Genomic DNA, 62,793 nt, shown 5'->3' with positions numbered 1-62,793 from the left:
TATACTTGTTTTATCATTATGTTAATATGTTATATGTTAACATTCACGTGTACAATATATACTCTCCACCAACCATATTTGTTCCGTAAATTACAGATACATTTGTATTATTATTATTATTTTTTCTGCCCACAGAGCAACTGGGTTGTGTGCCCCAGGTGGTGTCAGGCTATAATACGGAAAACCTGACTGCAAACTATAGTGGTGCACCGTGTTAGGAAAGACGCCACGTTCCTCGCACGTTAAAAAACCCTACTGTGGTATTCTCCCGGAGTAGGAACAATAGGGCTCCGCCACAGAAGGCTAAATTGCCCGACCCTATCCACCTCTCCCTATTTCCAGTGGCAATCAAAATTTTTCGACCCCATTGTCCTTGTCTCCCGTCCCATTTTTCATTTCATCGTCATTTCATGTTCATTTTATCATCCATTTCATGTTCATCGTCTGAATATAGCTGAAATATTGCTGCTCGGACGTTAAACCCCAACAAACAAACAAACAAACTGTTAAATTATATTTTACGGAACTCAGAGACCGGTAAAAAGGGGTTACAGGTTCAGAAATATATAAGGGGAGACTGTCATTTGCCCATTCTTATCTCAATCTTGCACATAATTTTCCAACCTCGGAACCTACTACCTGGATCCGCCAAACTCTGCGCAGCGGTTATCTCCGTCTCCTCTCTACTAACCGCTGCAGTCAGGCATTTCGAAATTGTCGGACATTATTGAAATCAAACGTCGTTTGACAATCGGATAACATCGCGTAAAATCATTATTTTTTCCCGACTTTTCAAGATTCTTGAAAGAAGTTTATTCATTAAGGGCAAAAATTGGCCTCAAAACAAAGTCTACATGAAGATTTTTTTTCTCAAACTCTATAATGTGTTTTGTAGATGACTTAATTAGTTTATGGTAACAATTTGAATATGTGATGTAGTCATATATGCCCTTAATTCAAATTTGACTGAAAAAGGAAAAATCTGTAAAAAAAAAAAAAAAAAAAGGTTGGAAAACACCAGATTTCGTGCACTCTTTTCACACTGGCCATATGCGTGTGCTTTTTTCATGTTTCATATATTTTGTGTATAATTGTCAGTTACAAATCATATAGAATTACTCTTAATTGAACAAATGTATGGCCACTTTCGTTCCATGCACACAACAACTATAATAAAATTGCAGAAATGATAAGTCCTTAGAGTTTAAGTTTTTTGTGAAAATAACATACCACCAGGGGGTCACTTTTGTTAAAATTAGGTACGAGGCTTCAGCTGGAGCTGGAAAAAACACACCCATTCATATATTTGTTTTGCAAGGTAATCCGTCTCATTCATATATTTTTCAATGCAAAATACACACTCATTCATATATTCTACCACATCAATTTGAATTAAAGAAGATAAGAGAAGGCAATAATAGAAAATTAATTGGTGATATTAGGAAAGCTTTCTTAGCAATAAATTAATTAAAATTGTAAAAATAGGACCCATTGATATAGTACAGCTCAGAAATGACAATACGTTCACATAGGGAAGTAGAAAAATTATGATCCAATCACACATGTATATTTCAACCCTTGAAAAACAGACCCATTCCAGCGGCATGTCTGTATATACTGGTACGTGTATATAGGAAGTGACCCCCCTCCGTGTTACATATAGACGATAGACAATTTTATTTATGCATATATGCATAATGTTATTTCTGGAATAAAGTCATAAATCTCCTCAAAAACGTCTTGAATTCAGAGTTTGCGATTATTGTAACTACTACATAGAAAAAATAAATCGCCTTTAATCAAAATTAAAAAAAAAAAAAACACAAATTATGAGGCTAAAAGGGGTCCTTACCAAACGTTTTCATTTCTGAGAGGGCTAGCTGCTCCGTCTGACGTTCCGCAGTCACTCTAGACACTGCAGCTAGCCCTCGAAAACTCGGGTAAAAGTTATTAATTTTACGCGAAGTTATCAGATGGTAAACGACCTTTGATTTGCCAACCTCTATCCAAAGTTACCTTCCGTTACCCTCCAAGATACGAGGTCTGATAACTCTGGACGGAGATACGTCCGAGAATTTCGAAAGGCTTGTCTGCAGTGGAAGAAAGGAAACGAACGTCTCTAGCTAGATCCCCAAATGGAAATTTGAAATACAAATACAAATATTTTATTTCCATAATTATTACAATTATTACAATGATTAGATTACATACTCAAACTCATGTAAATTAATGTTTAAATTCATAAACATATTCATGTTTGCATAAATTTAAAAGATCAGTCACATTTAGCCAACACTCGTGATAAAAAAAACAGCATTGCATTGCCTGCTTTGAAAAGACAAAGATGAAAAAAATGAAAGATTAGAAAACAAACAATAACAAACAATAACAACAACAAAACAACAAGAAATCAACAACAATAAAACTAAAGGAAAAGGGAAATAAATCCCGGAGTTTCATCCTGTCTTATCGAACATTGGTGAAGAATTTAGCGTGTAATTTGCATTTCCGGTCAATTGTTTCTCTTTTCTCTGAACATTGCAAATTAAGTTACATTGTATGTCTTGATAGCAATAATGATCAATTTTTTAAGTTATTTATTTAACCAGACATCAAGTTTTTCTTTCATTCTCGCATGACTGTCATCAACAAATTACGCGACATTTCATTCTACATTATTTATCATGTGTAACGCCGGCAGACAGCTGAGCTGTAGACGTGTAGTACTGGTGACAGTAACTATACCTAGTCCTATAAATAATCATTACCTGCATAACGTCCTAGGGAGGCCAACAAACATTGTATTTCCTGGTGGGATTATGGGGAGCATGAAAGCTGCACAAGGCAGTTAAATAGCCAAAACCAAATACATTTACCTTGGTAAAATTTGCGAGTACTTTAATTTTTTGTATATATTGAAAATTAAAATTATGAAGCAGCTGTTTTAAGCAAGTAGAATGGGGTCTTTGCTAAGCTTATATTTGGTAGTCAGTCCTACACCAAGGCAAAACAGTAAACTCTTATGCAAGATTGTGCATCTTTTAAGTTAAATTGTAGCAGTAAATGTTGATGTACAACACATTGTTCACTAGTCATGGTATCAGGTTTATTTTACTACAGTGAGTGCTTCTCATCATAGTTTTCTCAAGTCAGATTATGGTATTATATTGTTTGTAGTTTGTAATTTTTACTTGTAGAACAGGATTTATTTAGTTGAGCGATAATCAACATTAGTCAAATGGAAACACTGACAGGTAATTGCATATTTTTGGACTCTTTCTAATTACTAAAAATATAAAACTTAGAAGCTGTAATTCACAGAATTGAGGATCAACTGTGTTTTATAAAACATTTGGCATTTATCTGGTGACACAATACATGTACATTGTGTATATTGAACAAAGTATTGCTTATACAAACATCAAACTATTAGTTTGACCTATTTATTACATGTATTCTGTTTTGAGTACCTCATATTTCTGGATGAAAAGTAATAAGGTATAGATGCTATAGATTATAAAGATTGCAAGGTTGTCCTTGATTATGTAAACAAATCTAAATTTTACCTGTCTGAATGGTAATTTAACTTGTCCTGGTATATAGGACAACCTTTAATGTCAGACCCTGATAGGTAATTCAAGTTACTGTATACTCTTATCTGTTTTTCTTGTAGACTTTCCATATGATGACCAGAATTTTGAAGTTATAGATGATATGAAAAAGTGCTTTGATGAGCAAGGATACTTATTGTTGAGGTACATGAACATGTAGATGAAGGATTAGTTAATTATTGGAGTCTTCTTCTTAATCTACAAACAGTGAACCTTTCTAGACCAAACTCATTTTAGACTGTAGAATATGGTCGGTTAAAATAAGTGTATGGTTTATCCAGATTCAAACTTTTAAACTGACACAATGGTACTTCAAAAAGTGTCTGGTTTAGGCAGGTTTTAGATGTATTAAGGGTCTGGTTTAGACAGGTTTAAGGTGTATTAAGGGTCCGGTTTAGACAGGTTATAGGTTTATTACAAGTCCGGTTTAAACAGGTTTTAGGTGTATTAAGGGTCTATTTTAAACAGGTTTTAGGTTTATTACAGGTCCAGTTTAGACAGGTTTCACTATTCATGAATTTATTTTATTTTATTTGAATTTAGATCATGATCTTTGACTTGTGCTTATTTTTCACAAACTGTATATTATTTGCAATCATGAAAATAAGATCTGTCTAAACCAAAACCTGAATAATAAAAAAAACCTGTCTATACAGACACTTTTTGAAGTCCCTGTATATCAATTTAAATGTATGCTGTTATTATTAAACCAAACACCTGTCTAAACCAAATAAATTTGAAGTCTTACAGTGGTTTGATTTAGACATGTTTCACTGTATTTGATGCATAAAGACTTAAAAATGTTAATGACATGTTACCCAATATAAATCAGAATGCAAGAAAACAAGTCATATATTAGTCATTGTCAGAATCTGATAATTTTATTTTATTTGTAACAAGCTTTCTGATTGGTTGGTTGTCTTTAAGCAAACCATGCTATTTTGTATAACCTGGTTTGGTAATAAGACATCATTAATGTCCATTGGTCTGCACTCCACAGTTCAAATAATCTCAATAAAATAATATTTTGATCAAGAATCAATTTGTCATTCATTTTAAATAGATTATAAGGAATGTTTCTAATTTTTGAACTGGTTAGTTATACAAAATAACCTGTTCTTAAATTGGTAATATTCCTAAAGGACGTAGACCTAGGGTAAGGGACATAACTCATGAAATTAGTGATATGTTTGCATCATACTAAATTTTCACCGAGGCATCTCAAGCTTTCATTTGAAGCAGAATAAAATGAATCCAAGTTAATTAGATGCTTACATAAGATTGATGTAAAATGCTGAATACAAATGTTCCAACAATTTTTAAGAGTTGTGTCCCTCTTCCTAGGTCTACCTCCTTAAGTGATTACTAATTGTCTTTGTTACTTTGGCCTTAGAATTTCTAATTTAACTCGAATTCTGTCATGATATAATGTTTATATTACAGTGTTACCTAATTCACCAAATATATTTTGAATCCTTACATATCAGCGTACTGGTAAATGATATTTTGATAATGAGTGAACTGACATCCTGTCTAATCTGAACCAATTCTACAAGTGTTTGGTTTTGACAGGTTTCATTGTATTTCCTATTGAAAAAAATATACATGTATATTATTTAGGGGACTCCTAGGCCCTGAAGAATTGAAGAAAATAAGAAATGTGTTAGAAAATACAGACTTAATTAAAAAGCATGGGTATGGAGTAAGTATCTGAATAAAGTTTATAAATAGTTTTTTTCATACCAGTAATAAGATATGTTTGGCTAATTTTTACATACCAACAGAAAACTAGAAATTTTTGCATTTAATTACAGAATGACAAAATTAAGTGTATTCTTACCAATATAACGATTTTTTTTAAGAATGATTCGATAACATATAAAATTGTGAACATGGAACTTGAAACCTCTTATAATATAAAGATGGGAGACTTTCCATAAGAAGTTCATTATATTAAAGTTCTCTGATAATGTAGATGTGGTCAAAATATTTGAAATGTTTTAGATAACAAAAACTATGCTAAGAAACTTGTAGAATAATCTGCTTGGTTAAAATTTTTTATTTTATGATCGCAAAAAAATGTGTGGTCGTATAAAAGTATGGTACTTTTGCCACTGTTGTCCATGTTATCTGTAGACAATTGTTTTTTTTCCTGTAATAACATGAATATTAGATTTTAAATCTTTATATTGTACAAATGTATAACAAGTTTCCAAGCTACAGAAGAGGGGTTCGTGTTGTGACCCAAACTGTGTTGGAATTAATTAGGGCCAAAAAGGGGTAAAAAAAAACAGCATTTCAAACAATTTAGATATATAGCTCCTGAAAAACCATATGGATGCCTATGAAATTGTTTCACATTATTCTCTGTGTTAGTGCTACATGATCGCCACGTCAAATTTCTATACTACAAAAGTCTGACTTGGATTGATTTTTGGGCACTTGAACCTTTTAGGAATAAGGGACCTACATTGGTACAAGGGGCCAGAAACAGAGACATTTCCCTGATGTCCAGACAATGACTTATTAAACAAATCTCTTTGAAATTGTACCAAAATATGCCATACCACCAAAGGAAGACTAGAATTGATTTTGGGGTTTGTAACTTAGAACAGTTAGAAACTATTGGCCAAAAATCTGCCAGGAACAATCATTTTTCTAAACTTGAGTAAAAGTAAATGGATCACTTTTAAATTTTACTACATGGTGCCATACCACAAAAGGGAGACTGGAACTAATTTTTTGGGTTATTATATGAACCAAGAAAGGGTAAGTAGCCACAAAGGGGTTGGAAACAAGCATATTTTTTTACTTATTATTACTTTAGTAAATGGGACTAAATCTCTTTGATTTTGTATCACAAGGTACCACGGTTGGGTTTGATTTTGGAGGTTTTATGACTGTAATCATTAGGTATGAAGTCCTAAATAGGGACGACTTCAATTCTGGTCAAAGGCTTTTTTGTGTCAAATGTCTAATTAGAATGAATATTCAAAACTGTATCAAGTTTGAATCGTTTGTCTATACTTGCCATAACTGTTAAGGGTTTGAACTCTGGAGGGGAGGGTGGTTGAGCTGCACTCTGCAAAACATTTTATTTTCTTTAATAGATGTTATAAAAAGCCAAATACAGATTTTCAGACATGGGTTCAAATTAGTCTTAGCCTGCAGTCTCTGAACCACAATATTTGAACTAAGACCATTTAAATTTCACTTACCAAAGTCCATGACTTTCAACTTTTTCCATTGATACTTTTTGTGGAATTCTTGTTTCCCACAAGTGGACAATTGATTTTTAATTTCCATAAAAGTTGGGACATTGGTCATCCATTTCCTAAAAGTAAATTCAAACCCCTGTCAAATGTATTTTAGATCCCTGATGCATCAGGAAGGATGCCCAGAATGGTTTTATGGCGAGCTCCTGGCACTGATGTAACAGGAATGATTTGTAGGTGCGAGAAAGTTGTCACCACATCGGAAAAGGTGAGAAAGTTGTCACCAAATAAGAAAAGGTTAAATCTCTAGATCTGAAAAGGTAATCAGAAAAGATAATCACATCATCAAAAAAGGTAACATTCAGTAAGTTAGACAAAAAATGGAGCTATTTTCAGGCTAATTATCCCCACGAAGAAGTCCAGGGGATATAGGAATCTGTCTGTCTGTGCAGATTCCTGTATGGCCATGACTTTTGTTTTAAAGCATAGGCCTACCATATTAGGCATATTGTTGTATCACTATGAGACAAAGTGTTGCCTACATTCATGACACTATTATATAGTATATGACCTTTACCCTTGACCTCAAGGTCACAATTATAGGTTTTTTTTTACATGGATTCATGTCCAGGCTGAAACCTTTTTGTTATTGGACATAGGTATACCATACTTGGCTTATGTGTGTATCACATGAGATGATGTGTCATACATTCATGACCTCTATATGACCTAGTCCCTTGACTTCAATGTCAAAATTATAATTTTTTTAACATGGATTTGTGTCTAGGACACACCTTTTTTTGTCTTTTGATATAAGCTTTCCATTTTTTGTGTTTGTAATCATGATGAGACATTGGGTTGGGTACTTTCATGTCCTTCATTCAAATAACCTTGATCTTTGAACTTAAGTTAAAATTATGTGATTTTTGTTTCTGCGACACGTGACACAGAGACATGGAAATGCTGTCTGTCTGTCCACGCTTTCTACACTTCTTGATTGTAATGCTTATACCAAATAAGTTTGTTTTTTGGTATGTGGCCTTATTATGAAGAGTTATAGATTAAGTTTGACTTTGGTTACGGTTGAAAGATTTCTGTAGAAGTTATGGACCTTGGTCTTAGAAAATTTCCATGAATTTACAGTTTTCCGCACTGCTTTTCTGTAATGCTTTTGCCAATTGATTTTATATTTTGTATTTAGTCTTACTATGAAAAGTTACAGGTTAAGATCGATTTTGGTTATGGTGGAATGCTTTAATGGAAGTTATGGCACTTGGACTTAGAAAATTTCAGTGAATTTATAGTTTTTTGCATTTTTTTTGTAATGCTTTTACCAATTGAATTTATCATTTGTATGTAGTCTGTATGAATAAAATGAAATTGTATGAAAACTGATTTATTCAACGGGTCATGGTTTTCCTTTCCTCGTTTGTCTACCCTGGACTTGACTTGTTATGAGCAACTCGGCGGGTGTTTCTAGAAAAACAGAGGACGCTTACCCTACTGGTGCACCTGGTCCATGCTCCCAGTTTTTAGTGGAGTCCGAGTTGCTCATTTACTTTTGTTACTTTGTATGTATGATTTTAGTTACTTTATGTTCTTTGTTGTGTATGTCTGTTTTTCATGTCTGGTCCTTGTCCTTGGATTACATTCTTTTGATTACCGCTATAACCTTGGTTCCCTTGATTACTCTTACTATGAGAAGTTACAGATTAAGTTTTTATGGAAGTTATAGCCCTTGGACTTCAGTGAATTTAAAGTTTTTTGCACTTTTTTTTCCTGGGAGGACATGGAGACGCTGTTCTTATATTTTTATTCATATGATATTTGGTACATAGATGCATTATCATGATATAATGCAAAGTTCATTGCAGTGTATAGGAATCATTCTGTTTCTCTTTCTGTCATTGCAGATTTGTGTCTAGGCCATACCGTTTCCTTCTTCAACATTACCATTCCATATTTAACTCATTTCATGTCTGGGACACAACTTTTTTTGTTTTTTGATGAAGGCTTTCCATATTCAGTGTATAGGAGGATTACCTTAAGACAGTGTGTCAGCTTCATTCATGACCTTAAAATGACAATGACCTTTGAACTCATTGTTTAAATTTAAGTTTAAATTATTGGATTTTTTTCTATTTATACCACATATCACCTGATTCTGTCCTTGAATGGTTTTTCACCATAACATTGACATGTTTAAGCTTCAGTGACTCAAATCAGCATAAACATATATAGGTGGCGGGGGGTATCCATGGTGAATTTTACTCACAGTATATTTCTAGTTTTGTATATCATACCCCATCAGTCCCACATCAGTAATCTGTCACTGTAAATCTTCTAAAACTATATAGGATTTAACTTAGTTATCAGTGTATTTTCTCATTATATCACATCCTTGGTTAATGATGAAATATATCTAATAGCTCCTGTTTAATGGTGCAAAGTAGACATTTCATGTGTGTTCAAACCAGTTTTTGCTCAATTATCATTATTTTTTTTCATGATGTTATGATTCTATGTGGGCTGTGTCAGACACCATTTTATGGTTGAATTTGTTCTACTCTGTGGTTTTTTTTAGAATGGTATCCTCCACATCTTTACATACTACACATACTTGCTCTATTGTTCGGAGTTGTGACATTTCAAGGATGTTTATCCAGCTGTGCTCAGTAAAGTATTGAATTACATACATGTACTGTAATCAAAATACTGTTTCAATGAAAACTGTCATAAAGGCCATAATTAAAAAATTCCTATATTCTCACCCCCATCCGCCCTGATTTTTTAAAATTTTCAAAATGCATTTTGAAAAATTGATACCCAACTCAAGTATCTTGAAAAATATTCCTTGTCTTTTCTTGACCTGATTTATAATAATTATCATTTAGTAATTTTTCAATGACACATGCATTTTGTTAGAACTTTTTCAATACGTTTGTGCTGGTAAGCGCAAATAGATGATGATAGCAACATTGAAAGCTTGTTTTCCAGGCACAAGTTTCTGTTACTGTAGGTTAAAAATAAAAAAAATTAATTCGTCTCCCTGCCCATTTTTTTTTTTTTAAATGTTGGATTAGAATCTAGGAATTTTTTCATTATGTCCTAAACAGAGTCCTTGTAGATTGAAGGATTTGTTTGGTTCTTAAACAGCAATGAAGGAACTTCTAAAGTTGTCTGGTTTATAAAGGTTTCTGTTAATTCAGGGTTTTGTTCCGACAGGTTTTATTGTACAAATGGACAAGGATTTGATGGAAAATAAATTTTTGCCCCTTTAGGTAATAGTAAATAGGAGGATTGGGTAAAGGAGGAGAAGTGCTATCTGTGGCACCCCCAATGAGCTTACTCTTAAAGAAGAATAGACATAATATCCAGATTGTGGCACTTTGCATACACATTTGGCCACTTTGAATTATGGTCAAGTTTTCCGAACCCCCAAAACAAAGGCTTTCCACCTAAACAACAAACTTTAAAGTTATGTACGTTGAGCTTCAAACATCTTAGCTGACTTCTAAGTGTGGTATTCTTAGTCCTCTTTTATAATAAGCTGCTATTATCTTAGGTTTGATTCATCACCTGAGTCCTGTAAAAGTTCCATTGTGATAGAAAAATTAAACCAAGTTACTTAATTATGAAAACTTTGTTAAAATATTTATGTGTACAGTAATGATTAACTGTATTGTCAATAAACTTCTTAGTTGCGTTTAATTAATTTTTATCGTATTTTATACAAAAGTGGACTTGTACTAATCCTTTTAAGGAAGTAGACGAGCTTTTTACATCAATCTCATGTAAGCATCAAAGTAACTTAGACTGATTTCATTCTGTTTCAAATGAAAGCTTGGTGAAATTGGGTATAGTACAAACATACAACTGATTTAAAGAGTTATGTCCCTTACCTTAGGTCTACCTCCTTAAGTTTTTTCAAATACTTTAAGTACAGTTGATTAAAACTAGTCCATCTCAATTGATATTTTAATCTTTTAAGCCTCAAATGAAATTGGCATGAAAGATGAATGAGATCATGTTTTTCCATACATGGCCACTGATATAAACCTAAAAAAACTGTGAGTAATGCTCATGAACTTGATACCCCCACTCCCCCATATGATAAAATGCATCATAAGACTCAAAATATGTTTGGGTGTACAATAGAAAAATATGATAAAGATTCTGTGAAAGTTTTATTAAATTCCATCAGTGGTGTGGGAGGCGTAACGGATGAGATGAAGAAATGGGTATTGCTCAGGAAGGAAGGAAGTGTGGACAGGACCGACACCCCTATCTCTATATACCTGTGGGAGGTATAGTAATCAGTAAATTCTGTTAACCCTGTTTCATATGCAAAAATATGTAGCACCTGAGTATTTAATGTAAAAATATGTAACATCTGAGTATTTAAGGCAAAAAATGTAACATCATAGTATTTAATGCAAAAATATGTAACGTCTGAGTATTTAATGCAAAAAAATGTAATATTGATAAATGAATAATGGGTATAAATGAATGAAAGTTTTAAGTAGGTCATTGAGTGCCAATGGTACATCAGTTTTCAAGGATGATGACTGTGATCTACCGTCTATGTACTGGATTCCTAAACTCCACAATAATCCATACAAACAACGTTACATAGCTGGATCTGCAAAATGCAACCACTCACAGCTGTCAAAGAGGGTTCGCAGTCCTACCACAACACTTGTTATTCCTGTAGTGGTATTAATTCAATGTGGATTCTGAAAAATTTTAAAGATCTTTTGGAGACATATCAGAATATAATAGCATTGAAACCTATGATTTTTCAACACTGTATACTTCTATTCAACATGCTCAGTTAAAATCCTGACTTAAAAACATTAGACATTGTTGTTTTTCCAAAAAAGATGGTACACCTAGGTACAAATATATAGTTCTTGGTAGAGATTCCTCATACTTTGTAAGAAATAATTCCAAATCATCTTTTATATATACAGAAGAAGATGTTTACAAAATGCTGGAATTTTTAATCAATAACATATTTGTCCAGTGTGGTGGACACGTTTTTCAACAAATGGTCAGCATTCCCATGGGAACAAATTGTGCTCTACTTGCTGACCTGTTCCTTCACTCTTTTGAGGCTGACTTTATAGCTGACCTGGTCTGAAAGAAAGAATATCTTTTGGCTAGATCCTTTAATATCAGTTTCCACTATATAGATGACATATTACCTTTAAACAATCCTAATTTTGGGGATTTGATACATCGCATCTACCCTAAAGAACTTGAGAAAAGGATACTACAGACACTGTAAGGTCAGCCTCGTATCTTGACCTACACTTAGAAATCGATGTTAAAGGAAAACTATTGACCAAACTTTACGACAAACATGATGACTTTTCATTCAAAATTGTCAACTTTCCTTTCGTCTGTGGCAACATCCCTTCAGCACCTCCATATGGAGTGTTCATATCACAACTCATATGTTATGCCAGAGCTTGTTGAGACTATGCAGACTTTTTGTATTGTGCTAGAATTCTAACAAATAGGCTTCTGGAGCAGGGTTATATTGCTACAAGATTGAAGTCGTCACTACAAAAGTTTTATAGCCGTCATCATGAACTTGTGGATCATTACAGTGTATCCATCTACGCCATGAAAACTGATTTGTTCAACATGTCATAGTTTTCCTTTCCTCTTTTGTCTACCCCAGACTTGACTTTTTATTAGCAACTCGGCAGGTGTTTCTAGAAAAGCAGAGGACGCTTACCCTACCGGTGCACCTGGTCCATGCTCCCAGTTTTTAGTGGAGTCCGAGTTGCTTATTTGCTTTTGTTACTTCGAATGATATTGGTTACTCTATGTTCTTTGTTGTGTATGTCTGTTTTCCATGTCTGGTCTTTGTCCCTGGATTACATTTTTTTGATTACCGCTATAACCTTGGTTACCTTGATTACTCTTTGACCAGTCAGTCCATCCGTCAGTGCGTCCGTTAATCCATCATCAGTTTTCCAGACTTTTTTTCTAAACGCTTGCAGATATTGACATGATTTGGATATATAAGTTCACCATGATAAGTTACAGGTCAAGTTTAACTTTCGTATTGATCCGATGATTTTTACCGAAATTACGAGCCTTGAACTTAGCAAAATTCACAAAAATAACAGTTTTCCAGACCTTTTTTTCTAAACACTTGCAGATATTGACATGATTTTTGGTATATATGTTCACCATTATATATTACAGATCAAGTGTACGTTTCGTTCCACTCTGATGATTTTTACCAAAATTATGGGCCTTGAACTTAGAAATTTTCACAGAAAAAAAAAGTTTTCTGAACTTTTTTTCTAAATGCTTACAGATATTGATATGATTTTTCATTTCTGTTTAAATTCATCATGGTTACTTCCAATTATGCCAATTCACTTTCCAAGTTACAGGTCCAATTTACATTTTGTTCCTCTCTGATGATTTTTACCAAAATTACGGGCCTTGAACTTAGCAAAATTCACAGAAATAACAGTTTTCCAGACTTTTTTCTAAACGCTTGCAGATATTGACACGATTCTTAGTACAGAAATTCAGCATGGTAAGTTACAAGACAAGTTTGTAGTTGGTTCTGCTCCGATGTTTTTTACCAAAATTACGGGTCTTGAACTTAGCTAAATTCACAGAAGTAACCGTTTTTCGGACTTTGTAGATTGTGACATGATTTTTGGTATATAAATTCACCATGATAAGTTACAGGTCAAGTGTACATTTTGTTTCACTACAATGATATTTACTTTGGATTAACTAAAACTCAAAGAAATCACAGTCTGGAGTTTGAAACTATCATTCTGAGGAACAGAATTTAGTTGGAAGATAAAAGTCTAAAGCCTAAAAACACTCTTATACCTTTTTTATCGGGGTCCTTCTACATGTATTACTCTTACAAACAAATTTACTTGAGTATCCAACATGGGGACGCATGGGGTATGTGAGTGCGCTCACTAAGGTTCTTAAATTTAGGTAGCCTTAAAGGACTACTAATTGAAATTTCTGGGCAGTCCTGTCTCAAATTAGGTAGGCACAGAACTGCCGCACTACTGTTAGTGTTGAACCCTGACCTGTTAATCCTCCCTCTCCTTTTGGGTCAGTTTCCCTCTTTCATAAATTTCTCCCCCAAAATCTCCCTCTTAGCAGAAATATTGCACAAATTATGTTCTAAATGGCCTATTGAATTGATATTAATACAAATTTCATCATCAATGAGCTCAAGTTTTAGATTATATTTCTCTTTATTTTTCAAATTTTCCAGATGTATTTTTAGGCATTTTTGTTGCTTCGTGCAATGAGGATTTTAAGATAGAATTATTTCTAAGGCAATTTTTGGAATTACACATCTTTTTCTAAGGTTAATAATTTTGATATTATCAACAATAAATGACAGAAAACCAATTACAATCAGTTACAGAAAGTAGTTCTTTCATTAAACCACACCCTTAATATTTAGACCAGTCAGCATTTCAGAACTGGAATATCTCTGGGGACCAGAAATATTTTTTCCACATCAGTCAGGAGGTGTAAAAATCAATTAAAATTAGAGGAAGTTCATTAACCTGTGATATTTTTACCCAATTTTTAAATAGAAACTTGTGATATTTTGGAATTAAAAAAAATATTTTGCTATAGAACACAGGGTCACAACCTGAAGTATTCAGAGGATAATTCTTGATACCAAGTATGGTCAGTGTAAGCTACAGTCTAAATGAGGATTTCAGAATTTATAGACAAAATTTACTCAATTTTCATAATACATTTGTACTCAATCAGAGTTTACACTGACAATGACAGAATACACAAATGTCTTATAAAGACAGACTACTGTATATACAAGCTGAATCTGTCTTACTTTTCCTGTGATAACTTAATCCCAAATGCAAAGGGAGGCAATTCCTTTTTAATGACGAAAAACTTGTTTTGAACAGAGTACATGGGTCAACTAAACCATAGGTAATTTAAATAGGATTCTGTAGACAATTCAGTTTTTGAGAGATGCTTTTTTTAATTTAATGTGAAAGTCTGGGGCAGATCCAGGATTTCAGATTAAAATGGATTTAAATAGAATTGTAGGCCAAGCAAAGCAAGTAAAAACAATTATTGTTGGTTGAATTTGTACAAAATAAAAATTGAGATAACATGCCCAAAAAAAAATTTTGCATTTTTTTTTCTTTGTGGAGGGGGTTACATGATGGTTGAATCAGTTATTGGTTGTCACAAATTCTTGTGCTAAATGTAGTATTCAACAGACAGCCTGATATTTTCATTTTTGCTATTTCAGTGTACAGTACACTGAAATAGCAAAAAATGAACATATCAGTCAAAATAAGATGATTCATAGTAACCAACTAGACCTGTTCTGTATTTTTTTTTATTACATTTCTGTATGTTTTGTATATGGTAATACTGTGAATCCTGTCTTAATTGAACCCTGAATAAATCTGTCATTACCAAACTTGTTCTGAAATACATTCATATCATTTTCAGTGCATTTTGAACATGTGTATACCAAACATCTGTTAAAACAGGACAAATACATAAGTCTCAAGTGATTGAATCCTATTTATGACATCTTTCTTCTTCCCAGTTACTAGGAGAAGTTTACCATTATAGCTCTCAAGTGATTTTATCCTAGTGATGACATCTTTCTTTTTCCCAGTTACTAGGAGAAGTTTACCATTATAGTTCTCAAGTGATTTAATTCTAGTTATGACATCTTTTTCCTTTCCAGTTACTAGGAGGAGAAGTTTACCATTATAGTTCCAAAGTGATGATGAAAGATCCATTTATTGGAGGAAGACAAGAGTGGCATCAAGATTATGGGTAAATTTATCTGGGATGATTTTGTTCTCTTATAGTTGATTTCCATTTTTTTTTTCAAATTTAGTTTCTACTACAGTGATTGTTTGTTATACTGTATTTATACTACCAATTATGCCAATTCACTTTCCAAGTTTTACTTGTAAATCATCCTCAGTAACTTTTTCCTATAGTGTTTTTATCTCATTGTTTTTCACAAATAATATATATTTACAATGACATGAATGTATGACCATTAAAAATGTGAGTATTTGGTTCACATTGATACATTGAAATCTAGCAACACCAAACCTCATTTTGACTTATTGATTAGGTTCTCACTAACCACTTCTAACGTTTCCATTACTTTACATGTTAAAAAAGTAATTTTCAAAGTCTCACAGTGAATTCCCAGGACAAATGACATCTTAGAGTTGCATACTGTTGCAAAGCTTGGAAAATAAGGCTTCCAAAATCATTATGCTAATGGTATGATGATTGTAGAAATTCTTCACAAAATTTACTTGAATAGATAATACTGAAAATCCACATTTTTACCTGTTCTGCTAACTGACAGCATGGAGGCAAATTACTCACACATGTAAACAATATTCATACACTTTTGTAGTTAATTACATATATGATTTTAAAGTACACATTCTCAGCTTTATTTTGACTACTTTTAATCATAATACACACAAATAATGCACTTACAATGCATATGTCTAGGTTCAGTGTGTTTTTGGTACTACATGGGGGGGGGGTGGCCATTTGACCCGGAAGTGGTTAGTGAGACCTTAAAAACATTTTATGAGTTTTTATGTTTTTCTTTTTTTACATTTTATGAAAGCTTGTGGTATTGTGAGTCTAATAAGATCAAAACTATCAAAATCAGACATAGGACTACAAAGAAATGGTCATTTGTATATCATGCCCCTCAGTGATATTTCCCCTAAATTACTAAAAATTACAATTTTAACTAACTTGTCACACCAAATTGATACGTATGATAATTCAAGAAGTTGTAATAGTAAATATCATTTATCATTATAAAAAAAGAACAGATTTCAACAATTTATATCATACCCATTTTGTTACTGTGTGATTCTAAGTCTGTGCTGTGTGACTATTTGAGTACTTTGAATATCCCAAGTAGTGACGTTGTGTATTTCATGGATGACGTCAAGTTATGAGTCACTGTTACTGATAAAAATCTTGTTGCTATGTTGTTTTTTAAAATACCTTGCACAATGCGCCTCTTAAACTATAGCCAGATTACCAGTATCACTATACTGATTTTATGCGAAAATGGAAATAATGACCAGGAAAGGCAATTTTCCTCAAATTATGCATTTCTCTGAAATATGCCATAATTTTTTATGGTCTCACTAACCACTTCTAACGTTTCCATTACTTTACATGTTAAAAAAGTAATTTTCAAAGTCTCACAGTGAATTCCCAGGACAAATGATATCTTAAAGTTGCATACCGTTGCGAAGCTTGGAAAGTAAGGCTTCCAAAATCATTATGCTAATGGTATGATGATTGTAGAAATTTTTCACAAAATTTACTTGAATAAATAATACTGAAAATCCACATTTTTACCTGTTCTGCTAACTGACAGCATGGAGGCAAATTACTCACACATGTAAACAATATTCATACACTTTTGTAGTTAATTACATATATGATTTTAAAGTACACATTCTCAGCTTTATTTTGACTACTTTTAATCATAATACACACAAATAATGCACTTACAATGCATATGTCTAGGTTCAGTGTGTTTTTGGTAGTACATAGGTGGGTGGCCATTTGACCCGGAAGTGGTTATAGAGACCTAGAACGGTAAAGGCAATTATTCAGCCTGCATAAGGTCTAAATAAATTGTAACTGATATAAAGGAACTTCAGAAGATGTATGATTTAGACTGGTGTCTGTTTTGTTTAGGGTTTGTTTATCCAGGTATTATTATACAAATGTGCCAGTATTTTTTTTTAAATATGGTGTACAACACAACTTAAAATTTTATCTTATAATTCATTTTTAGGTATTGGTATAAGAATGGTCTCCTATTCCCAGATGCTCTCAGTGTATTTATCCCAATAGACAGATGCAATAAGGCTAATGGTTGTCTCCAGGTATTCTTAAAAGATATATCATTACAATAATTCTGCAAAACAATTCCATCTCTCTGTCAAATTTAAGCACAACTAATTCTAAGTTGTTACTCACAGATCAATAAAGCTTTAAAGCTGCATACATTTACATGAAGCAAGTTGAAACAGTTTGCAAGGGGAGATAAATTAAATCTAAAACGTTTATCATCAGAAAAGCAGTTTTACTCTGAGTTATCGAACCTGTCATTACTAAAATTGCAAAATATTAAGATAATCTCATGAAGTAATTTTCTCCAATCAGTATCTGCCTATTTACCATTTCTCTCTGTATACTTTCCTTATCCAATTTAAATGTTTCCCTTGTTGTAGATTTTACCTGGATCACACATCTGTGGCCGTATTGAACATGGTATGATAGCAGGTCAGACTGGAGCTGATCTTGACAGGGTCAAAGAGTTAGAGAAGATTCTCCCGAAACATTATATAGAAATGGAAGCTGGTAAGTTTAGTGTTCAATGTAGCCTAATTGCTTGATGAGTTACTCACTGAAACCAGGCTTAGATTTAAAGCTGAAGACTTTATATTTGTACATATAAAGATATAAAGTTTAGAGTAATCTGACATTAAAGAATTTCAGAACCCCTTTGGTTTACAGAGATGTTTACTTATATTGATTTTCTGTACTTTCTACGAATTTTAACTGCAAATTTTGTTCTACGGACTGTGAATATCTCCATACTACCTTTGTTAAAATTTCTCAAAGTTTAGGATTTTACGGTTTATTTCCATAGACTACTGTGAAAAGCACGGATTGTCATCAAGTAGTATAAACAGATCTGGGTTTAGATAGATTTTTCCATGTATATTTGGTTAACGTGAGACGCTTTAAACCTGAAATGCTCTAAATAACCTCCCCATTCCCCCATCCCCTCCCCTCCCAACAAAAAAACATGTCTACATGTACATTTTTGTGAGGAGAATGATGGGATCAATTATACCAGATTTTCATGTTTGGTGGGGTTCAGTATGGGGAAAACACAATGACAATTCTATCCAGGAGCATAAATATACTACTGAAGTTCATGCTAAATTCCTTTACAGGTGATGCTTTGTTCTTTCATTCCAATGTCCTTCACTGTAGTGACCCTAACGACAGCCCAAACAGAAGATGGGCATTTATAATGGCTTATAACATGGCCAGTAATAATCCTGCTGAGAGCCTGGCACCACCTTTTCCCAGATATACAAAACTAGAAAAAGTAAGTGTTAAGTGTTGTGAATTCAGTATGTCTACTTTCTTGCCAGATAAAAATTGGTAGGGCCAACTACTGTAAAAATACTGTTATTTGTGGTGCTATTTTTTCATAGTTTAGGAATGAAATTTCAGTGTGTAGATTTATTGTTTCAAGGATTTTACAACTCTATCATAAACATAAATATTTAACTTTATATTTTCCATTTGCCAAACCCATGAAAACCCAATGTGCACCTCACGATCAATAATACTCTCTCAGTATATCTCTAGATTATGAGATTATTAGATAAGTCACAATATTAAGTTCTACATTTCAGAAGACAGAGATGGGTTTTGTCAATTTGGGCTAGTTTAGATTGTCAACTTCTGGGCAAAATAAAAAAAAACTTTCTCAAATAGAAACCGTTGCTATGAATATAATATTAAAATCAAAGTACTCATGTACGGAATCAATTTATATCTATCGTTTGAATTTTTATGCCTCAAATAATCATCAAATTGCAAAAATTTGGAGTAAAAGGAAGTTCGGGATCAAATTCAAACTTTATAAACATAAGCTTCTTGTTGTAAATAGTTAATGTTGAACTCTTTGATTTATTTTTAAATTTACCATTCTGATTACGAAAGAAATTACAAAAAAAAAATGCACACACCAATTTCATAATGCATGGTAGCAGTGCGCCAGTTTTCATAACATTCAGGTTCAATGTCAGTTAAATTGAACACCTAGATGAATGAACACAAAACTCTTGGACATACTGCGTAATTGAGCTACAATATACTAGTTGGCCTTTCCCAGTTTCTTCGATCTAAGGAAAAAGGAACTAACATTATCCAAGAATATACAATATGAAGAAATGAATTGGAATCTCAAACTGTCATTTATAAATCTTGCATGATTTCTTTAATTATATGCCTGAAAAATAGCATGTTATACCAAGGCAAATTGTGAATAACAAAGAATCCTGAGTGTCTGTCCTTACTGGTAAGTTGTAAACCATTGAGGTTCAAAGAGAATATAACAGTTTTAATTTTACTTTTTAATTTTTTTCTAGGTGCCTAATTCTGCAATATTGGAGTGTACAAATGAGACAGACTTCAGTGGAAAGGACTTTTTAGACCCTACAGAAGACAAAACAGTGAAAGCTGATTTATCAAGGCCTATGGACACCGCCAAGGTGTAGGGGATATGGGATATCAGTTTTTTTGGGAAGGGCAGCTACAGATTACATTTGGTGCTAGGTAGTTACTGAATCAGGACCAGTGTGTAGGTTTCCAACTTTCTGGTTTTTACCCTAATATTGTCATTTGTTATATAGACTTTCTTTTTGACTGTACATTTTAGCTACTGCCTAGATTTTATCAGTTCGGTAATTCATTAGTGCACCAAAGTTAAACATTGTGGCTTGAAGGGACTGTGGTCAGTTTGGCAAAATTTTTTAAGTGTAAAATCTGTCCTATAATGACTCATCGTGCTGTTATATATCACGGTGCCATTACATACAACTAGTTTTACACTTATGACTTCGTTGTGAAATGGACTACTGGATCATTAAATTATGTAAAATATTTAAAGAATGCCTAATGAAATAATGGCCACTCAAAGATAATTTGTTGGTTCTCAGAGATTTTTCCATAGGTGTGGGTGTAAAATATTTCTTTTTACTTCTTTTGCTCGTAAGATGGCGATATGGTTGCTTATTACAGTTTGCTCAGCAATATGGGGAGAGGGTGTCCAGGATTTCAGGTAATGGGGCCTAAATAGGAGTAAAGGCAGAGAGATTCAAGGCAGGGCTATTTTAGGGGATAGAATTTGAAAAAATCAAGATTTCATGCAAAAAAAAAATCTAATTTTTAGGGATGTGTTGAACACCCAGCACACCTTTCCTTGGATCCATGCCTGCTCAGGAATTATAAATGTTGAGTGAGATACTTTGTTGTTGTATAATTTATTTATATAAACATTAAAATTGGTAATTAGCCATACTCAGTAAAAATAAGGAAGGGCATAAGAACCAGGAAATTATTTTGAGTTGGCCTATTTTGAATTGCAGTGAAATCTGTCTAAACTGAGCCTTCTTTGTACTTAAAAATTGGTTTGGTTTGGACAGGTGTGAGATCTACCAAGGTTTAAAATACATTTAAACTGATATAAAGGTGTCTGGTTTAGACAGGATTTTTTGCCATGGTTTGGTTAAGACAGGTTTCACTGTATACAGACAGGTTGTAAAAAAGTATGTAGTCACATTCCAATGGTAAATAATGATGACAAAAAAATTACTTCAAGGTATTTTACCGGTAATGATTTTTTGTACTTGACTTTTTATGAGCAACTCTGCGGGTGTTTTCAGAAAAGCAGAGGACGCTTACTCTACCGGTGCATTTTGTTGCTGTGTATGTATTATTTTAGTTACTTTTTGTTCTTTGTTGTGTTTGTCTGTTTTCCATGTTTGATCTTTGTCCCTGGATTACATTCTTTTGATTTCCACTAGAATCTTGGTTCCCTTGCTCACTCTTATATATGTACAGTTGTTAATGGGTCATGACTCTTTATTATATGACACAGAAATTTTTATGTAAGTAATCTTTCTGATAACACCACTTCTGACTGTGGCAACAAATACAGTAAAACCTTCTTGGTTCAGTATAGACAAGTGTTTAATTTACCAAGGTTTAAAATACATTTAAACTGACCTAATTAGATTTTTAAAAATGCCTGCTTTAGACAGGTTTTTGGATTTTTCAGGTTTCAGTTAAAACAGGTAACACTGACTTAGATTTGTTATCAGAGGAGTGCATGCAATTAATGAACTATTTACATTTATTATTTTTAAGAGAGGGACTTGTAGCAAGTCTTTTCTTACAAGAGAATCTGAGATTTACCAATTCTGAATAGTCAAGTCTTCAGTTGTAAAAAGTGCAATAAAACTACTTGTCCATATGCCGTTTTATGTTTTTAAGATAAACTTTTTTATGACTAAGAATATATTTTCTTTGAGATGCTTTAACAATTTAAAAAAAAGACATATTTTATATATCCATTCAACAATTGAGTGATATGTTGGAATTGCCTTGTTCATCCAAATTTTGTGGAAATTATTTGATACCTTATGGATGGATTGAATATTTGGCTTTATATAAAAGTGGCATATGTTGTAAGCAATTTTTGTTGCTAGCCAATATTAACTATGGGCTTTCCCATTTATTAGCTCACCTGGCCAGAGGCCATGAGAGCTATTGCTATCACTTGGCGTCCGGCGTCGTTAACAATTATACAAAACTCTTATCCTCTGAAACTACTTGACTGATTAGCACCAAACTTGGTATAAATGTTCCTTGGGGTATCCTGCATAGAACTGATGTGGGGATTTTTGATTCGTTGAAAAACATGGCCGCCATTACTAAAAATAGAACATAGGGGTCAGACAGTAGTATTTCATATATATCCCCCAAATCCATTAGGTTAAGCTAAATTCTGACAGAATAAAAGAGTTTAGCATGATGAGATCTATCTCTGGTTAAATTTTGGTTTTAATCTGTTAAGCCATGTTGGAGTTATTGCCCTTTTTCAATGATTTTCGCTATTTTTAATGTTATTTCTTTCAAAAATCTTCTCTTCTGACACTACTTGACCAATTGAGACCAAACTTGTTATGAATATTCCTTGTGGTATTCTGCATAGAACTGATATGGGGATTTTTGATTTGTCGAAAACATGGCCGCCATTATTAAAAATAGAACATAGGAGTCAGACAGCAGATTTTTGCATATATCTCAAAAATCATTAGGTTTAGCTAAATTCTGACACAAGTTAAAGTGTTTAACATGATGAGATATATTTCTTGTGGTATCCTACATAGAACTGATGTGGGGATTTTTGATCCGTCAAAAACATGGCAGCTGTTTCTAAAAATAGAACATAGCAGTCAGACAGTAGTTTTTCGCATATATCTCCAAAACCGTTAGGTTTAGCCGAATTCTTTCAATAGCTGAAATGATCCTTATTATTAGGACTACAAAAGTCATCAGGGATAAAAGTTGTCAGATGACTCCTTGTAAGAGTTATTGCCCTTGAAAGGGGAAAAATGACTCTTTTTTTTTAAACAGTTTCCAGTCAATATCTTGAAGACTGATAAATTAAAAGAAACTTTCAATTGTTGAAATGATTCTTATGATTAGCTGTACCAAAGACTTCTAGAGTCAAAATTGTTGGATGGACAACTTCTTGTTAAATTTATTGCCTTTGAAAGGCAAAATTCAACCAGCTGGGAGATTCAGACCCCTGGGAGCCTCTTGTGACAATATGTAATGATGTATACTGGTCAAGGAGTAGTTCTCGCCAACTAATTTCTCGTCCTCTTCTGTGAAACAAGTTCATGCCCAAAAATTAAGACAAAACGTCTGTGAGATTGCTGACATTTTGCTCTCAATAATGACCTATTTTACAACGGTTTTTATGAAGGACTAACATTTCGATGAGCAGATTGGTCAGAGGTGCTCATGGTGCTTCTGACTTGAAAATAAAATGGCGAGATCTACTCTCTGACCAGTTAACTTTTTGTCGAAAATTTTGCTTCCACTGGATGGATTGATTTAAAGTTTAGTATGTGGATTTGTATAGATGGGATATATATTGTAAGCGATTTCTTTGCTATCAAATATTAACTTCCTGTTTTGTGGGACTTAGCCATTTTTTTAATATATGAAAAAGTATATAAAATTTTCATCACAAAATTTTCGGCTACCACTGGACGGATTGATTTCAAATGTGGTATTTGGCTATATATAGATTGGAAATATGCTGTAAGGGTTTTTGGTTGCTGTACATGTCCAATATCATGACAACTGCCTGTACAATTTCAAAGGGTATACATATCACTACAATGCATGCAACTACAGTACAATTTCTTTTAAATATTTTTCGACGGAAAAACGTTGTGTATGTACTTCAGTTACATTTTATTGAATTAGGTAATATGCTTCTTTCCCCTAATCATAATACAAGATGGGGATTAGATATGCGCGGTGTCTATCCGTCTGTTCATCACACCTTATAAGTTCTCTCACACAGGTCTACATTTCTCAACGTATATTTATAATTTATACCAAATAATACTGTCATGAACACCCCCCCCCCCAAGAAATTCGAAAATCAACTATGACTGGGTAGTATACTATTGTGAGAGGTAAAAACTGAAATTTCAGGCTGGGGGTTGGGACTTGGACCACTGTTCTTGTTTTCTTATTTGTTGTACATTATTTCCTATTTTCTGTTTATTTTATTGAATGAGATATAAGAAATGAGCCATTGTTGCAAAAAAAAAAAACAAAAACAAAAACAAAAACGAAAGAATGATCTTGAATCAGTGGTCATAACGCAGGATGATTTTCAATGTTGTTATTTTATATTTTGTTAAATTGTTTTTGCTTTTAGTTTTGTTATAAGATGTGACGATGTACTTTGAAGGGTGTTAATTGTTACGTGTTTCCTAGCTATTTTCCTTATGATTAGGCCTACAAATGTCTAGATTGGTTCAAAGTTTTCGGACGACTTCTTGTTAGAGTTACTGCCCTTGAAAGGCGAAAAATGACATTTTGTAGTTTCCAACCAGCATCTTGATAACTTTAATAGATGAAAAAAACTTTGAATTGATTAAATCATACTTATGACTAGGCTTACAAAAGTCAAGATTGGTTCAAAGTTGTTAGACGACTCCTTGTTAGAGTTACAATTACCGTTGAAAAGCGAAAAATTAGGGTTTTTTTTGCTGTTTTTAGCCAATATCTTAAAAACTATATAAGATGAGGAAAAACTTTCTATTGATGAAATACTCCTAATGATAATGTCTTCTAAAGGCTTCATTGAGTCAGAGTTGTCTGATAACTGTTAAAAGGCGCAAAATGATGTAAGTGAGCGATTTAGGTTCCTGGGACTCTTATTGAGAATAAATGTTTTGAATTTTAAGAACTCAGACTGCTATTTTAATTAATCAAGATGACTGTTGTCTCGTGCTTCTAGTCGTAGCAGTTCTCATTGTTAGTTTTATTATTCCCATTTTAAAAAGTATATTCAAGAAACAGACGGTTGGAGGGTAAAGTATTGTTTAATATTTTATATGTTATACGTTTACTATTGCAGTATATTAAAGATAAAGTATGCTAAGTAGTTAATATTACTGTTCGGCACTTGCATACCACTCAATTCCTGTGCTTTATCGCTCACACGCTGGTGCAACTGGTATAACTCTCAATGCCCTGTATGTTGTCCCCTTGCATGCCGCTCATTGCCTGTTTTTCTCTCCAGTTGAATTTATATTCATATATTGTTAAAGCATGCTCTCTTATTCTATATGTATTCTATATGTGCATATTGTATTTAGGATAGGACTAAATAAGTATGATTTACTTTCGTCCAATCCATTTTGTTTTTGAGCAAATGAAATATGTTTAAACTAAACCCATTGCCCTGTACTTTGTCTCCCACGTGCATGCAGCTCTTTGCACTGTACGTTGTTTCCTACTTGCATGTCGTTCAGTGCCATATTCGTTGTATCACGCTTGCATAATTCTTAGTGCCATGTGCGTAATCTCCCACTTGACTAACGCTCAATGCCTAGTGCATTGTCTTTCTTTTGCATAACGCTTATTGCCCTGTGCGTTGTCCCACACTTGACTCTCAATGCCCTTTGAATTGTCTCCCTTGTTGGATAACGCTCTATGCCTTGTGCAATGCCTGTTGCATTTGTTACATGTACGTTCTTTTTCTGTTATGCATAACGGTCAATGCTCTGTGCGTTGTCTCATGCACTTGAATAACGCTTTATGACCTGTGCGTGTCTCGCACTTGAATAACGATTAATACCGGGTGCGTTGTCTCCCTTTGTATGGCGATTAAAGATCCGTGTATTGTCTCCTGTTCGTTTTTTATAATGTATGTTATGTCGTGAATAGTTGACATTTTGACCTTGATGTTCTTGTAAACCGGACGTAAAGAAGGATGAGCGGACGTGGACCCTGTGTTTACCCCTGTAATTGAAAAAAAAATTTGCATATAAAAGTACTTGTAAAGTCGTTTTTATACGACCACAAAAAATGCGGTCGTATAATGCTATGGGGCAGTCGTCGTCGTCTCGGGGCACTTCGTTTCCGACCGATAACTTTGTGGTTGACAAATTTTCTGAAATTTTTAAGTATATCAATGAGTGCCAATGCTACATCAATTTTCAAAGACCGCGATGTAGCATAAACATTGTCTACTATACATGACAGATACTTTGTATGTTGTTCTTCCAGCAGACGAAGCCGAAAACAACATTGGTTTTGTCTGCAAAACGTATTACATCCAATGTTTATTATCAGAGGTAGACGTAGACAATAATAGCAGTGATAAGACCTATACTGCCACTACACTCTCAAAAGAAGAGATAGTGGATAACCCTAAATCTGTGCTATCCACTTTTGGTCTCTCTACCAAAGATTTTGATTGTGATTTACCGTCAAACCTCTTTCAAAACTTTTAACTTCTATACTCACAGCTATCAAAGAGGGTCTTCAGTCTTACCACAACACTTGTTAACTCCCGTAGAGATATTAATTCAATGTGGATTCTGAAAAATTCCGAAAGATCCTTTGGAGACCCTCAATTCAGGATTATTATCAGAATATAATAGCATTAAAGCCTATGATTTTTCAACATTGTATTCTTCTGTTGCTCATACTCAGTTAAAATCCCGACTCAAAAACATACATCGTTTTCTCTCTAAAAAAGATGGTACACCCAGATATAATTATGTAGTTCTTGGTAGAGATTCCCCATACTTTGTAAACAATAATTCCAAACCATCTTCCAAATATACAGAAGATGATGTTTTTTCTTGAATTTTTGATCGACAACATATTTGTCCAGTGTTGTGGACGCGTTTTTCAACAAACTGTCGGCATTCCAATGGGAACAAATTGTGCTACTCTACTGGCTGACCTTTCCCTACATTCTTTTGAGGCTGACTTTATAGCTGATCTGATCCGAAAGAAAGAACATCGTTTAGCTAGATCCTTTAATCTCAGTTTCCGCTATATAGATGATGTACTATCGTTAAACAATCCTAGTTTCGGGGACTTGATACATCGCATTTACCCCCAAAGAACTTGAGATAAAGGATACTACAGACACTGTGAAGTCAGCCTCAAATCTTGACCTACACTTAAAGATCGACCGTAAAGGAAAACTATTGACCAATCTTTACGACAAACGTGATGACTTTTCATTCAGAATTGTCAACTTTCCTTTCATTTGTTGGAAATCCCTTCAGCACCTGCGTATGGAGTTTTCATATCACAACTCATGCGTTGTGTCAGAGCTTGCCGTAACTACGGAGACCTTTTGTATCGCGCTAAACTTCTTACAGTTAGGCTTCTGGAACAGGGCTATGTTGCTACAAGATCGAAGTCATCACTATAGAAGTTTTATGGTCGCCATCATGAACTCTTGGATCGTTACGATGTATCCATCTGCACCATAAAAAACTTATTTTTTCATCGTGTCATAGTTTTTCTTTCCTCTTTCGTCTACCCCGGACTTGACTTTTTATGAGCAACTCGTCGGGTGTTCTAAAAAAGCAGAGGACGCTTACCCTACCGGTGCACCTGGTCCATGCTCTCAGTTTTTGGTGGAGTCCGAGTTTCTCATTTGCTTTTATTACTTTGTATGTATTATTTTAGTTCATGAATGTTCTTTGTTGTGTACGTCTGTTTCCCATGTTTGGTCTTTGTCCCATGATTGCTTTCTTTTGATTTCCGCTAGAACCTTGGTTCCTTTGATAACTCTTTGATATGATTTTACTTACTACTAAAGGAAGGTTCCTATTTAATTGCCACTACCGTTTTAGTAATGTTCTTTGTTGTGTATGTCTGTTTCCCATGTTTGATCTTTGTCCCTGGATTGCTGCCTTTTGATTTCAGCATTTTGATTTTTGCTTTTACAAATTAGTAAAAGGGGCTAAAAAGGGTTAAAATGTGTTTTATTAAAACCCATATAGAATGTTTTTTTTTCGATTTAGATTATTCTGTTTCTATTGTGTTCCTTATTTAGTTTTGGTAAACAAACGTGTCAAGCAGATATGAAGTGTTTTAGACTGTTTTCAAGTTAAAGAGGGTCAAAATTGAGCAATGCCTGAAAAACTTTTTTTTATTCTTGGTCCGATTTCGAACTTTTTTTTATTGGATTCCTCATAAAAATCCCTGCCAGCGCTTTTAAATTAGACTTCAGATATCTCTTATGATTTTCGAATTATCAGGGCCAAAAGGGCCACAACCCCCAAAAAATCGACTGTATATTTTTTGGTCCGATTTCGAAAATTTGTTTTATTGGATTCGTAAATAGACTTTTTTTTATTTTTTTGTCCGATTTCAAAATCTTTTTTTTTTTTCATTGTATTCCTCATAAAAATCCCTGCTTGTGCTTTTAAATCAGATTTCAGATATCTCTTACGGTTTTCGAATTATAAGCTTGAAATAGGTCATATCGTGGGATTTGCATTTAGACTACAGCGACATCACCTTTTTGACGACTATGTTTATTTTGACTACATCATGGTTATTTTGGGCGGGTGGTATCTTTTGTTAAGTCGAAAATAAAAATTCTATAACAGCAAGACGTCAGTAAATCGAATATTTCTTCCAAGTTCTTTCAAAAAGAAACTTCCATATTTGAAACTCGCGATGAGTTATTTGCGCTGATCTTATAACATGTTTCTCTGTGCAAAATCTATACTCTGAAACTCTGCATGGAAGCATATTACTCAGACTTCTTGGTTAAACTTACCGTTAGCCGATGCTAAACGTATGTGTCCTATATACGTCCGGGCTATCATGTTCTATAAGCCATTGAGTTAGGAATACGAATAATCACTAGTAATCAGGGTTTGACACTAACTTCATTTGTTGGGTGGCCAACAGAACTACTTGAGAGGTAAAACAGGTAGTCTGCAGATGCTAATTACGGTTCTGTTGTTTAAATAGATCTTATGAAAAATAAAGCAAAATTTAGATAGCCCATAGGACTACCATGATTTTTTTCAAGTAGACCTCTCCAAAATTACAGTGGCACAGGACTACTGGACTACTGTTAGTGTCAAAACCTGTAGTTGTTATCACACAAGTATCGTATTCGGGGTGTTGGGAAAATTATGTAAACTTGAAAGTAAGAGGAAGACTAAGTTCTTGAACTTCCCAGTGAGCAAACGTGAAAACGTCCATTACTTCACAATGTTATATCTAATACAATATCTTTAAATATTCTCTGATTAAATAACAATGAAGTCGATACATTAAAACATTCAAATTAGAAGTGGAAATAGAGGGATATATTAATCAAAGTGCTGAGGCACTGAGTAAAGGAAGACCTCAAAGTAATCAAAAATATTTATGTAACCAAACTGTAATCTAAAAAAAACTATCAAAACTTAGTCCTAAAAGAATTGGTTTTAATGCAGTGCATATATACAATCCGTTTATCTATGTATTTTTGGACCTTCTATTGGTATTCCTGGCTGTACATGTACGTTTATGTCCTCAAATTTCTTGACACTTTACATTTAAATCAGCATTTCTTACAAAATATGAATTCCACTGAGAATCACTGACCATCAATATTCGATGAATTTTCAAAGTAAGAATGGATCCACCCTTTGAAACTTAGGTTTGGAGATGCGTGAAGTAGAAATGAATCCCGCACCCTGGAGGAAGTTGAACAATGGCCTAATCTCAAGGGAAAAATCATGACCAAAATACTTCATGTTTGTGCTCACTTTGACGTGGATTTAAAAAAAAATTAAAACTTAAATTTGTCCTTGTCATTGTCTAGATTAGGCCATGGGTATAACTTCTCAAAACGTATTTACAATAAACGATTACCTTTCTCTAGGAATTTTTAATTCAAACCAGGATAAAAACTCTTGTAAAAACTACTATGCAGTTTTAAAATAAAAACAACTTTGTAGCTCAAAGATTTGAGCAATTTAAGATTCGTATTAAGTTGGAAAGTCAATGATATAGAGATGTGGTGAATACAGAGAATATGATGTCATTATCACAAATTCATTCTGAGAATAAATCTTTTTTTTTTCTCTCCAAAACAAAACAAAAATTGCAAGTGAACCCATACCCCATGAGTACCACTTTTTATTACCAATCACTATTGCGCTAAAGCTGAGTGTTTTATACCTGTCTGCCTTCAATAATGTATGTGCATTCCTTTCATTTTTTCTGCATGCTTTCACAAATATGTAAAGTGCTAAGAAATCAGGCTTCATGTTTTTATAGTTTTTTATTAAGATGTTGACATATACATTTACAGCTGCTCCATGCTACACATACATGTACCAGCACTTGAGAATCATGAACTTTCTTTCATGCTTAAATAGTGTCCCACCAAAGAAATGGTCTGTTTTACTTTTGCTTCTTCTCACTTCATCTAGTGAAATTTCTAAGTGATAACCACTGAAAGAAATCAAGGAAAAAAATCATAACAGTGTCTGATATATGCAAAACGTTACAATGTAAATTCATGAAAATATACATGTATTTTAATCATATGATATGTAGCAACCTCCTTTTGTTGGGAAATATTGTTTAATGTACATACGATTTCGTGCAAATCTGGCAAAAATAAAGGTTGGGTAGTTATTATATATAACAGTCCCAGGTTTTTACTGGTTTTTAAACCACCTGGTCAATATTCTCACAGTGGTCAATACTTGTCCATTGAAAATTTGCAAACAATAATTTGTCATTATTCATAGTTTTTGTCCCACATTAAAAATGTTAAAAATAGTATATATCTACTATATTTCTGTGTTCTAAAGTTTTATTCTTAAAAATATTTCTATTAGGTGTATTTATTAAGAAAAAGTAAAAGTAGAACAGGTTACTTTTCACCTGTCAAAACACCTGTTAAAAACAACATCCCCTCATAACCAGAAATAAAATAAAAAGTGGTTGGAAATTATGAGTTTAAAACATTAAATTAAAGTCATTTCATTTACCAGACAAAAATCTTCTAAGTACAGAAAATGGAAAGCTTGCTAGGGATATTGCATTAGGGCTTCTTCCATGTATGATTTTAGCTACCTGCTGATTTATAATGTTTGGACCCCCATTTCAAAATCTCTGAAAGTTGATTTATCTATGAGCAATTAATGTCAAAAAGTAAAAGTAGAGACCAAATTAGATACATGTATTACTATATTACAAATATCATAATTTTATGTATGGAATCTTTATTTGATACTGTACTGTATATGCCAGTAACCATAGTTAGAGTACATGCACATGTATTTTTGTAGTTTTCAATGTAAATTTCTTGTTCACAGACATACAAATGTAAACTGCAAGTTTTGGTAAGAAATAGACTACTGATCTATACTAGCAATGTTTACAGTATACATATCACCAGTTTGACAATTTTAATAACTGTGTACATACAAAGTGTATAAATAAATAATTTATACCTTCAAAACTTACCTAGTACAGTGTACATGTATGAATGTCCCTGAAAATCAGCTCCTAGGAAAGGTCTGCTTTTGGTAGCCTTGATATCCAACACATTTTCAATGCACTTTCATGGACATTGAATTTCTTACAAAATTGACTGTGTCTTTCTTGTGTCATGGAAATCCTGTTTCTTACTTTATTATCTGCATTCAAAATAAATGTATCTGCTACTGTATATCTTGTCAATGTACTAATAAAGAACCATATTGGTAATCAATAATGACTTGCATGGATATAATACACATGTACATTGTATTACTATTTCTTTAATTTCCATTCTGAATTGTACATACCAAAATCTGTATCACATGCAGTAGCAACAGATGACATATATCAACTCAAGGGCCACTGGCCCATAGGGTGCTGATACTGCATATCAAACAAATTTTTGCATGTCATGTTCATTCTATCTTATATTTTAACTATACATCAAGTGTGTTCTGTGTAATGTGTGATATACAGTATGGAATATATATCTAGGAGAGTGATATAGGGTATGCAGTACATGTCTATGGGTGTGATATAGAGAATGCGATATAGGTACGTGGGTGTAATATATTTCTATAGGTGTGATATAGGGTATGTGATATAGGTCTATGGGTGTGATATACAGTATGCAATACGGATCTAGGGGTGTGATATACATTATGAAATATGTCTAGGGGTGTGTTATATGGTAGGCGGTATAGGTCTAGGGGTGTGTTATATGGTAGGCGGTATAGGTCTAGGGGTGTGATATATGGTATGCGGTATAGGTCTAGGGGTGTGTTATATGGTAGGCGGTATAGGTCTAGGGGTGTGAATTGCGGTTTGCAATATAGGTCTAGGGGTGTATATATAGTATCAATATAGGTCTAAGGGTGTGATATACAATATGCGATATGTCTATGGATGTGTTATTTGGTATGTGGTATAGGTCGAGGGGTGTAATAAACGGTATACAATATAGATCTAGGGTGTGATATACTAGTACGAGATATGTCGAAGGGTGTGATATACGGTATGTGATACAGGTCTAGGGGTGTGGTATAGGTTTAGGAGCGTGATATTATACGGTATGCGATAAAAGTCTAGGGGTGTGGAAGTTAGGATTTTAGGAACTTGCACCAACAGACCAACTTTTATTCAAATCACACTGGTCAGCCACAATGATAATGATAACAGATTTGAAAATGAGTCAAATTCTTATACAATCCAAATGTAACAAACCATTTTTAACATAGAAGTACTGAAGAAATATTGCTGCTTGGACGTTAAACCCCAACAATCAATCAATCAATATGGAAGCAGGGATTCTTTATGCTAGTTTGTTTGGTTGTATATAAATACTTTATTTCACTGGATACCCCACCTTTCGATAGTTTAAGATTACCTACAGAATGTGATGAATATGCCACAAAACCGCTTTTCATCTTACAGTTGAAACAGAGACATGTCTCTGCTTTGATATCATAATAATTGAACAATTCTGTTTATTTTCTGTTTTAAATACTTCATCGTTTGCTACATGTATGGTTACTACTTTATTTTATTTATGTACGTATACATGTAGTAATTAACATCTTAGTACTTGCATTTTATGTACAGAAGTTAAATTCCTGGGATCAAATTAAACACACATGCAATTTTCCAATAAAAGGAGGGGTGCCAACCCCATACACCCTTCCATGGATCCGCCACTGTAATCTATACTTACAACAAAAAAAAAAACGTGTACATTTCAGCTCCGAAAATCCGTCTTGAGAAGCTCCCGACATCCTCATTAGCAAGGTCAGATCGAGAGAAATAAATTGGAAAATCTCGCTTGAGCTTTCCTCCCTGCGAATGTTCGGGTCAATTTGACAAAATAGTCCAGCTCGCTGCGTCATAATTTAAATAGTTAATATCATATAATCATTGAAATATTGCAATTCAACACCTAATAAACAGCTTTGATGTCATTATACGCCCATGTCGTACGTGAAGTAAACATCACATATTTCACATGAGTATGATCGGCAGAGCGACATCTTTACGTAAACCTTGCAAGGAGAATAACCCGCGGAGTGTTATTTTGGTAGTTATATGTTGAAATGTCTACCATGTTTACGTAATTGGATTGCCGACGATCTCTAAGTCAAGTTCAGTCGATAAATAGATTTCTTTGCCATTCTTTGACAACAAGTTCAGTCTATAAATAGACTTCCTTGACAAAAAATATTCTTTTGTGAACCTGGTCTACTTGATGCATTTTTCATGTTATAGTCTGTTACTACAAATTACTTAAGTTGTTCTTAAATGGTATATCGCAGATGCTTCTATCACAGGGGCTTGCTCCCACTATCAAATATGCGGTCACACTAGTATATAACCTAGAAGACGAGATCCAAGATTTGAGGTGCCTCGCTCCAACTCAACTTTTTTTCAAATAAACGCAAATAAGCGATTGTAGAAATATGGGATTCGAATGTTCAAATCATTGTGTTGATTTAATTAGAAGTATTTGATGGTGATACCTGTGCTTATTCATTTGATTCACCATTATTTATTTATTTATTTATTTATTTATTTATTATTATCATATTATTTTTTTTCAATTTAAGGAAAAAGCAAGTATTTAATTTGTATTTGTCACAGATGTTTTTTTTAAATATTGACACTTGAACATATTTACATTTGTTCTTGCCAGAGTCTTATATGGTGTTGTATTCCGATACATAACCCGTCACGTATCAATGACAGGTGCGCCCATTTCTCACGCTTCAAAATTCAGAGTAGTTGACGGTTACCTATGCGTAAGTGATCATTTATAAGTACACTGTAACCTGCATTTATCCTCTTCCTGGTTACTCCTACGATGTAAGCGGTTGGTATTTTGTTCGCCACCAAGTCAGAAAATAGTTTGCCAGACAACCTGATGTGATTTTCGAAAACCAACCTCAGTGGGAATCAATTTGGAATGCCTGCTAACTATCAACAATCCAAAATTGGTTTCATTTGAACGAAAACAAGGCATGCGAAAGAGCTCCTGATACGCGCTTAAAAAGTCAAACAATAGTACTTTTTTTCATATTCCCGACTTTGGCTTCATTTTTTTAAAGATTTTTTAGCAAAGGGGAGTAACTTTCTACATACTGTCATCAGACAGACTGGTTTACTGTCAAATTGGAGCAATGGACAGCAGTAGACTTCAAATTCAAATATTCAATTTATTAGAGCCGCGGTAAGTACTTGGATACTTTTGAATAACTTATTTCAAACCATTCAGGTACTTGCCGAAGTGAAAATAGTTAAAAGTTCCAAGAAAAATGTTAACTGTTTCCCTTTCCCAATGAGACTGCCAACCAGATTGTCGGGTGTTGGTGGGTTACGTCCCTTTGAAAAAAAACTTGCTAATATGGCTTGCATTCCGTAAATATGAAAAATGACAATTTTGGGACTACATAACCGATGGTTTGAATCGGTGAAGTCAATGACAGCAATCGACTTTTACAGTGTGACATTTTGCTCAGCAGCTTAAAAAGATTCAATTGAAATAATACTGGGAAGCTATTATAAAACCTATGTATTCTTCGGAAAATATTAAACAAAAAAACAACTTAATTAACAGCCAATCAAATTTTCCCATGAAGTCCCATTTTTCGCAATAAAAAGCAGCGAAAATTATAAAAATCAATACAGACTTTCCTTATGTTTCAAGAAACGACATATCTTAATCTTAAAGATTCGAACGAAGACTGTTTAAGTTAAAACAAGGATCCATTTTAATTGCCGTCCACTCGGCTGCCACGCTTGCTCGCCTGTTGTACTTTCGGAAATCTTAATTTGAAAAGATTCGAACGAAGACTGTTTGAGTTAAAACAAGGATCCGTTTTAATTACCGTCCACCCGACTGCCACGCTCGCTCGCCTGGTGTACGTCCGAAAAAAGTCTTCAAGTCGCACCAAGCATGTACATTTTCAAAACAATATTGTATTTGCACCCAGTTTCCTCACTGTCCCTTATCTTACGAGCTCTGCATTTAAAATACATGTGAAAATACCTTTTTGATCCATACATGTATATTGCATATACAATTGGTATATAATGCATGTTACAATGTAACCACAAAGAGCCGTTGTGTATGCCTTGCCATTATTTTTTGTTGAAACACGTTCTGTCTTTAAGGCATTGGCAGGTCATTTCTGGTATACAGCTGATAAAAGAAACTTTCATGGCAAAATTAAGTCAATTTAAAATTGATTTTTATTTTATTGTAAACAATTTCATACAAATTGTACACAGGTTCAGTAGCATTATTTTGAAGAATCGTGCAAATTCTGTAATATGTACACATTTCTTATATTACTTACTAGCTGCTTTATGGGTCTATTAAATACAAAAAATCCCAACCATATTTAGTGCAAATTTCGATATGTTGCACATGTATTTCAAGGAGTAACCTCTCATCAGCAGCATTATAATCAAATATTTAGAAAGATCTATATAATGAATTGTATATGTCTGGTCTTAGGAGATAACCAAGAGTTTCTATTGTAGTTCTTTGTCATTTACTGAGTTATCTGCCTCAATTTTGATTTCTACCATACATTTTATGTTAATAATATCTCGTAAGACCACGGATTATATGTCAAGCCACATGTTGATTTCTGTTGACCATAACATTCTTAACAAAATGTCAAAAGTATAAAAATATGTTGGCTTTCCAACAAAGTATCATATTTTGCATGATTCTTTGCTGGAGAGCTACTTAAGTACAATTCTGTGTATGCATCAGGCAATGGGTGGCACATCATTTTTCTCAAGTTACTCTGTTTTGCCTTAAATATATTCAATACATGTACATCTAGAAAACAACTAAAAAGCTATTTAACTTTATCCTGAAGCATCTGTGACTTATATATTTTACGAGTGGTTATGTAAGGTAAAAAGTGTGGGAGAATTTTCTTGCCATTTTATCATAGTGTATTTCAACTAAATTTGACCTATTAATATCTTAAAAAAGCAAGCTTAATGAACACTTTGATGGATATATCAGAAGGTTATGAGGTATGAATACTTAGATCATGCCAAAAACATTCCTGCGTTTTTTTTTTTCATGTGCCACACCTTACACGCATTTTGCCTGATTCTCAAACAGAGTAGTCCTTCAGTAGTAGTATGTAAGTATCAAGCAAATTCTGCGATATGTGATACATCCCCCAAAAAGGCTCCACATTTTTTTATTTATTTTTTAATCAAATTGCTTTATATGTCTTTGTAATGAAATGTATTCATTCCAATCTGTCATCTTATGAGATAATCCATATTAAAAATCCAAGTTTCTATTGCCTTTTAGTGTCATTTCTCTTAATTTATAATTCTACAATGTATTCTATATAATTTTTACCTCATAAGAACTGGGGTTATATGAAAAGCCACATGTTAATTTTTACTGTAACATCTTGAACTAAACATAAGAAATAAAAATATTTAGGCTAGCTTTCCAACCATAAATCACGTTTTGCATGATTATTATCTGGAGTGGTACAAGAGGTAGAAGGTTTAGATGTTCCTTTTGAAGAATTTTCTATGAAGTCGAAGACACTCAGATCTAAATGTTTTATCTATGAAACAAAACACTATTGGGTTTGCTGCATTGTTGACGAAAAAGGCGCGAAGTAAGATGGCAGTGATAGGTTGAATACTGTTTTTATACAATTTTGGGTTCAAAAGTTTTACCAGAAAAGTAGAAACATATAACAAATATCCAAAATACGAAACTGCAGTTGCAACGATTAAGCTAATAGTGAGTTGTCGTCCTTTATCGTATTTACTTTCCTTTCTGGTAGGAGTATCTTTCTGAATTCCGTTCTTTATTTTTCCCTTTGTGTCTTTCGATACGTTATCGTTTCCTATAACTGATATTTGCACCAATGAAACACTTGTTTCTTGTGATCGGAGGTCGGTTGATGATTCAGCTTTGGTCGGGATTTGTTTCTTCTGCTTGTCACGTTCCTTCCTCATTTGATTTAAAATCACACGTAGAATTTTTGTGTAAATAGCAACGCAAATTATGCAACAGATCGTGCTTAGCAAAACTACGACCCCTGCGTAAGGAAGAGCAGTTCGAATATTTTTGTATTTAGACAAAATCGTGCAATCCCTTCCAGTCAATCCAGGATGCTCTGGTATGTCCTTTATGGTCGTACCGTAGAATACGAGACCCGGAATCGATAGTAAAATCGAAACACCTAGAATGATTCCAGAAATAATATGAAAAGCTTTTGGCGATTTTAAAAATAATGGAACACGTGCATTGTGGTTTTTGCTAATTTGGAACCTCTCAATTGCAATGGCTGTTAGAATCCCTCCAGAAGCGAGAGTCACAACATGGTTTAGAGATCGAAAAAATTTACAAGCACCAGAGGAAGAAAACGTGTAACTGTACCTTATATCAAATATCTCAAAGGGGACACAAAATAAACAGGCAACCAGGTCAGTCCCTGCTAGCCACATTATAAATATTCGCACTGTAATATTTGCCATCAAGGGAGACAAGCCATAAACTAACAATGTATGGATATTTCCTATCGTACCAGTGATTGCAATAAAAGTCAGAAATATTGTAGCTGGGATGTCCTTTCTAAGAAATTGTTTGTAATCAATTTCATCAAGCGACACGTGTAATGAAGAGTTTAAGTCTGTTTCTGTCCCGTTGTTAAACATCTGAAAAAAAAACCGAGTTGTAACATTAGATGCGAACAAGAAAAATACTGAATGTGCAAAATAAAGATTAGAACATTGTGACTCAGAATGTAAATCATGAGCTATTGAAAATAACATGGTATTTGTATTCATTTATTACTGCAAAAGTGTCTTTAGTTTTCACTCAAGTTGTTAGTATTTGAAAAAAAAAATTATTTCAGAAGCCGATATTTAATTTATGTCGAACTACAAGCATTATTTAACCTTAAATAGTGAGTATGCATTACAACAATATCTTCCGCAGACCTATTACCACCTCCTGATTAACCACAGGAGCAGAATATACTAGTGAGGCTGCAAATTTGATAGTGGTAGCAAGCCCCTGTGAATTAACTAAGTACCACTCCACTTTATTATAGACTCTGCTAAACAAGATGTGAAAATATTAATGAGAAATCAGCACTACTCATTACAAATCTGCGAAGTTGTTTCTGGTATATTGTACTAATTTGCATAAAGGGGTAGAGTTTAGCAGTGAGTTTGGCAGAGGAATATCGCGTATATATACCCTCTGCGCTGGGGATTGTTATACACGCTTCGTGTTGACGTACTCCTACATAGTGTGAGGAAAACGATCTCGGACCCACATGTGGTCTGGCAGTAGACCAGAGCGTCAACAGAGCAGAACAGCCACTAGTAGGACATACTCTGACTGAATTCTTCGGTCAGGTATCCCGAAGGCTGGGTTTCGCTACTTCCATCTACTAACTAAACTGACATACTAACAGAATTCTCGTAAGGAGTGTTCGTGCGAGATCCGTAAGGATAGTCAAGACCGTCGTAAAAAAAAAACCACATCACAGCACAGATTGTTACAACAATGACTTGCAGGCTCTACAAACGTTTTGATCGATATTATGTACCCATCTTTACTGTGAAGACAGGCTTATAGAAACGCAAAGAGCTTGTGTTAAGCATATAAACCACAGCGGGTTATCTTGCAAGAAAGCAGAAACTCGCCGAAGCGCCTTTATGTATACATACGATACCCTATATAGAAGTTTCTCCCCTATGATATATCAGTCGACAGGAAGATATCAGAAATTCCGTCTGTCAGTGTTTCTCCGTTATTGTTACTGTGGTAGACTCCCCCCTATGGGGCACAAAATGGGGTATCGTGACACACGCACCTGTAGATTTTTTTCTCATAAATATAATTAAATATATCAAATGTTCATACTCATCAACATGCTTTTTTTTATTTATTTTTATTCACGCGGTATATTTTGATGTTCTTTCGCTTGTTTCCTGATTACCACGTAATAAAAATCTTACAACGTAACAAAACAAATTTGATCGGAAGTTGCGGAACCTCAACATTGACTGCTTTACATGTAATAATGCAGATCAGGAAAAGGTAAAACAACCGTTCACTTATATTCATCAAGGGAAAGAGTAGTTTTTCCGTTATTGTTGTTTTACTATGACAGGACAGCATATGACAGATAGGTGCACGCGACCGTGTCTGTCATGGGTAAAATAGCCAATCGCATTACGCAAAGGAAAAGCAGTCCAGTCAAGTTCAGATGGTCATTGAATGAATTAATCCATTTTTTGTACGCAGGTCCACAGCAGCACTAAGCTTGTCGCAAAAGGCGATTAAATAGTACTCAGAACCAGAGCAACTGGGTTGTGTTCCCCCGGTGGTGGAATGGGTTCCCCTGGCATGTTACATGCTGGGGTCGTCAGGCCATAGTACTGAAAACCTTACCACAAACCATAGGGGTGCAACGTGTTGATGAAGTTGCCACGTTCCTCGCACGTTAAAGAACCCTTTTGTGGTAATCTATCGGAGTATGAACCATTGGGCTCCGCCACAGGAGGCCAAATTGCCCGACCGTACCCACCTCTCTCTGTTTCCAGTGGCAATCAAAATTCGTCGACCCTATTATCCTTGTATCCCATCCTTTTTTTTCAATTCATCATCATTTCATGTTCATTTTATCATCCATTTCATGTTCATTGCCTGGATATAGCTGAAATATTGTAGCTCGGGCGTTAAACCCCAACAATCAATCAATCAATCAATCAATTATAATTAATGAAACCGGGTCCATATTATACAAAAACTTAAGAATTAAGTAGCACTCCAGATAAATGCAAAATGTGATACATGGTTGGAAAGCCTACATATTTTAATTTTTGATATCTTGTTTAAAATGCTTTAGTAAACAGAAATTAACATTTGGTTTTTCATATAACCCGTGCTCATAGGAGATAAAAATTGTATAGAATGCACTGTATAATTCAAAAGTAAGGGAGATAACTCTGTAAATGACACTCAAATACAATAGAATCTATTGGATTTTCAATGTTGATTATCTCCTAAGAGCAGGCAGATTTTAATGAATAATTACACATTTCATAATATAGACCCATAAAACAACTTAATTACAAAAATAAAAATATGTAGCCTTTTTTGGGGTGTATCACATTTTTTAGATTTTGCATGATTCTTACAAAGACAGCTACTTAATAACTATGTAACGGTATTTTCGGGGTGATTACTGTTAATCGCACGTGGTTAATCGGTACCTAGTAATACGACACATATTTTATGCAAATTACGCATTGACCTTAATTGTAACTCCACGGCAATGGACTGTAAAACAGAAGATTAGAACCTATTAGTCTTCCCTTTTCACTTGACAATTAACAAATAGATTTAAGCTGTCTTTTACTATTTACAAATTACATAAGTTGGGGGCATATTTTTGCCCTGTCCATCTGTCTGTCCGTCAAACTTTTTAAAAGCACAGCTTCTCGACTGTACCAAATTTCATGAAACTTTGTAACCAGTAAGGACATGATATGTAGTTGTGCATATTACCTAAGGCAACTCATCAGGTGATTGTCATTTAATAAAGGGAAGACCAACTTTATATTTACTCCCTGAAGTTAGCTATGGCCAGCTATATCACTCGCTGGTATAGGTTAGAGTAAAGAGAAAAAGAGAGGGTTATATCAACATTATTTTAGTCGTTAAATACTCTTACGAATCATGCACCCTTCCGTCCGTCGCTCCTTTAATGAAACTTTCACAGAATCTTTATTACATTTTCCCATTGTGCACTTAATATTAAAAATTTAAATCAATTTGGGGTTTCACAATAACAAAACTTGTACTTTGTCATTGTTAATATGAGGACAAGAGTAGACTTATCCCTTACCTTTACTCCTCATATACCACTGAACGGATATATGAAACTTTCACAGAAAATTTATTACATGTTCCCATTGTGCATCTCATATTCTAGATTTTGATCAAATCGATTTGGGTATTTCAGTCACATAGCATGCAAACCATGGAGTTAATCATTTGTTAGTATTGGGACAAGGGGGTCTATATCTCTTACCCGTTACTCATCCTATACCACCGAATGGAATTGAATGAGATTTTCACAGAATCGTTATTACATGTTCCCCATGGTGCACCTCTTATTTTAGACTTTGATCCAAAGCAAAATGGATGAAACAAGGTGTATGTTATCAAATAGAGGAGTTGGGATATCAAGTTATTGGGTACTGCTCGCACTTTTTCTTGTTTAACATCAATTCATTTAAGAACACAAGCGGCATGAATTGTTTTACCACTGGGAAATCAATTTGCATAAACATCCACCATATATAACACCTTTCCACTGCTCAAGTGCTCTAATTACCAACTGGCGTCAAATGTATTTTTTCGTGATTATGCCGAATAATCTTCAATATTTCATACCAAATCATGCCAAGAAAAACGCGATTGCTTAAACATGGCTGCATAACCCAGAAGACCATGCAGTAGTCGAGATCGTCTGATTTTCTTCATTGTTGAGATTTTTTTCTGGAACAACATTTTTACTTTTACACGGAATACAAAATATCTGCATAAAGTTATCCTCTGAATCCAGACTTTAGAGATTAAAATTTGTCACTTACCGGTACCATTGTGAAAGTATATTATGTTCCATGCACACAATTACACCAGAAAAAAAGGTTATTTTCGGTTAAACAATATCGTGTTCCCATTACCTTCCATTAATGTACACAATTATATCCATCACTATATCAATAAACTTGTGAAGAGAAACAGCTATTAACATTTTGCCTAAACAAAAATGACATGACATTTTAAGTACCGAAGGCAGGGGTGTAGATAATGTGGTATGTAACTAGCTGCACACCATCAAAATCATCGGGAATAATGCATATGCATTGTGTAGGTGTTTGTTAATGAGTGTTTTAGATAAAAGGTAAACATATAAATGTTGCATTAAGTTATCTAAACTACGGGAAAAATACTAGTAAACTAAAGAACAAAATAATAATGTCCTTCATGAAAAAAATCGGGGCAGGGTATTACGCTAACCCTCGACATTCAAACGCTTTAGAATGAGGAATTGCTGTGTTATAAATATATCAGTTTACAACCTTAAAATGAAAAGAATATAACATATTTTTTTTTATCTATAGAGCAAGCACGTACAATATAGTAACTAAAGTAAGTTGACCAATCAAATGTGTATCTAAAAAAACATCCAAATTAGTCACGATAAACATCCAGACCAAGTATATTCTTACATGTACTAGAAATTATTTTAAACAAGTACTATCCTGGAAAAAAAGATAGCCGACGCATTTTCTCGCTTAATTTGTTAGTCAAAAACCTGCTCTGCCGGTCACTTCAAATCACCGGTCACCTTCACTTAACGGTCATTTTAAAGCCGGCCCAACTGTTTTCACTATACATTTTAACTCAAATCAGCGGTCGTCTCCCTAACGCAGCCAACGGTCACCTATTTTTTCGGCCGAAATCGCCTTTCTGACTTCTTAAACCGGCTATTTTGTAAACATTCGGTTTATCACATGACTCGATAACAGTACCGTGTCACGTGATATAAGTATATTTACTACATGTAAATATAAATAATTAGGTTGCCGAAGGGATTAAACCAGTATTGCAATGACAACAAACTTAAAGATTCGATAGCATAGGTGTGAAATTTATTCACAGGTCGGTGATTAAGTCGTAAAAACTTCAGTCCTCAGTTTAATGATGAAAGTTAGAGTTGCGACAAAATGTCTCAGAAACGAAAAATGTTGACACTGATCGAAAGAAATGAGGCAATTAAAAAAACTAAGTAGTGGAAAAGGTGCCCGGGCCGTTGCAAAGGAAATGGGTGCAAGAAAGACTGTTTTTTCAAATTGCCAAAAGAAAAGCAGAAATTTTAGAGTACGTTGAAAATACGGTAGACAGTTAACGAAAAAGGTAACGATATAAAATGAAATGAGGAAATAAACACTGCACAGTTTTAAAAGGTTTTTTTTAGTGTAAATACTTAAACAGACATTATTTATTGTCATATACTTTTATTTGAATGATATTTTGAAAAAAACAATTATTTCATCTGCATCTGAAAATGAAAGGTACATGACAATCACAGATAGTACAATCTAAATGAGTATGGGACTATAGGTACCAGTATCGTATTGATATTCTTGAGGGGGTGCACGTCAAAACATGGAGGCTAATAAAATAGAGTTCCTTTTTTTTCTTATTTTTTTTTTTAAAGAGCTGCATTTAATTTTGAACTTGAATTTTGACCATATTTAAAGATGTATCCAAGTAGAAAAAATGTGTGATTTTTATTTACAGATTCAAAGACAGGAAAGAGGAAGGATATCCAGTTGATAGGGAGTACTGCAGCACAACAACAATACCAAAGTGAAAGTAGAAAACATGTGCTTTTGACTTCAAGGTTTGATGATTTTCCAATCTTTGTGGACTGGTCTAGGTTTTTTAAGTTAAAATCAAATTTGAACATTTCCTAAAACATGATATATGTATGAAAGTTTATTTGAATCAACTTTTCAATTTTTAAATTTTTTTGAAACATGCACCGTTAGCATTGGAGCCAATGGAGAAATCTATACGATACTGATACCTATATGCTGATATCAAAGTCTTTCTACATCACAATTTGTAACCTCATTTCAAAAGGTCACCTCTCTATAAAGGTCACTAAGTATTCACTAGAGGTGACTGCTTAATACAGGTTTGACTGTAATTCCAAATCCCTTTGGATTTAGTTCGGTGATCTGTGCGATCGCTATGCTTTATTTCGTATTTCAAATAATTATTTAATTAGTTCATCAAGTATAAAACTATTTACAATCATTCATTATCATTTATTATTGTTATATGAAAAGGAATTGAATATATTACGGACACAAATGCCCCATTTCATGGTCATTATGACAACCGGGAGCGCCTGCGTAGCAAAATATCTAGTCACAGGTGGTTCTGATGGGGGTGTTTTTTCTTTACTAACATTTTGGGACCAACTTTTTCCACGACTGTTACTATTTAGATATAAACTCTCATTTGTCTCATGCTAGATCACAATACGGAACATAAAAGTCTAGAACTAGGTTAGTATAGACTCAGCAGAATAAGAATCTTCTTCCAATTCTGGCTTAGATTCCGTTACCAAAAATTAGAAGGTTGTTGTTATTTGGTAAAATCAAAGCGACAAAGTTTCACGACTATATTAAGGAGTATCTTCTATGAAATTATAAGATTTCAAAGTTTAAAATGAGCCAAAAATTGCTGAAATCCGTGAGCCTAGGGAACATATTTTGGTACCTAGTTTGCGTAAACCATTTTCTGACTCAATGGGGAATTGTTTGTAATTTCTTGCACGAAAAGTTCAAATTCAAATCAATTCATCTAATATTTATCAAAAAAAAAAAAAAAATTAAAAGTCTATTTTATCAAAAGTAGAAAGTCTACTTTCAACAGATCTAAATTTTACATGTGAAAAAAGCCATAAAAATGCGTAAATTGGTTGTTTAATCATGACATTGTCAATTTCAACGTCATTGTTCGAACCGCCAATACACACAGTCTAAACGTCGCGCAAAGTCAATGGTTAGAGCGAATCACATGTTGAGCATAAAATGCACTTCGGTTGTCCTACTGCTTGCCCAATGAAATGCAAGGTTAATGATGTAAGTTCCTTCGGTTAAATTGCCATAGTTTAGTGTCACGTAATGTCAAAGCAAACTCAAAACCCACTGTGTTCGAAAAAGCGATACGGCGTTGAAAACTGCCATTCAAAATATGGCGAGGAGCACAGTATAACAAAGCCGGGGGTTATGTACAATCTCCCTGTAACTTACTAAATTTGGTAGATGAATATAGTTTGCTGATCTGAATGTATTTGGATTTCAAAAAATGTAACGTAAAATAAAACATTTTTAATTTATATGAGAGTCTCCCTGAAAAGATACTGTGATTCGATTAAGCTTAGGATATCGGTGAGCTTAAATGACATTGCCATGAGTTATCAATTCATTACTGTTCTTATCATCTTCAAAACACATTTTCTACTATGAAACTGAAGTATTTTATTTACATTCATGTTTATTTACTTAACTAGATAGATTTAACTAAAATGAAACTTTAAAAAAATATGACAAGGAAGATGGAAGTCAATAGTATATCTAGTCACCTGTTTGATAATGGTTTTAAGAATTCTAACTCCAGGTACACGATTATGGGTATTATTTTGTGAAAGATTTACTATGTTGATAACAGTGTTTCATTTTGAAGTTTTATAGTAAAAAATATATATTATTTTTGTGGTAATGAGCTTTTTAAGAGTTGTCTTTTTCTTTTTAACGATTTCGCCTTTCTAGTTATCTTCGAAGTGCAATTGCAAAAAAAGAAGTGGATCACGTTATGTGCTCAAAGAGGTTTACTCCAAGTGATCACGATATAATTGACGGTACAGCAATAACAATATCATGAAACTTGGTACGATGGTGTATCGAGGTGCTGTGTACAGGTACGAGGACACAATTAATTTTCACACAGAGTTTATTATGGCATTTTTCAAATTAAAACAAATCTACAGCTTCAAACCAAATGAAATTTTGGGAGCTGAATAAATCATCTTACCTCAAACTTCCTTAAAAAAAATAGAAATTTTCATCATCGTTTTTCAATGTTAACTACCTCAACACAGAGACCCCCTCAAATTTGACCCAAAATGGCTTCCAAAAGTCAAAAAGTTACCTTTTCTGACCTCACCAAATCACAACCTATATGTATTTTTTTTAATTCAATACATCAATTAAATTATTTCCATTATTCTCCTTTCAATTGAACCAAAAAAGAATAATAAATTCTAAAGGTAAGGTTGTCTAAATAATTTTAAAAAATACCCTATTAAAATAGGAACTTTACTTGGTTTGAAAAGCTAAGGGCAGATAATTGTGATCTCGTACCTATTATTGTAAGACGCAGAGTGGGAATGCCAAGACAGTGTGTGTTGGTTAAAGGAGAATTTACGACAAAGGTCATATTTACAACAACAACAACAAAAAATTTTGAAGCAAATGACAAAATGTGATATGTCTTGCTAAATGAATGTAAATATTTTATGTGGTTTTAAATGTTCACCATTTCATCAATTTTTAGTTTTATAGAAGGTGAAAACCTGCCAAACACTACAAATTTGGGAAAAATGCCATTTTCAAGGCTATTTATTTTAATATTTTTGTATCTTCAAAGTTTTTCGCCAACGTGACTCAGGAACATCTTTACTGATTTGGATCAAAGTCGCATTTCGAAACATAAACAATAATTTTGGGTCAAAATGGCAGAGACACTCAAAATTTGCAGATTTCCAAAATTAGACATCATTTTTTTCAATCATTGAAATATGGTATGTTTATAAACACGATTGAACATGCTCAATCATTCATTTAACATAAGGAACAGCGATAAAAAAAATTCTAATATCAAATGTCTAATTTCAAGTCATGCTGGAGGCAAAAATATGGGTCTTATCAAACCAAGTCCTTTGAAAATATGTGACTGGTCAATAAAGATACAGATACCCATCGAGTATGTTGGATCGAATAAGCAAAAGAACACATTCTAACAGTAAGTTAATTAAGCGTCAATTGCGCAAAGTTTTCAATATATGCTGTCGTGAGTTATTGGTCTTCTGTGGGCCATATTTGACGCAACTGCGGCTCGTATCAATTATTATGCCAATAAGGGAAACCTTAATCAATACTATACACTGAAAGAATACAAAATATGTTTCGAATAATACATGTTTTAGACTAACGGCTTAAGGAGGTAGACCTAGGGTAAGGGACATAACTCTTGAAATCAGTGATATGTTTGTATCATATGCAATTTCACTAAAGCCTCTCAAGCTTTCCTTTGAAATAGAATGAAATCAGTCTAAGTTACTTTGATGCTTTCATTAGATTAATGTAAAATTTTGAATACAAACGTTCTAATAATTTGTAAGAGTTGTGTCCCTTACCCTAGGTCTACCTCCTTAATTCGTGAAAAAAAAACAAGTAAATAAAAATCACTTTGCAACTATATAGCTTTCCATAAGGCTTCGAATTATGAGAAAATTTTAAGAGTATATGATTTTCATGTTTTGGGAATTTAATCACGTTTATATACATGTGCTTTAATACGAATAAAAAGTGTACATTTCCATATTGGTCCTAGACATATGCTTCCATATGTTTTCAAACATATGAAAACATATATTGCAATTTTTCTATGTAGTACTTAAGTACCACTCCACATAAGAATCATGTAAAATGTGATTCATGGCTGGAAAGCCTACATATTTTTATTTTTTGATATTTTGTTTAAATGTCATAGTAAACAGAAAACAACTTGTAAATGACACTAAAATACAGTAGATACTATTGGATTTTCCATGTGGATTATCTCCTAAGAGCTGACAGATTGGAATGAATAGTTATACATTTCATCATATAGACCTATAAAACAACTTAATAACAAAAATAAAAATTGGTAGCTTTTTTAGGGGTATCACATTTTACAGAATTTGCATGATCATTACAAAGGCTGCTACTTATTAATCTTTGTAGGTGTAGAAAAGGTTTGAATTGTCTGATACAAAACTGTACCATGAGAACTGATTTTGTCAACGTGTCATAGTTTTCCCTTCCTCTTTTGTCTACCCTGGACATGACTTTTTATAACCAACTCGGCGGGTGTTTCTAGAAAAGCAGGGGACGCTTACTTTACCGCTGCACATGGTCCATGCAGAGGACTCTTATCCTACCAACTTATCCTGAAGCTGGCCTATCAAACATGATAATCCAATTACCCTTTCTGAAATAAAACTTCTGGTGCATAAAAATCACTGTATTATAATTTCGATTGTTAACATGACCATAAAAGTAAATGAAATGATACCTGCAGTAAAAGAGCACAATAAAGAACATTTCACCATTTAATATTCTAAATGAACGTAAAAACGTCAAAATCACTGACTATGAAGTATATGAATAATTTACTGCAGAACAAGTAAGGCTAGAAGCAATTGTAAACGTGTACGGAATCACACAAATCGAAATAAAATAATCAAAGCTGTTGTATCGCGATGATGATTTGGAAAGGTGGGGTTACGGTCTTCATCATCCTTATGGATCTTGTACGACCGTCCCACACAAATCGAAATAAAATAATCAAAGCTTTGGAATCGCAATGATTATTTGGAAAGGGGGGTTGCGGTCTTGATCATCCTTGTGGATCTTGCACGACCGCTTACGGCCAGACCCAACGTGGGTCCGAAAACGTTTCCCCATTCTTAATTATTTGGGAATACGTCAACGTGTAGAGTGTTGAATCAGAAATAACAGACTTTTTTCATATAGCTCGAAACAGAAGAAAAAGGATAACGTTGACAATACATTTAGTATAGAAATTAAAGCAAATATTCTTAGACTATGATTCATATGAAGCAGTAGTGTCATGCCTATTGAAAAGCATTTATTGTTTACCTTGCTCGGTAAAGTAATTTCCAGTTAACTGTTCAACCACATCAAATCTGTTCTGTGGGTATTACTCTTTTCCAATGGTTTTATTTGTTGACAATGTTTATTTATAACCGTCATATTAAGACTCTTTTTCCTGTCATATAATAAGTTCGTAAATTGTTTGTACTAAGTGTATAATGTTTAATGTAAGAACTAGTCGTGTGTACAATCATACAATCCGTGACAATATACAGAGAAAAGTTGATATGAATTACATACATTTTTTCTTTTAAAATCACGCTCTATGTGTAGATGTGGTAAATTAAAAACTCCGATATATCATTTATTTAGATTGAAATATACTTTTTTGTGTATCTGTATTATAAGTGTTGGTTTAAACCACAAATCTTTAATCCTATAAAGCATACCTTATATCACATCCCTAGATCTATATCGCATACCCTATATCACATCTCTAGACCTACATCAAATACCCTATATCGCACCCCTAGACCTATATCGCCGATATAATGTATAAACCCACGAGACTACTAATATCACCCCAAGGGTCACCGGCCCGCGGAGTGATAAAGGTCGAGAGTTGCTACCACATGCGATACATATTTTGACTTGTGATATTCAGTATTCTGTACCTTAGTCGTGATTCTAGCTAAGCATGTAGTGTTAGTTTAGTTTAGTTTTGTTTTGTTTTTTTTTTAATAGCGTTTATGTAATTTATCAACGCATTTATGTTAACGTAATTATAACCACGTGATCAAATTGGACACCATCAAAATAATTTACATCGTAATAAAAATGACCATTTGTGGACGAGTCTCCAGTAAGCACAGCTCCACTCATCAACTTCAGTATGTCACACATCCAATTGCGAATCAATTTGTAGCAAATAAAAATAAATTAAAACATTTATATCTTTGGATACAGTCAAATTTATATCTAAGATTGATTGTGGTTTAGTATCTTATGACAGATATTCGAAGCATTTCACTTTCATAGTAGTCCGATAGGATGAGTCAGGTTTCTACTGTGCTATAGAACAGAAGCGGCCCGCAGATAAGCTAGCCACCCGACTCGTATATATTAATGTAACTCCGCATCGGATTCGAGGAGGTATATAATGTCTTGATATTTTAGCATGCCCATAGACGGTGAGCACTGAGTCAGTTGCAATCAAACGACTCACCATTTACAAGCTGTGATTTCAAAACAATACCGATCATATTTGTGTGTTGTATAAAAATTGTGTCTTGTAGGTGTTTTGGCTGTTATTGATATGTCGCTGTTTCGATTCTACAAACTTTTACTTTTTACACAAAAATAAATTAGTCCCACACCACCCAAAAATCGCTAAAATTGACACACTTGTAGTGTCCATACTACAATAAAAATTAATTCATTTGTATTTTTATGACTTGTTGCGATTTTTCCTAGTACTCAAAATTCTTTTTAAATTTGCGTAAAACAGGATTTTCTTGTTTTCCATAATTGAATCTATAACATGTTTACAACGATTACTTCTAAAATTTGAGTATCATTTGGTAGATATTTCAATTTTTGACATCATGAAACCAAGGAAATATGATTTGCAAGTAAGAATTTTCTAGAAAAAATATAAGTATTTCCTCAGCAAAACAGTCTCAGTTTTTAACATCATACACAATTCACAGCAAACCAAAACTATAAAAACTGATTTCATTGATTTGTCATTTTTGAATTAAGATAAATTTAAATGATATATTCACAATATTTACCCAACGTACGGGGTGACACTTTCATTTTTTTCTATCACGCTCAATATGAGGAAATTATAAAGGATAATTGATTTATCCGAAGTATCGAAGTATTCACAAAAACCAAAACAAAAAAAATAACGGATTTGAATACTAGTCTTGAAGTATAAGTATGTATTGTCTAACTAGAAATCTCGTCTCTCTTTAAAAATCATGATCATGTCATTGTAAGTGGTGCACTTTATAAATCATACAACCCTAATTTTCGCCCATTTATAGGTCAGGCAATCTGCGACGAGGAGGTTCCGGTGATTGGAATCCACTTTTGTTTTGAAAGTTTGTTAAGTACCTCCATTTCCCAAGAATTCAATTCCGTCAAATTTGTACATAATATCACGATACTGTAGTACGTCTTCTGACGAATTTCAAAGATATTTCAACAGACAGATCTTGAACAATAGGGATTAAATTTTTATTTTTAACAGCTAATGCATTTGCCAATTTAAAAAAAAATCTGGTATCGGAGGTTCATTTTTCACAAAGTATTAAAAAGAAACAACTGAATATTAATAGTCCAGTCAATCTAGCACAATTTTACCATCTATCTTAACAAATAGCAACAGAAGATATTGAAGAGGTAAGACACAACTTTTTAAAATTTGGAACGTTTGTATTAAGACTCTTTATGTCAATCTCATGTAGGCATCAAAGTAAGTTGGATTTATTTTCATTCTTTTTCAAACGAAAGCTTGAAAGGCTTAGGTGAAATTGACTATGATACAAACATATCACTGATTTCAAGAGTTATGCCCCTTACCCCATGTCAGACTCCTTAAATTCTATTGTAATTTATTTTGTTTAAAATTTACTATAGTACCTGGGCTCTTATTTCCCAAACTATATAAAAGGAACAATTTTCAGACGTATGTCTATATTAAAATTTTGATTTTGCTTAACACTCATAATTCAATTTTCGTACATAATAAGATATTTTATGGACCATTAATTCACACAACTGAACACAGAGTTTCAGGAAATTTCACCATTATTTAAAATAGATAAATGATTTTGGTGTCATGCATTTGGAATTTTTCCATATTAGGCAAATTTTATTAATATTTTGATGGTTAAAATCATGTAAATATTCAATAAGGTTACCCAATATCAAATTATGACTTATATTGAATAAATAACGTTGACAAGCGCAGAATGGTGCAAAATAAAGTTAAACAAATAAACATTTTGTAATGAAAGGGACAAACAACTTGGGCCAAATTTCCCGTGATTTTGTTCATAAAAATTCACGTATCGATTTTATATTTGGCCTATTGAAAAATCCCGGGAATCCTCAGGTGTTATAACATGAAATCAAGGAAAATCATTTCTAAATGCGAACTGCCCATTGGCAGATAGGGGAAAACAGATACCGAAATTAATAAAAGCCCTTATTATAATCATTTTTTTACCCGAAACACAAAATGGAAAAAAATAATCCCGAGTTGCGGGTCGGGCCCAAAATCAGTATCGCATATCGTAACACAGGTATGACTATCAGATCAATAGGGCAACGTGTGTGGGTTAATATTAGCTATATAAGGTACGATGTCTGTTGTTTTTAACAAAAAAGTTATGTTTACACCCAAAAGCACATCATAAGCCACCTTACACTATAAAAAGATGTGTTCTTATTTAATCACAAAACGCGAAAAACCTTACTCCGTAATACTTTTTAAGAATAAACGTGTCCAAATTCCTATTCCAGCAAAACTCAATACCAATGCCTTGCATTTGTTTAATTATATAAACTGTAATGATAAGATGTGTCCATATTCCTATGCCAGCAAAACTCAATACATATGTCTTTCGAAATGCGTTGCATTTATTTAATTATATAAACTGTAATAATAAACTATGTCCATATTCCTGTCCCAGCAGAACTCAATACCAGTACATTTCAAAATGATTTGCATTTGTTTAAATAGATAAATATCTGTCTTATCCCTCCTATGATTAAGTATTGAACTACAACATATTTATGTTTATTTCGATTCTTATATTGTTTCATAATATTTATTTTCACTGGTTGGGTTCAACAGAATTTCTAGTTGGCTATTTGCTGCATATTTCCATTAAGTTTTAGAAGTTGATTGTCAGTTTTTATTTATTAATTTTCTCTACACACGATTTCGTTAATAATGTTATTCCCTCTGTAATGTTCAAGTTACTGATAAAAGGTAGCAGTTACCTTTCTTTTTATATTCAGTCAGTAGGAACTTATATTTTTATCTGTTCACCTTGTGTTTCGGATGTCATTTAGGTCAAGATGACCATGTCCGTACATCCTCATCAGGTATTCTATATTCATATCGATAGAGTCAAATATATTTTATTTTGACTGAGTACTACACTCTGTGAATCTGTTTTTACCTGAATATATTTATAATTTTTCCCATTTTCTATGATTGTTTATAATTTTAGTGAGGTTAAATATTTATATTTTTGTTTTTTCTGTAAGCTATTATCGGGGGTCTGGGAAATTATGCCCGTGCTTCTTCGTCGTTTTCAATGAAATATCAGTGTTTTTTTTAAACATCTTCCTAATTGTTTGAAAAAATGGATTGAATTTAATAGCTAAAACTAAAGGCGGAGATCTCTATTTTTAGTTTTATACTCTTATGAACTTTTTCGAGATTTCTCAAGCGTGTTTAGTATCCATGGATTAATTTCATTCAAATTTGTAACCCCTTTGGGGAAGTTTGTTTGAATAATTCTATCTGTGCGTTGGGGTCATCCCTGTTGATGCACTGCATGTTGTAATGAATCGTTTTACTTCCCCAATTATGAATTCTTTGAAGACAGAGGTTGGGTGGGCGGATGATTTTTCTAAGTATTAGAAGTTGTCTGTGGGTTTACGATACAATTTGACTTCCAGTGTTTTGTTAGCCTTAAACCGTTCTCCTTTATAAACCAGTATATCTATATATTGTCTTATTTGATTAGATATCTCATGCATAAATTTTAGGAGGGGGGAGCACGTTATTTGCAATATTATATAACTCCTAAAGATGTTGCTTGCTGCCTTTGAATAGTAAAAATGCGTGGTCTCTACATATTGATAGCAGAGAAATATTCGACGAGTATGGGAATCGTTTTAGTATTTCGGAGACTATTTCAAACATTCTTAGATCAGTTAAAATTCATTATTTTCAAGTGCTAATTTGAATAGTTTTAGTAACTTTCTTTTTGGAGGAATTGGAATTTCGAGTTTACATTCTAGTATTTTAGGCCACGCTCTATTAACAGCATCTATTATTTCAGAGTAGTGTAAATTTGTGTTCATACTTGTAATATCAAGAGAACTCATTAATATATCTGAGGGTGCTTTGACACTTTCAGGCTTATGAATGCAGTCGAGTCTTTTGTATATGTCCAGAACTTAGTGACTACTCTTTGTATATAGTAATCTATGTATTCTGCTACTTTTTTTCCAATGGCCTTTTGCATAATGATACAATTGGCCTCCCAAGGATTTCTATATTTTGAATATTGTTTACTCTCTTTAATTCTTTCCCTGTCTTTGGAGCTTAATTTATGTACTTTTGGTAGAAAATTAAGTCTACCTGATCGTGTTGATTTATTGTTCACCAGATATTCGTCAATGAAACTGTTATCGTGTAGATGATAAATGATTACATTAACACTTTGTAATATTTCTGTTGTGTGAGATTCTTGAATTTGTTTATAATGTATTTGATCATTTAGTTGTTTTCTGCACAGTCAAATATTTTTCACGTGAAATTCATGTTAATCGAGCTTCACGTGAAATTTATGTGAAATTCACTAAGCACGAGTTTCATGTGAACATTTCGTGTGAATTTCACGTGAAGGCTCCTTTCACCCGAATTTCACGTGAAATCTGTCACTTAGTTTATTAGCTCAATTCAGGTGAAAATCATGTGAAATTCGTGTGAAAATCACGTGAAATAATTTTACCTGTGTAGCTATTCTAAGATATATCTCCTTATCTAAAACAACCGTTGAGAAGTTTTTGTCTGCATTTTTAATTATTATTCGATCATTCTGTCTTGATGTGTGTAGTGCATTTATTTCATGCTTTGATAAGTTGTCTCGGAATAGTTTCATTGGTATTTTATATAATTCGATTCTTGTTGCAAAAATGTAGTTTTCAATTGCACAATTTGCTGCATTTGGCTTGTATCCAGTTTTTGCTTGGAAGTGATGATAATTGAGTTCATTAGATCCACTGTCAAATAAATATTTACATCGCATTTTTCTACCTAGTTCTACAAAGTCTTATATAAGAGATATTCCAGCATGTTTTGGTTTAGTACTTGGTACAAATGTCAGGCCTTTGGCGAGTAGTAATATCTGATTATTTACAAGGTTTTCTGTTGTGAACATATCTACATAGTTCGCCGCTTTCTGTATTTTTGTCATATACTTCTTTTGACCTTTCCTTCTTTGTTTCATTTTATCATATTTTCCGGTTTTTTTTTATCTCTCTCATTTTTTTCCATTTTCCCTTTTTTTTCATCTCTGGCCTTAATTGACCTATTGTTCCTTTGTGACATTAAAGTGTAGATACGATCGGTTCCTCTATTTGTTATAAATAATTTATTGTATGTTAGATATTACCTTCTATTTTGAGATTCTTTTGTAACTTTTGAAAAAGAATTCTCTCGGGTAATTATCACACTTATTAATTCGCTTTTTTGATTTTCGAGATACTTTTTCTAATCAAGAAGTGTTCTCTTATGCGAATGTTCTATAGATATAGATATTGAATAAAAACGAAAAACACAAACCCCAATCGGAGTGAACTTTGATGCTCCGGGAATATGAATGATACTATTTGTTCCAAGAAATACCTGGCGTAAAGCTCGTAGAAGATCAAGTCCGATGAAAGGGGAAAACCATCTTTTAGAGATGAAGATCTTTGGCCAAACTATGTCGATATGGAAGTGAAATACGATAATGTCATTGAAAACGATGAAGTACTATATAAACTTTTAGAAAAAGAATAAAACGATTTCAAAGGAAGATTATTTTGGATTCTCAGACTAAAAAAAATGTTTTGTTTTTGTTTTTGTTTTTATATAGATTTCAACTGTTTTGATACGTTTAAAATTTTAATGTAAAAAGTTAATTAGGACTAGGAGTTAAGTTGACCATATTCTCTATGGTTTCATCAACTGTTTTTTTAATTCTTATTTTTGCATGGATGGAATAGATCTGCTTCCTGCAAAGCAATTCATCTATTAATACAGGTAACTGGCAACTACTCTTAAAGAGACATCCAACCCCTACATTTCTAGTAATTGAGGAAACAATAAACCAAGAGCAGAAAAATGGAAACCAACCAGAAACAAAACACAAAACTAAAATAAAACAAAGAAATGAAATCATTACCAATATTGACTCAAAGAAGTAATTTATTGATAACGGCAAAGAGAAGATATATAAAACATGGAACATAGTGAAGGTCAACCGATAGGTAAAGTGTCAACTACAAAGTATGCATAGTGTAGAAATATATGTATGCAGACGAGTGCTAAGTATCTGACATGAAATAAACGAAATGGTATTATTACATAGATAGCAGTGATTTACTGAATATTCCCAGTGTAAAAATTTTCGATAATTCACACTGGGAAATAAATTCGGTATTTTCACGCTCACATCCTCAGCCAAAACGTCGCAACACAATTATCATTCATCCATTTTCGAAATTTAAAATTTATGTTGAAAATGGCAACGAATATATGGAGGAAATCTATAAATGATAAATAAGATAATCAATTGGTTATCGTGAATAACCAAAATATGATCACTCGTGCCATGAACTCTTGAAGATTTAACTTGTGCGGAACAAGTGTTCATATTCATTCATATGAATAATTTGTAAATTCATAGTATCAGTTGGTGAAATTTAATTTCATATCCAAATTTATTGATCACTTTTATTCCACGTTGGAATCAGTTATACTATGTATACGATTTTCAATCAAAGTCTTGTTTCGAGCCTTTTTGGTGACTTCATACTATATACAGCATTTGTAACAATCCAAACTAAAGATTCAACTAATACACCCACTGAGGTGGTTTTCAATTTTCCGGTTTTTACCTTAATATTGCCATTTGTCAAACGGACAATCATTATGACTACTGCCTAAATTTTATCCGTTCGGTAATTTTGTCATCACCTTTCTTCATAAGTAAATGAGAAAATAATTTAGTTTGCATTTTCTTTTAGTTCTAATTAATTTTTATCGACACAAAGCACACATAAGAAAATATATATACAAAGCGTGGCCTCAAATTTTCAAATAATATCAATAAAAACATATTTCAAATACTAACGACTTTCAATACCAACGGTCAACTAAAATGTACAGACTGCTAATCGGTTCATGGGAATATTTGTCTTCTCAATATTTGATATTCTAGGTCAGAAAGAATGAACCTGAAATGTTATTTAAACACATGTAAACAACTTATAGTAAGCATGCAATAATGACGTATTCGGGTATCTGGTAGGTTATTCCGCGTCATCGCTTTTACGTTGTTTAGTGTACATTCCTTGATATGTGTAAACGCTCTACTTGTTGTTATAATCAGCTTATTTTGCCCACTCATTTCACTATGTTGAGTGTAACTTCTGTGTATTCCTTTTACTGTGGGTTTACCTTCTTTATGGATTTCGAAATCTTCTGTTAAACTTAAAATGTGTTAGTGTTGAACTTTGCCTTCAATCAAACGGTCTTTATGAGCAATGTTATTTCAAATTGCTGTCTTGTAAAAGTTGTCCTGTCTTGGAAATGCTGAACATGTGCATGTATAGGTGAAAGATCATTATCTAATTTCTTGCATGTGGTCTTTACTGTGTAAAATGTACATTTTTTAAAATAGTATATTTTGTTTTACTTTTTGTGCATTTTATTTTAAATATTAGTTTTTATGCAGTAGTCTTGTCTTCGTTTTCTTTGTCCTGTTTGTGTTATTAGAAGAATGCATGGACTTTTTATTTCGGAATAAACGTTGTTACTTTTCCATTGCTTTTACCTTTAGTTACTATAGTATCTTAATTATCTGTCTTAAAACACATTTAACAAGATTATTGAATAAAATTCCATGAAAAAAAAAACACTTCAGCATTGTTTGAAGTGTTGTATAAAAGGGGAATACACCATGAAAAGTATAAAGTTACAGTAAAATCCATTTCCTTTTTTAAGCTCACCTTGCCAAAGGCCACGTGCGCTTGTGCAATCACTTGGCGTCCGTCGTCGTCGTCGTGGACAAATTTTTTAAAAAATTCTCCTCTCAAACTACTGAAATGACAGGTTTTAAACTTGGTATGATTGTTCCTTAGGGTGTTCTGCACAAAACGATTGTTGGGATGTTTGATCCATGAAAAAACATGGCCGCTGTTACTAAAAATAGAACAGGGGTCAGATTGCAGTTTTTTGCAAATAACTCAAAAACCGTTGCCTTTAGCAAAATTGTTTAGCATCATAAGATGAACCTATGTCATAATTTTCAAAACGATTGCTCAACTGATGTAGGAGTTACGGTCCCTGAAACAGTTTTTTTTGCATTTTTCGCATGTGCAACTTTGAAAATCTTCTTCTCAAAATCCATTGCACAAAATTCAATGAAAGTTGGCATTTATGTTCCTTAGGGTATCCTACACAAAATGACCGTTGGGATTGTTGATTCATAAAAAGACATTGCCGCCGTTACTAAAAATAGAACATAGGGGTCAGATGGCAGTTTTTAGCAAATAACTCATAAACCGTTGCTTTTAGCAAATTTTTGGCTGGGTAATATTGTTCAGCATCATGATATGGACCTATGCCAAAATTTTCAAATCGATTGATCAACTGATGTAGGAGTTACGGTCCCTAAAATAGTATTTTGTTGTTTTTTTTTTTGTTTTTTGTTGTTTTTTTTTGTTTTTTTCACATGAACAACTTTGAAAAACTTCTTCTCTAAAACCATTTAAGATCATTGAATGAAAATATCATAATAGTTCTTTAGTGTATTGTGCTCAAAATGACTGCTGTGATATTTAATCCGTGAATAGATATGGCTGCCTATACTAACAATGGAACTTAGGGGTCATAAGACTCCTAAGAAAATTCTGGTTCAGGTCATGAAAATGCTATGAAAAGCATTTCCTGCATTTGACAATTAAGTTGATATTATCTTAGCCTGTCTCATTCCTCAAGTTTTTCAAATAAGCAAATGGTTAACCATGTGAGCGATTCAGGCTCTCTTGAGCCTCTAGTTTTTCTTTTTTTATTTCTTTAGCGCAGCATGGTTCTAAGATGGATCTGTACTTAATGCATTTAATCATTGATATCATATACTGCTGTTTATGTTCCAAAACACTATCAGGCTACCTTAAAATATACAGTAAAAAACAAGTACCTTATATCACAAAGATTTTTTTCTGTACAATCCTATAGAAACATGTATCATGGTGATTGAAATCATTTCTATTAACCCCGTTGCCTAAAATTACTATGGAAATAAACTTTAAGGAAAGAACTGACGGTAAAATACATGTAAAATAACGTCCTTTTATGTCAGATAGAAAATATAAATAGAAAATACCAAACACACAGCCATGTCACTGCAGATTTTAAAACCACAGCAAAATAGAAATACTCTTTAAATGAACCATTCTTTAACCATTAAACCAAAGCTTTTCTTAAAGTGAGTATGCGCGCTGTACATATGCAGGTCTAGAGTTTAGTATTAAGCCTTTATTGTGATAAACCAGCATTTTGAAAAGGAAAATTATTGTTTTTACAGTGTATTTTTTTTTTAAATATATTGAATGAAATTGATATATAAGGGTAATCAGAACTAGGATTCCAGCGCAAATCAAAAGAATGTAATTCAGGGACAAAGACTAGACAGGGAAAACAGACACACACAACAAAGAATATAAAATAACCAAAACAATACATACAAACGTAAATGAGCAACTCCGACTCCACTACAACAATTCCTAACAAATTCAATAAACAGAGATATATATTGAGGACTAGGATTCCCTAGAGATATAATAAATCAGTACCATAAGGGACATTATCAGAGGACTTTTGAAGAGTTTTTCGAATGACGGAATGTATCTTTTATGTTCGACATGCATTTCTCATTGAATGCATCTTTCTTAATGCACTGTTACAAATCACAGTTCAGCATTCCAATTGATTGTTTAATTATCGGGGTTTAACGCCCGGGCGGCAGTATTTCAGCTATATTCAGGCGATGAACATGAAATGGATGACAAGATGAACAAGAAATGATGATGATGAAATGAAAAAGGGATGGAACACAAGGATAATAGGGTCGACAAATTTTGATTGCCACTAGTAAAAGGCAGAGATGGGTAGGTCGGGCAAATTAGCCTCCTGCGGCGGAGCGCAAAGGTTCCTACTTCTATCGAATACCACAGCAGGGTTCTTTAACGTGCCAGAAACGTGGCATCTTTTCCAACACGGTGCACCACAATGGTTTGCGGTCAGGTTTTCCGTATTATTGCCTGACAACCCTAGCATGAAACATGCCAGGGGTACCCCATTTCACCACCTGGGACACACAACCCAGTTTTTGTGGGTTTTGTGCCCCAGTAAGTATATAATAATAAATATGACAGGTCATATGTTCTGTTGAATGGGGAAACTGTATACCAGAATACGTTAAAGAGATGACTCGGTATGACCTACCGGATACCCTATTACGTCATCGTTGCATGTATATAATAAGTTGTTCACATTCTTATTTTCAACAAATCTGTTCGTTTAAAAATTATTTTCGTTCTGAATTAGAATATTAAGTATATACAGTGATGGAGTACTTCAATAAGCAATTGGCAGACATCCTGTCTTGGAGCTGATAACAGGTCCTGAAAGTAAGTGTTTGTCATCATAGAAATTGCTTTATCAGGTTTTACTTGAAAGTAAAAGATTTGCTAATTCTTATGTGTGCATGTTATTCATATAATTTGATATAAACCAAATATGGTTTCGAATAAAAGTATAATTGGAACGAAAACATACTTTAAAGAACTTTTTATTCGCGGAAACATTTTCCACAAATATGAATTTTGTTACAATTCATTTTAAGACTTAAACTCCTTTTAACTTGAATTAAGATATATTTTCATGTTCTGTTCGTTAATGCTATTATCAACCCATGAAACGTTTATTTTGCTTTTTTAGTCTATAAAATAATTTCCTATTTTATCAAAATGATACAGAAAATCATTTCCTCATTCAGAGATTCTGATGATACAAAATGTCAAAATGGTAAAGATCGAGAACAGACCGCGGAATATTTAGGCGCTTCCATGTGGCAATATCCACGTCCGGTTGAATCCCACTTGCCGACGATCTCTAAGGCAAGTTCAGGCTATAAATAGCCTACCTTGACAAAAATATATTGCTGTGCGTTACGATGACTTTTGGTTAATGTTTTTTTTTTCCTCTATGCGGAAATCACTTTCAAAATATTGACATGATTTCTTTAACAAAACATTTCAATGAAGCATTGATTATTGAGTTTTCTCGTTGGACAATACATACTTCAATTGTTCAAATCCGATTTGTTTTATTGTGATCAACAAAGACTTGAACTTAATTAAAAACTCTTCCTAATGTCCTCATCTTGAGTAGGATATATAAAGGGCAAACTATCAATTGTGTATTGTTCAGTGGTAATTACCACGGAAAACGAGAGCGTGCTGAACTTGTGCCGCGTACATGTTAAATCGTTATGCGTTCTTAGCACGACTGATCATATTTTGATTATTCACGATAGCCAATAATTATCCTCCCAAATCAGGGTTTTTAGTCCAGCCTCGCTCCCTCAAATTAGAATGGCCAATAACAAACCTATCTATTATATAGATTTCCTCAATTATTCATTGGTTCTTTTTAACATGAGTTTTAAATTTTGTGAACGGCGGATTGATATTCGTTTTGTAACGCTTCGGAAGGAGAAAGTCCGCAAGTGAAAATACCGAACTTATTTCACAGTGTGAATTCTCGAAATTTATTACACTGGGAGCATTTGATAAAACACTGCTATCTATATAATAATGGAATTGAATTATGTTACAAACCATGAACAATATTTTCTTGGGTGGGGAGGGGGGAGTTCGTACTCATTTTAATCTTTTTCATTAAATTGAATTTACTAATCTAAAAAAAATGAGTTAAAAACTGACTACTTCAAGACGTATACATATCAATAGTTAAAACTCCTGTCGTATTAAAATTGCTAAATCCATCTTAATTTGTTCCTAATTTCTGTAATCTTTCGTTCGTAAGTATGTAAAAGTTATCGCTCGCAGAATAAAAAAATAATAATAAGTCTAGAAAACGGTCAGAAACAGGTTTTAGAACTTGCATGTACGGATGATAAACGCTATAGTTGACAACTCGTTTGTACAGTTCGTTTGTTACTGTTTCAACAGACAGTACGCATCTCATCTCATCTATTTAAAAGCTTGTAGTTAAGGACACTGCAGAGTACAGAACATTGAAGTCTTCATGCTATATTGACATTCATGTCGAATCGACAGAAAATGAAAGAGTTCAGCTCAATTATGAGGAAAACGCAAGGACTTTCACATCCAAATTGTCAACTATCATTTCTTATGTATTAACATTCCGGTAACCTCAGGTGTTGGAGTAAATTACAACTATTAGATTTCCTACAAAGTGCTCAGCAGCTTACGAAAATGGGGCAAAGAGAGATTGTCCAAAGTTTTATTTTCTATTCTTGCGATGCATTTATTTTTAATTTGCCTCATTTTCTTGCTTATGTTTATGAGTTTCTTCCAAGCAGTTACATTTTCTTCATAAGAAAAAAACCTGCTACATTCAGAACCAACAGTTTCTC

General features: G+C 33.4%; 3 protein-coding genes across 10 annotated transcripts in view; 2 read left to right on the top strand and 1 right to left on the bottom strand.

Annotated features, from left to right (window-relative positions):
* The first annotated feature begins 2,483 nt into the window (after nucleotides 1-2,483).
* Nucleotides 2,484-31,710, top strand: LOC148612800 (uncharacterized). Its single transcript, XM_088594543.1, has 10 exons — nucleotides 2,484-2,557; nucleotides 3,198-3,254; nucleotides 3,674-3,755; nucleotides 5,232-5,313; nucleotides 6,984-7,094; nucleotides 15,576-15,667; nucleotides 17,694-17,784; nucleotides 18,133-18,262; nucleotides 18,865-19,022; nucleotides 20,074-31,710. Exons 2-10 carry the CDS (start codon nucleotides 3,239-3,241, stop codon nucleotides 20,200-20,202), a joined length of 891 nt encoding a protein of 296 aa, XP_088450669.1. The 5' UTR covers nucleotides 2,484-2,557; nucleotides 3,198-3,238; the 3' UTR covers nucleotides 20,203-31,710.
* LOC148612799 (uncharacterized) lies at nucleotides 30,381-49,371 on the bottom strand. Of its 6 annotated transcripts, XR_015924495.1 has the most exons (3): nucleotides 49,130-49,312; nucleotides 31,538-31,710; nucleotides 30,381-30,514 (listed from the first exon to the last, which is right to left on the bottom strand). XR_015924495.1 is itself a non-coding variant. In XM_088594541.1 (2 exons), exon 2 carries the CDS (start codon nucleotides 38,252-38,254, stop codon nucleotides 37,091-37,093), a length of 1,164 nt encoding a protein of 387 aa, XP_088450667.1. In that variant the 5' UTR covers nucleotides 49,130-49,284; the 3' UTR covers nucleotides 35,778-37,090. The 6 variants fall into 6 exon arrangements, 3 of the variants coding, with proteins under 3 accessions (XP_088450667.1, XP_088450668.1, XP_088450666.1); XR_015924494.1 differs by lacking the exon at nucleotides 30,381-30,514 and having other exon boundaries at nucleotides 31,575-31,710; nucleotides 49,130-49,371; XR_015924496.1 differs by lacking the exons at nucleotides 30,381-30,514; nucleotides 49,130-49,312 and adding an exon at nucleotides 33,264-34,009 and having other exon boundaries at nucleotides 31,588-31,710.
* An 11,284-nt stretch (nucleotides 49,372-60,655) lies between these two features.
* LOC148612798 (monocarboxylate transporter 14-like) overlaps nucleotides 60,656-62,793 on the top strand; it is a 17,582-nt gene continuing 15,444 nt past the window's right edge. For 2 of the 3 annotated variants that reach the window (XM_088594537.1, XM_088594535.1), the window contains exon 1: nucleotides 60,660-60,799. The gene's annotated coding sequence lies outside the window, so the exon portion shown is untranslated. Of the gene's footprint in view, nucleotides 60,800-62,793 lie in introns of all 3 variants that reach the window. The other variant, XM_088594538.1, reaches the window with a different exon arrangement.

Source organism: Perna viridis, chromosome 7 (assembly GCF_037379345.1).
Source record: "Perna viridis isolate PV_CMFRI_1.1 ecotype Kerala chromosome 7, ASM3737934v1, whole genome shotgun sequence".
NCBI lineage: Eukaryota > Metazoa > Mollusca > Bivalvia > Mytilida > Mytilidae > Perna > Perna viridis.
The sequence above is the reverse complement of the archived record's forward strand: the minus strand, read 5'-3'. Positions and strand labels throughout refer to the sequence as shown.

What these genes read in the sequence shown, in the direction of transcription:
- LOC148612800 (XM_088594543.1), top strand. An exon ending in TTGTCACCACATCGGAAAAG is followed by an intron (nt 7,095 to 15,575) that starts GTGAGAAAGTTG and finishes TTTCCTTTCCAG; the next exon opens with TTACTAGGAGGAGAAGTTTA. An exon ending in GAGTGGCATCAAGATTATGG is followed by an intron (nt 15,668 to 17,693) that starts GTAAATTTATCT and finishes ATTCATTTTTAG; the next exon opens with GTATTGGTATAAGAATGGTC.